This window comes from Copidosoma floridanum, unplaced genomic scaffold (assembly GCF_036245765.1).
Source record: "Copidosoma floridanum isolate Cflo_tuat_1 unplaced genomic scaffold, Cflo_Japanese_pri ptg000001l, whole genome shotgun sequence".
NCBI lineage: Eukaryota > Metazoa > Arthropoda > Insecta > Hymenoptera > Encyrtidae > Copidosoma > Copidosoma floridanum.
The window spans coordinates 14,507,183-14,570,968 of record NW_028321878.1 but is presented as its reverse complement, the minus strand read 5'-3'; the positions used below and the strand labels follow the sequence as shown (position 1 = coordinate 14,570,968).

General features: G+C 38.1%; 6 protein-coding genes across 6 annotated transcripts; 2 read left to right on the top strand and 4 right to left on the bottom strand.

Moving 5' to 3' along the window:
* Positions 1 to 849: 849 nt before the first annotated feature.
* On the bottom strand, positions 850 to 2,885 carry LOC149376052 (uncharacterized). Its single transcript, XM_089594812.1, has 2 exons — positions 2,659 to 2,885; positions 850 to 1,694 (listed from the first exon to the last, which is right to left on the bottom strand). Exons 1-2 carry the CDS (start codon positions 2,672 to 2,674, stop codon positions 1,378 to 1,380), a joined length of 333 nt encoding a protein of 110 aa, XP_089450938.1. The 5' UTR covers positions 2,675 to 2,885; the 3' UTR covers positions 850 to 1,377.
* A 1,595-nt stretch (positions 2,886 to 4,480) lies between these two features.
* Positions 4,481 to 16,297, bottom strand: LOC106640600 (Palmitoyltransferase app). The gene is made up of 9 exons (XM_089589953.1): positions 15,263 to 16,297; positions 10,527 to 10,722; positions 9,824 to 9,984; positions 9,577 to 9,735; positions 9,344 to 9,481; positions 9,107 to 9,261; positions 8,458 to 8,575; positions 8,215 to 8,327; positions 4,481 to 5,602 (listed from the first exon to the last, which is right to left on the bottom strand). Exons 2-9 carry the CDS (start codon positions 10,673 to 10,675, stop codon positions 4,481 to 4,483), a joined length of 2,115 nt encoding a protein of 704 aa, XP_089446079.1. The 5' UTR covers positions 10,676 to 10,722; positions 15,263 to 16,297.
* Positions 16,298 to 25,214: 8,917 nt separating this feature from the next.
* Positions 25,215 to 37,386, top strand: LOC106640559 (uncharacterized). The gene is made up of 6 exons (XM_014354631.2): positions 25,215 to 25,909; positions 33,972 to 34,225; positions 34,299 to 34,979; positions 35,046 to 35,153; positions 35,232 to 35,396; positions 35,716 to 37,386. Exons 1-6 carry the CDS (start codon positions 25,900 to 25,902, stop codon positions 36,103 to 36,105), a joined length of 1,608 nt encoding a protein of 535 aa, XP_014210117.1. The 5' UTR covers positions 25,215 to 25,899; the 3' UTR covers positions 36,106 to 37,386.
* On the bottom strand, positions 37,135 to 38,972 carry PCNA (Proliferating cell nuclear antigen). Its single transcript, XM_014354633.3, has 4 exons — positions 38,535 to 38,972; positions 38,275 to 38,440; positions 38,051 to 38,195; positions 37,135 to 37,900 (listed from the first exon to the last, which is right to left on the bottom strand). The coding sequence occupies exons 1-4, from the start codon at positions 38,753 to 38,755 to the stop codon at positions 37,647 to 37,649; spliced, it is 786 nt and encodes a 261-aa protein (XP_014210119.2). The 5' UTR covers positions 38,756 to 38,972; the 3' UTR covers positions 37,135 to 37,646.
* A 3,114-nt stretch (positions 38,973 to 42,086) lies between these two features.
* Pof (RNA binding domain-containing protein painting of fourth) lies at positions 42,087 to 46,018 on the bottom strand. The gene is made up of 6 exons (XM_014354690.2): positions 45,847 to 46,018; positions 44,686 to 45,306; positions 44,112 to 44,617; positions 43,671 to 44,037; positions 42,428 to 42,733; positions 42,087 to 42,346 (listed from the first exon to the last, which is right to left on the bottom strand). The coding sequence occupies exons 1-6, from the start codon at positions 45,859 to 45,861 to the stop codon at positions 42,281 to 42,283; spliced, it is 1,881 nt and encodes a 626-aa protein (XP_014210176.2). The 5' UTR covers positions 45,862 to 46,018; the 3' UTR covers positions 42,087 to 42,280.
* A 4,229-nt stretch (positions 46,019 to 50,247) lies between these two features.
* On the top strand, positions 50,248 to 54,439 carry LOC149376051 (uncharacterized). Its single transcript, XM_089589944.1, has 2 exons — positions 50,248 to 51,948; positions 54,314 to 54,439. The coding sequence occupies exons 1-2, from the start codon at positions 50,746 to 50,748 to the stop codon at positions 54,437 to 54,439; spliced, it is 1,329 nt and encodes a 442-aa protein (XP_089446070.1). The 5' UTR covers positions 50,248 to 50,745.
* The last annotated feature ends 9,347 nt before the right edge of the window (positions 54,440 to 63,786 follow it).

Below are 63,786 nucleotides of genomic sequence, written 5' to 3'. Positions count from 1 at the left end.
AATATTCATAAAACTTTTCAACAACTATTCAAAACAGACAATCACAACGGGTTTTTTTGTTTTTTTTTGTTTCAAACAAATTCTACAAAATAGAAAATATAAGGTTGCATTTAAATAAAACGAATTCAACTCATCCTACACTCTTCAATAAATGCATTTCATTCTTTAACAACCGTTCATTTTTTTTTCAACGATATTCATATAGAGGCATAAAAGTGCGTATGAACAGGTGCTTTCAATATTTTGTACAGTTTTGCGAATCGTTGATTCGATCAGCTTGCAAAATAAAGGTAAAACGTTCAAATTGGAATGACGAGGTTTAAGAAACTTCACGGATAACAGACATTATGTGTATAAACTACGTATTAAACTAGGAATGAAAAGTTTCTTTCAAAAAAGTTTGTGCCACGTGATACGGAATAGCTATAAAGAGACTCGAGCTACGGTATATTTCCACCTTTAGGTGCGCAATAAACCGAACATTACTCGTAATATTTAATACTCGATACATTGATATGCAATAAATACAGCAACGACTAAATAATACATTTACATGAGTAAAAAGACAATCGTCTCTGGGTTTGAAAAAAGACCGTAGTCTTCATTAAATTCTTTCTCAGCATTTACTCACGAGTTTGGTATTTCATGATTACTTTATGATTTTGACTATCAACACCTTCATTTAAAATTTAAAAAGATGCAATGGAATGGTAATATCAAGGCTTGAGCTTTTTCTTTTTTTTTGTCAACGATACCTAGCACCAATGAAAAACTTTAAAAATGGAAAAAATGATATACTTGCCAGAGACTTCTGGTGTGACACGTATTTAATCAAAACTACGTAAAAAAAAAAAATCTTAACAAACTTAACTTAACGTAATACACGTAAATTAGTCTAATTACACGCGGATGAATTTGTACATTGTCTAAAACAGTGCAGCTCGAACGATCAATAAAGTGCACTAGAAAAATAAATTTTTTTTTTTTTTAAATCCCTGCTTGATTGGTACAAAAGTGGAAACGCAATCGCCTTAAAGCTTCATCCTAAAATTGTTCCCCAACGAAAAACCCACTGCCGCTACTTGCTCGCGAATGACCAATCAACAGTGATGATTTTAACATGTAAACCATAGGTATACTGATATCCATATTGAATCGATTCGTCAACGACCAGTCTTTCATGCGCCGAAGTGGAAGCACCAAAATTCACAGTTCCCATCATCAGACTCGATGTATTATTGATGTAAACCTAAAAGAGACAGGTACCCCCCGGTGGTACCTTACTTTGAACCCTCCCCTGTTCGGGAAAGATGGAAGGAAGAAAAATTGCCTAGATCCGCCAGACCAACAAAACCAAGACGCGTCCCTTGGAAGTGGTCACACGACGTTGCTCGCGCCCACCGGCACCTTGATCAGGCCGGCCTGGCTGCCACAGCCGACGCTGGCCTCCTCGAGGGAGTCGAGGTCAAGGGCGGACTCGATCATGGTCGTGTCCTGGAGTAGCCTGAGCCTCGAGGCCGAGAGCGGCGTAGGAGTGAGGCAACTGCCACTACTCGTGGTTGTTGTCAGCAGAGGGCCCGCACGTGTCGGGGCCGCGGGAAGGGGCGCGATCTCGTCTATGTCGATGGGCGCGAGGCTCAGCGGCATCTCGTTCGCCACCAAGTGGCTCACGCTACTCGTTGTGCTACCGCCACCTGTGAATGATCCACACATCCTGTTTATTTATACGTCATTTGTTTGAAATAGAGAGTATATAAATATAAGTATTTGACAAAGCTATCATCGGTTAACAAGAAAAATACGCTTTTCCGTACTTTTTTCGATGATTCGTTTCGTTTTTCTTGCCAATCGATGATCTGCTGATCTTTTACCAATGATATTAATAATAAATAATCATGTATACGGTATGGTTGTACGTATATGTAAAACAAGGTGGAAAGGTTTACACAATTTTTACATGTATATCATACAATGCAGTAAACATCAAGGATACTACTTTCTGTTGAGGAATCATACGCAACGATGCAAAATAAAGATAATACATGTACATGTTGTATCAAAGTATATAAACAAATAACTTGTATTGAGTTCTACGTGTGGTGCTATCGAGTGTGTATATCCATTGCACTTGTGGGGAAATAAACCAGCCATTACCTAATAAATAAATAAATAAATGTAAAAAATTCCAATACCCAGTGTATATTAGTGGACACACGTTCCGTATAATTTAGACCATCTGTACAATAATATTGTCTTGAATGAGTGACGAGTGACGCGAGTGATGATAATAAATTACTTAATTTTTACGACCAATTTTTTCCCATTCATCATTTACGACCAAATTAGTCACGAATCCAGCCAATCATTGTGACATTTGTTTTTCTTCGTCGTCCCTGAGATGTATTCACAAATTAGTCACCGTAGACCTCGAAAAACTAAATTAAATTAGTCAATCACTGTACAGAGTGTGTAATCAAAAAACACCCAAGGTAGTAGCACACAGCGTACATTGAACCTAAGGCGTTTGTACCTATGTATACTTCCTTTGTAACAAGAACAAAACAAAAAAGTAAGAGGAAAAAAAAAAAAAAATAAATAAATAAGAACCAACAGTATGTGCGTGTGGGGATGCTGTTGCATATGATAAAATGAACTTACCGGATTGTATATGCATCGAGCCCTCGTTTATCGGACGTGTTATTACGAGCAACAGAGAAACATAATTTATTTGAGTAACGATGCATAATGTTTTTTTTAAACACTAATTAATTATTGAATTAATTGTGATTATTTTAAAAAATCTATCTACCATTACTGTTAGCTTAGAGTATAGTCAACATAATACGTTTGCATGATCGGTACATACGTGAATAAGTATTTTTTTTTTTTTTTTTTTTTTTTTCAATTAAAATTATCCACACATTGAGCTAACGATAACCCATCATCGTCATCATTATCTACCAGCGATAATATTATCAATGTCAATAATATACCTATATATTCGCATAAGATGGAGAGATACGTGCGCTACACTTCCTCTGAAAGCGCGACTATGCGATTCTATTGGGCGTACGTTGCAAGGGTCTCGCTTTCGTTTTCACCACTTACAGCCCGACTGTGTGAAAATTCTTGCACTATCCGATATTTTATTAAAACGTGGGATATCGTAGAGTAATCGGTATAATATATACACACGTGTAGTGACGTACAACACTACGCGCTATATTACGTTGAAGAAGAAAAAAAAGGTGGAAATCATACCTTTACTGCTGCAAGAGGGGGAAGGGGTACAAAAATTACGCGTAATTGCTGATGTTATTACTCTGCTTCAGGAATGCATTGCGCGTGAGTTATTATATTCATGTACGAGGGTATACGTGTATAAATGTTTTATAATATACGTGTTCAACGGGCACATGTATTTTTGTCCCCGTATAATCGTGGGTAAAAGTATTTTTTAATTGTAAAAATTTTAATGTTATTCGACTCTAGAGTTGGTTCGATATATATAGGATCCCAGCGTGCAACCTTGCCGTTTTTTTCGTGACCTTGCATTATAATATTTTATGGATGAAAAAAAAAATCTTACAATTTTATATCAAATCAGTTCTTTTTCGGAACAATAAAATTAAATAAAAATCTCGTGAGTGAAGGAACGCGATGATTATTTTAATTTCGTAAACAATAAAACAATTACACAAGCGGTGTAACTTTAGTTTCCAACGATAAACGAAATCCATTACGTTTGCGGCATCTCTTTGTTTTATCTCTGTGCAACAACATCACCGGTATTATCGTACTCTTATATCTAATCTGAAATTCACGATTACCCAAAGTTTTTATTGTTTATTACGAATAATTTGATAATCTATCACGCATGACCTTTAAATTTCCACTAGAAATGCTTTTTGTCAGGTGAGTATATACGTATCATACACGTGAAATAATTGAGATCATTACAACGCGATTCCCCCCGTTTTTCCGACAATTCCAGTTACATCATTGAGTGGTACCACGTAAACGTTCAGAGTGAGAATTTAAAAAAAGACACACGTCATAAGTGTGGACTTACTCACGCACGTGAAATTTTAATTTGAAAACAAAAAGTTTTAAAAAATCATTTAAAACGATCGCGTACACGAGGAGATGTATGTATATGGTCTTTGATAAAACTCTTGGTCAGCTCTTCTTCAAAACTTTCCTTTAATCGTTCGTTGCGAGAGATTCAAATTTAGAGGTCCGTGTAAGTGTGTAAAATTTCTTCAAAATCGCGCCAACGCAAAAATCGAGGCAAAAACCGATGACGAACGACGAAACCATTCCTTGAACTTTTTTTTGTACACGTGCAAAAGTAAGACCCCCTTGGCTCCCCCGCTCCCCTCCCCAAAAAAGTCGATTACGTTAAAACTTTGTTCAAAAATTAGATTCATAGTAACTATAGCATAGGGACCCTCGACTGAGTCGCGATTGTTGAAAAACTCTACGTGTCGTCGCTGTCGCTGAGCGAGGTGTTGATCATGAAGCCGGGGTCGAGAAAACCATCGTCGTCCTCGTCGCCATTGTTCTTGTCCCCCCTTCCCGGAGGCCCCCCAGCCCCAAGGCCCGTCTCGCAGGGACAAAACGTGCTTTGCTCCGCGTACGACGCCGCGTGCTGGGCAAAGTGCTGGTGTTCGCTGCTACTGCTGCCACTGCTGGCCGCACGGTGCAGCTGCTGGTGGTAGAGGTGGTGTTGGTGGTAGTGGTGGTGGTGGTGGTGGGGGTCGAGGGGCCCCGAGCCGAACTTGTTGACGACAAGGCCGATGGCCGCGTGGCCGAGCATCGGCAAGCCACCCGGGCTGAGTATGCGATTGGCGAAGAAGCCAGGCTTGGCCGAGTGGTGGTACTTGTAGCCCGGGTGGACCTGATGCTCGGTGGGGAAGCGAGGCTGGGGAGTGTGCTTGTAGGGGGGAGCCACGGGTACCCGCAGCGGGTCCTCCGAGTAAAATTGCGGGAACTTTTGGAGGTCGGGAGCCTCGGTGGGTTTGCCCGGGTTCTCGGAGAAGCGTTGCAGGTACTTGTGCACGTCTGCCCAGTACTTGTGCTCTTGTTGATGCTGCTCCTGATGCTGGTGCTGTTCCGTGTAGCGCTCACGGGCCGCAAGGTTGCTCTCGGAGCAGCGGTGGTAGTACTCCTCGCGGCAGCGCTGCGGATACAAGGGTAGGTTGTCCTCGCAGCGGTACGAAGGCTTGTTGCTGCCACTGTGGGCCGACGACGTCTCCGGGCGGGCTTTGACGCTGCCTCGCTCGGCGGCTCGTTGCTCCCAGGGTGAGCCGGTGCACGAGCGGGGTGCCGCGTACTTCACGTAAGGGGGGTCACCGACGAGGGGAGGGGCCGCGCTGGCGTAGTGACACGAGTACGGGGGCAAGAGCTGATCGTCGAGGTAGTGCGACTGATGAGCTGCTAGCGAGGAGGCGAGGGATGACTCACCGTTTGTGGGTTCAAAGTGCTGGGGCTGCGCCTGCTGATGCTGGTGATGCTGCGAGGGGGGCTGGCTCGGTACGAGGTTGTTGGTCGATCCGGTGAGGTCGCCACTACTGCTCATCGACACCGCCACGCCGTTCGACTGAAAGATCGATCAGTTTAATTTAATTTTTTTTTTTTTTTTTACCTTTCTTACGTATCTAGTTGAGGTAAAAGTACCATATAAGAACCGAATTTTACTACAGTTTTTTTCATAAATTTATTCCAAGTTGCCACTGGCACGAATCATAAAAACGTAAAATGGTTATTATTGGGCCAAGCACTTTTAGTGGATTTTTTATTTTTTTGTTTATTAATATACTACGACTTTAAATGCTTGGTATTAAGAAAAATTGTTATTATATTGGTAGATGTAAAATGAAATGCATAATCATTATGTTATTTAAATAGAGTTTATACGTTTCAACATTGGGGCATAAGTATTATTTGAGGTTTTGTTTCTAATTGTACGGGTATTGGAACAACGATTAAGAAAAAAAAGAATAATCTTGAATTTAATTTCTTCAATTTGATGTATAAATTTAATCTCTTTAATTTAATTTAATTACTGAGACATTAGTTGAACGTGCGTTTGTACACTGGTACTTTTACCTTACTTAGCGACCCGACACATTGATTTGCAGTGTAATCACTCTGTTGTATTTTTTTGTGTTTATGCGGGTACATTATTGTATTTGTCAATTGTAACATTTAAATGTATTGACGTGGACGCAAATAGTTTACAATTTCCGCAAAGTAGTGAATAGAATAGCTATGTCATGCATTTTACGATTGTATGTGCGATGTTTAACAATAATAATCATATAAAAACAATATGTTTACTAACGTTCTATAAATAATGATAAATAAGCAAATAATAACACTACATCAATCAAAGAAACTATCGTTCTAATGTTAACAATCACCAAAAAATAAATACAAACGTTTAATCTAGAAACGTCTATACAAGATATACTACACTTGTACTTAATGTCCTTGATGTTTGTAAATAAGCCATATATGATAAAAAAAGTTTAAGATACGCTGTAGACATTAAAACTTTACTGTGCAAGGCATAATAAATGACGATGACTGTATAATCTACCACAAAATTACACTAATTACAAACGGAAAAATAATTTTAAAAATTTACCTATACAACAATTATTGTCGTGTACTGTTCAGTGTGTCTATTGGTTGAGTTTTTATAATTTTAAAATTATGTATTTCTACATCCTTTTATACCAAAAAAAGTTGGGTTTAATAAAATAATAATATGTACAAATATAAGTGTGTTTATCAATGTATTGGGCGTACCAATAAGTTTCAGATCACTTTTCCAAAAGTTAAAAATTAATTTGTAAAAAAAGAAAAATGCATTGATTTCAAACACTTTAAATTACCTTTATCTATTTTTAAAGAAATTTCCAAGTACCATTACGAGAGAAAATTTTTTCTCATATTCAAACCTATAAAATGTATGCAACATAACCTTTTTATCATTGACAGTGTGGTTTGGTGGCATTTTATCAGCTCGTCAAGGTACACTAAATGATATTTACTAACAGATTATCAAAATAAATGAACGTTTTTTTTATCATCGCTCACAATTGTCTACAAACAAAGAGTTTTTGTTTCAAAGATTCAAAAATTTATGTCAAGAAGATAATTGTATTTTTTCAAGTCGTTTATGCTTGCTCAGGTCGAAATCACCTCCTTTGAATTTCTGTCATATCATGCAATGCTCATTTTAGACAATTTATTTTATTCCCAAAAATAGAAAAATATAAATCTTTAAGTTTTTAGTCTGCATGTTTTATTCACAGAGTTTAAAGGTTATGTTTGGGTCTCCCGTATCCTTTTCCCATTTTATCATTAAATGGTACTCTAGCCAACTATTAGTCTTAAGGCAATTTTTTTTATGTTTAAGCAACATTGTACTATACTCAGGTACCACCATTCTTTACTGCTTCAGAGAGTTAGAACGGAACAGTTAACCTCAAAACTTAATTTGAGTTAAAAATTTGTTTACCTCTATTATTTTTCTTGATGAACTAGGCAAGTGATTTTATATTATGCTACAAAAAAAAATTACTAACAAGTAAGAAAATCATTAACTGATGCTTAAAAATCAGATTAGTATTTATAAAAATTCATAAACGATTTTCAAAGTTATGATTGAAAATGCATATCTCGTAACAGCGTCCAACTTTGCAAATCAATTTATCTAAAACTATGACGCCTAGCCTCTCTAAAATTCGATTTTATAAACGTCAAAAATATTAGGGAATGGGACTTTTTAAATAAAAGTTTATGAAAAACTTAATTTCGCTTTAACCCCTTTCATAGATAATGTGATAAGCATTACACTAGCAATAAGACTATACTCCACGGTAAAGGCTGAATTGGTGACAGAAACTTGCGCCAAAAAATCTTGTAAAAGTATACTTAAAAAAATAAATGGTGAGAGCTGGAAATCGAATCTGGCTCACCAAACTGCTACTTAAGGCTACTTAAGCAATTATAAGGATTTAGCACTTCTTATGTTTCAATACTTCATAACAAGCCACCTGTACATCATATTTACGTGAATGGTAGTTTTAAATATTTGGGACTTCTATTATAGCACGGAATCAAAGTGTCCTGAAACCTATTTCGTACGCCCAATTTAAACAGAAATAAGTTAATGAAGAAAAAGAAAAAATTGACAATTACCTGTGGCTGCACAATTTTAACATTTCCGTACGACTTATTATTAGTAATCACGTTATCTTCGCTGGCTCTCTCATGTTCAGCACGATATTCGGGAGTTACGACGCCCCTTCGATCTAGAGACACAGAGGAACGTAATTATGATTAGTTAGCAAAAAAAAAAAATACAAAAAAACTGTACGTGCTGGCAGATAAATTGAGTTGTTAACTTAAGGGCATTATTAGAATTTAAAATAGTTTAGGTACCAATAAGGCTAGGAGGTGCTGGACCACAGAGAACATAGAAACAGTTTCCGCAAATGTTTCCTTGGCTGTATGGATTGAAGCTTTCTTGGCCCCTCTTACTTGTAAAAGAACCTTTTATCTGCAAGTAAAATTATTTACAAAAAATTTAAATTTATAAAGATATCAACATAAAGTAAATAAGGCGCTAAACTACACGATTTTCTCTAGTAAATAAAAAAAGAGACAAAGGGAACTTAATAGACTAAAGCCCATAATAGTTTCCTCCATTTCTCTTTTTGCTTCTATCGCACGAGGTAGGGGCTCTTGCTCACTCTATGTTTATATATGTATGACTAGCCATCTCATAATTTTAAATATTTACTTGAAAAGTAGTTATCTGTAAGATCTTAACTGTATAGGTATAAATGTCTGATTGAATAAGTTGGGGCTCAACCCACTTAAACGGTATACCAAAAAATCGAATTTTTTTCGATAGTCCTTAGTAGATAGTCGCTCGTGCGCAGTAACTGTAGCACATGCATTCGACATATCGTCTTATAAAATTTCAATCTTTCTATAGGGATGATCAAAAACGAATTTCGATTTTGCGATGTATCATTTAAGTGGGTAGAACCCCATAAATATACATATATGTATGCCTGCGGCTTACGTCTTCATTGGTGGTTTGATTACTCGTTGTGAGATACGTATGAAATCCGGCTAGACCCAATATACTCCAAACAGAAAAAAAACATACAAGGCCGACGACGACACTGCCTGGTGACGATTTCACGGCTTCCACGAAGAGCTTGTTGTCTCCCGTCACTGGAAAAATTAATTTTGATAAATCGATCAAATGTTAACTGTACGTCTCGAGAATAATAAACAGATACAATGAGACACTCACGCATAATGAGATGCGTAACCGAGCACGCAAAAATAAAAACACACAGAAATGCTAAGGACACTATAAATGCATAAAAGTATCGATAATTCCTGCGGCCCACGCAGTTTCCCACCCAGGGACAATGATGGTCGAACCTCTCTGCAAGCAAAAAATAAAGTCATATTATATTATTATCATTTTTCTGTTGGTGCTCTTCAACATTATTTTATTAACAATGTTTTGTAAATACCTACCGACGCAATTGTCACACAAACTACAGTGCGACGCTCTGGGTGGTCGAAATATTTTACAGGTGAAACAGTACTTAAGTTTGACCGGTTGTCCCCTGACGAGGACCTCTTTCGTCCTCGGTGGTGGTCTGTACGTCGGCGAGTTGCCGTTATTTGGCACTTCTATAATTTGAAGATAAAACAAAAAAATTAATGTATTCGAAGGGTCTTTTGCTGAGACTCTTTTGGCTAAGGTCAAGCGTTAACATACCTATTTGTTTTTCGATGTAAGCCGCCTCGTCGGGCGTCGCGCGCGGTATTACGCCGGGATCACTGAAGCTGGTGCGGAACAGGGCAGACATCACGAATATGAACAGCAGACCACCGACTATTGGGATCGCCGGTGTTATGTTCTCCGCTAAAAATGGGCAGCTGAAAGACAAAATTAATTATTAAGGTTGATTTTTTACCCTTTCTCATGACTTTTTTTTTTTTTTTTTTTTTTCCACTGATTCTGCGGTATGATTATGATTTCTGGCTGCCATATTCACAGTGCAAATATTTTACTTGGACGTCACGGGTCAACTCAAATGTTTAGGCAGCTTTGTGTATTAATTACCGTGCTCTACTTATACTGTGTCGTCCCTCGCGACGAGCAAACGTCAAACGAACGCACATCGGCAAACAGAGGAATATACTTATGATGCGCTCGTGAAAATTGATTAAGACATTTTGTTTTATCTTTAGTTAAATTATGATAATTGCAATGATAGTGATAGTAACAAGAATAATAATGTACTTTAGTAGAGCACCCATAATTTTATAAGAAAGGGATTAAAGAGACTCATGTAATAACTGCGATGAAAAAAAAATCGCTAATCGTAGTTTTGTTTCAATGTTATTTATTACATCGGTGGGAATAAAGAAAAAAAAAAAGAAGAAAGAAATAGTTCAAATGGTAAAGTGTTGCTCACTCGAAAGCGAAAAATAGTCCGCTTGTTCCGGCAATCAAGCAAACTGTGACACAGAACACGCCGGTTTGCGGTGCCATCATGACCCTGCCGTCACAGCAGAAGCGATTCCTTCCCGGGAACAGCTCCCACTTCCTGGTCACTCGGGGCATTTTTGGATCAGCTTTTTTTTAGTTTACTTTGGCGTCTCTCGCTTCATCTGCAATTGAAAAATTAAAACAATAATGTTTATTGCTTGGAAAAATTCGGACGCAGTTTTGCGCATTTATTTTTCCACGTTAGATTACACAATAGTATCATTTTATTACGAGTATTTGCGGAATTTTGGAAATTTTATGGATAACAGCCAGCGTTTGAAAGGAGGTTATTGAAAAATTCTGTTTACTTAAACAGCTTTGAAAAAAAAGGATACTAGTCAATTGCGGTATTACTGACAACATATTTAGATTTCAAAAGGATTAATGATACGTTTTCTAAGAAATCAGATCGTAAAGTTAATTTCTTCTATGTAATTTATTTTTTCTTGTTTCTCGCTTAAGCACGTTAAATCACTCTACAGCTGTTACGATTGTTTCTTTACTTTTAGACTAAAGACTAACTTTAAACGTTGTTCTAAATTGTTGTTTTTATTTCCGACCAGAACCCTCAATTATAACTTGAAATATTCTCGCACACTGGTAGAACAGACTTAGACGTCTATGGAACTCAATTATTCAAAATTCACATATACTCTAGTATAATTTTTCAAGGCAAACCTTTGTACCTTCATACTCTCGAGCTGGTGTCTGTTTACTAATTAATCATTGCCTCCTAATGTAGTCGTATGTCAATTAGGTCAATTCCTACGTACAAACCTTGTTAATAATTCTAATGATTAAGTACTTTGATATATTTTATATACATTAATAAGCAAATAAATAAATAAGTTCACAGACTACGTAATAAAATGTAAACTTATGTACTTGAAAAGTTGGATGACAGATAAGATGGTTCCTATGGGTATAAGCACTTGGTTTATAAATGAAATAAAAATTGAATTTAAAATATATATCTTCAAAACGTGATTCGTCATAGTTAAATGTGATTGAGAAAAAAATGGTCTCATCAAAAATTATTTATCACATTATATTATATAGTAAATTATAAGATCACTAGCATTAACCAATCACAAGCAAATAGTTACGGACATTGGGCAAAAATCAACTCCTGTACTGTTTTACTGGAAATCGTGGACGATGATAGTGGGGATGGATTTACTCAAAAAGAGTCACTAAGATTGAAAATAATCATCTGCACATTTTTCAATATCGAGTGAAATAACACGGTTTGGGTGTGATATTTTTTTAAGTACTACCTATACCTCAAGCAAACAGCAAATAAAAAAATAAAATTAAAAAATCAGCTGCTTGCACTGATAGAAAAACGGGATAAGTATGAAACAAAGGTTAAGTTGAGTATTTGATGGGATCAAAAAGGTGTAATATAATATGAGTTGCTGGACCTAAACGAAACTATCACTGCTGATCTCAATCGAGTATAAACTACCTGAGTTGAACATTGAAAATGACAAAATTATATTTCAACATGACAATGCTCGACCTCACAGAGCAAAATCGGTCAAAGAGTTAAAATTACTTGAATGGGATGTGTTACTCTAAATACTATATCCATCAGTCCTTATTATGTCGTACTATCAATTATTCTGACCGATGCTGCGTAGCCTTTTGGAGCAAAACTTCAGTGTTTATGAAGATATGGAAAAATGGCTTGATAAATGGATAGTTTCCAAAAGGGAAAAAAATTTTGTTTATGAAGGCATTGCACATAAGTGTAGATATTTACTTGTAAGATGTGAGTATATTAAATTCTATCAATATGTACTGGAAAATTATCTTTTCCCACAGATAGTTTAATAATATTTTCATAATATGCAACAATTTACTTTAGAGGAAAACCGGTTACGAGAATGTGGCGAGTACTATTTTTTATTTACGTACTAATAAGTACATAATAATATACGATTCAGAGACGCAACACGTGCGTATATTTATTCACGATGTATTACGTGTATTACAATCAACGTTATTGTAAGCCTAGAAATGAATATATATATACGTACTTCTATACACGCGCGTGTGAGAGAAGGTATAAATAAGGGAGAGAATTTCTCGAAGATAAGACACAACAGTTAAATCAGTTGCCCTTCGTATGTACAGCGATGCAAGTATGGTGAAGACTACGTACGAATACAATGATACAAAGGAGAAGAGAGAAAGACGAATTCGAGCGCCGAGCAAGTTGGTGCCGAGAGGCGCGCATCACACGCAGACAATAATAATTGGCGAAATTGAGTTGTCATGCTGCGCTCGGAGAAAAGAAACCGTAAGCTGAGACCTTTTAAGTAAGTATACGCTCGCACCGATTCTTTTTTTTTCCTTCCTCTTGTTTTATTTTTAAGGCGGTGTCCCGTTATGAAAAACTTTTCGTCGTTATCTAACGCCCGAAACTTTGTATGCAGAGTACCGTTAATTCAAATGTTGTGAATATTCTCATTCAACTTTAATGCATGTGTACAATAATATAATGAAAGCCGAATAAAAACAAAAGATAACGTGGTACGTGATGTTATATTGTTGCAAAAAAAAAGAGCTGACTCTTTCCCACCACCTGATGATCGTTATCGTGCACTACTTACGATGTCGTTTTTGTTTGCGCATACATAGGTATACCCCTAGATTGAAAAATTGCGCGTTCGATCGCTTAAACTCACAGTTCGCGAATAGCGGGTGCTTAGAGCGTGCAATAAGGCTCGTGAAATTTTATGTCGTAAGTAGATTATTATCAACGCATAGTAAGGCTGATACTGAGTCAACTTCGCAAGTATACCTTCTTTTAAGTAAAAAAACGAGAAGAGCGTTATAAAAAAAGAGCTATCGTTCCACGTCGAACCACTTATGAACGTAGCAAAACAAAAAATGAGATAAAAAAATATTACCTTGATACTTCGTATACCAGCAACAGCTTGGATATACTCAATTATGAAGATATTTAAAAATCATATATAAAACAAGTGGCTAAATTCGAGGCTAAATTCATGCAAAACACTTCGTCTTGCATGTGAGGCACGACCAAACTACGAGGTGCCACAGCAAAAAGTGTTATTTAAATAATAATAAATTTCAATTTTGATATCACATGCAACTGAGTTTTCTTAGCTAACTTTAAATTTAAACTAACAAACTTTCGTGCTCCGAAACGCTTTTTTAGCCATTTTAAAACGTTTTTCGATATTATGTGTATTATAATAACACTCCAGATGAAATTAGTCAATACAAAAAAGTATATTTTTAGAAGATCTATAATTTTCGTATGAAACAATTTGTCTAAAAATATGATGTACGAAAATTTGATGGTGTAAAACAATTTTTTGGCAATTTTTAAACGATTTTTGTCGATTCAATCGTTAAGATAGCGTTTTAGAGAAAAACTTCATGTACAAAAAAGTTTTGTTTTTATGAGCTCTACAACTTTTGTGTTCAACGCTTTGTTGCAGGATTTTAATTTATTTTTGTAACAGGCAAAAAACATTTTTTTCGTTATTTTTGCATTTATTTTGCTTTATGGAGCGTCAGAATTGCGATCTAGAATAAAGTGCATGATACAAAAAAGTTGTATTTTAACGAAATCTACAACATTGAGCGACCCGATTCTTTGAATCAAAGAAAATTTCTTTACCCTCATTCCGTTAAATATTTTCTTATGAGTAAAAAAATATAAGTTAATTGAAAATAATATTTTATTAAATTAAAATTTTCTTTTTTTAATTACGAATTTCTCATTTAGTTTTACGAAATGTTTTTTTGGATCGATTAAATTTGTTTCAATTAAAAGAAAATATTTAACGGAATAAGGGTAAAGAAATTTTCTTTGATTCAAAGAATTGGGTCGCTCAGTGAACTCTGTCCTTGATGGCGAACGGGTAAAATGCATGTGAAAAAAGTTATTGCTGAAAAACTGGATTTTTGCGTGTTAGGGCTCTGAATTAAAATTGCTTTCAAAATTTTTCCGTTCAATGAAACTTGTCCAAATGTAAACCATCAGTTTAGACATCCAACCCAAAACTACCTATTTAGATAATAATTATTTGAGTTAGTGGAAAAACTTGACAACGTACATACATATACACCATGTGACCAACTCTGATCACCCCCAAAAATAGTCTCAATCATTTAATTATTTATAAAAAAAAGGTAATAAATAAAAACTCGTAATAACAATTAATAAAATCTACATTTGAGACTATAATATTTATGAGTTATCTATTAGATACTATTGGTAAATTGTTCCAATAATTATTATCAGTTTTCTTCCTTCTGAAATCTGAATTGAAAAATTGGCTCACATAATTTAATAATGATAATTATGAAAAATTAATTATAATTCACGAAATATTTTATCAGTTACTCAAAAATTTTATACCAATAAATAGATAACATTATAATTTTTAATTAATTATAATTTTTAACAGTTACTATCGGTGTTTATTTTTGTTTTACTTTCTGAGATGTCATTCAGGACGAAAGAAAGATAAAAAAAAAATAAATCCTCAATAATGACAGTTATTAAATTTTATTTTTAGTCTCAAACTTGCACTTTATGAATCCTTATTGTCAGTTATTGTTACTCTTATCGTGAGTTAGTCACTACAATGATTTTTACTTGTGTAGATACATACATACACAAATAAAAACACGACTCCTGCAGACGTTGATGATACGCGCATTCCAGAGCCACAGACGACATGCAATGATGTTGGATGCGGATAAAAGAAAAATAATAGATAACACCATATGCACTGCACTGCGAGCAAGGTGTATCGCAAGATCCTCGTCCGTGTGTACTACGGTTAACTTAACCTCTTCAAGGGCATCTTGGCTCCTTAGCCTCACGACTCTCAACAATAACTTAGTGAACAAAATTGCCCCAAAAAAGTAATTACAAGCAATATCATTGATCAAAAGATTTTTGCGATGGTAATTGAAGAGAAGGCTGGTGTGCTATTATCGGAGTACGCTACTACTCGAAAGCCCCATCGTTGTTGTCATCGCCATCACCATTATTTATACTTTTTTTTCGTTTAAATACCACCAGCAAAAATATTTGTATTTTAAAGTGGATCAAGCGGCGACCGATGACATACACACTCCTGTCATTTGCGAAATTGCACTGAATGCACTGAACTTACATTTTCGTATTTAAAGATCACATATACAGACTACACTATTCGCCCACTCACTACAATACACTGCTCACTCTTTCCATGAGTCTACGTTATAATCGATCTCTCTTGAAGAGATATCTTCAGGCTTGCACCTGTACTTTAGCTAGGCCTATAATTATAATAATCTAATAACACTTGATGCAGGAATGCAGATGTACAGCCACATAGTTGCACTTTTGAATACTGTCGTAGTGATGTACCTACTCTATGGCGTATTGAGTGTGTAATGTATGCTCAGTGAGTGCTCACACTGCTCACTCAACAGTCTCAACACCAAAGACGTTTTATGGTATAGACTGGACCCAGCAATGTGACATGGGGACTACTAAAAAATTACACACTCAGTAAACTGAGAGAGAAACACAAATAGTGCTAAAAAAGATCTGTCTCTTTTTAATGCAACAACGTCTGTGCTGACCTGAGTCTGCTCAATCACTCATGTTTCTCTTTCTCATATATATATGCTATAACATTCATAGTATATATATAATATTCATACCAAAACCAGACACCATGCTGTACTTTCTGTCTGCTAGGGTTCATGGTCATCGTCGTCATTGTCACATAGTCATTGTATGAATTACATTATAACTCTGAGCGTCGTTTAGTATACTTATAATTTACAAATACTTGTTTTGATACCGTTTAGCGTTTAGCCTATGCTGAAGATTTTATCCAACACGAACAAGATTACGACGTGTACATCTGTTTGACACTTGCGTACCTATGCGATGATAGCTGAAAGTGTACTGACTGACTAGCGAGCAGTCGCCAAAAGTCGTGATGTATTGGAGATAGGAGTAGTCAATTTAGTTAATGGAGCGAAAATACTACATATACATATATACACATATATAAGTATCTTACACACACGCATACATGTATCTTGGCCGTCGGTCTACTAACCGTGCGCAAACAAGGTAGGTATCTTGAATTTTCTGTATACCTTTTATCACACTTTTGTCCTGTATTACCATCATTAAGTAATATAAATCTCTACTCTTAATAGCCTCTAGTATCTATAGCAAAGCTCTCTGTAGTGGCTCCAGACATCCGGGAAATTTAAAAATGTACTTCAACCCAAGCCCTTGATCACCATAACCCCACGACCCCAAAGCCTTTAACCCCATAACCTTATAATACCAGAGCCTTTAATCCTATTACCTCATAAATCTCAAATCATTAAACCCCATAACCCTATCATACCAGAGCCTTTAACCCCATTGCCACATAAATCTTGAAGAATTTAAACCCATAACCCGGTAACCATGGAGTGTTTCATTATATAACATAAGGAAAACTGACCAGGGCGTTTATAAACTGCGTGGTTACCGGGTTATGGGGTTAAAGTCTTAGATATTTCCAGGGTAATGAAGTTCAAGGCTCTGGAAGTATGGGGTTGTTGGGGTTAAAGACTCTGAGATAATAGGGTTATGGGGTTAAAGTATATTTTTCAACTTTCATAAGGGAGTGTGGCTAACGACGCCATTTTAAGGACCCCATAGGTGAGAAGTGGTGTAGAGGAAAACACAGATTCACACGCATACATGTACACATTTCTGCTCAGCTTATTATTTTCCCAGTTAGTTCCGAAAATAGTGGAGCCAGTCAGTGACTTTCAGACACTTCAGCCACACTCCCTTCACCCACTCTAGCTCAAACGTAGCTCGAAACCCTCGGTAAATTCAAAAATTCTCCTTAATTTAATGACCTTGCAGAGTCTTTAAATACATAACCCTTAATAATGTAACCACATAACCCAAAAAGTCTTGACGAATTAAGTTCTATAACCTGATAGCCATGTAGTCTTTAATCTTGTATCATATAGGGAATGCATGCATGACTACCCATTGTGGTTCATATTTCATGGTTATCAGGTTATTGGAATCTATTAAGTTATGTGGTAAAGACTCTGATTCGACAAATCGGCGAGCAAATCGGCGGGCCGACAAGAGAGACACTCTCGCTCTTGTCTGCTTTTTGTCGGGACGTGTGATCCGAGGGCTTTTTACGTTGTACGTTGCCACGGGCGTATGTGCGAGATAATACTATTGTACTGCACCAGTGTGACTGCACCGAGCGACAACAGGAGACGCAGCAACGGCTACCTGTTGACAATCCGGGCTGCTGCGATAACCTACACGCACACACTACCGAGGACTGTTGGGTCCAAGTGCCGACTCCTGCCCGTCGGATCTCCCGGTACCCGAAACTAGTGCTGCTGAAAATATCCCTGCAGTAGTGAAAACGGTAGGCCTATTTCCTTTATATCCCGTCCCTACTGCGTGAAAGCATTGTGCCGAGCAGCAACTGCCTAACCTGCACCCGCAGGGCTAAGGCTGCATGAAGTCAGGCCAGGTTGGATAGTTAGGCAGGGTAATCTTTATATAGAATTAATGTATGAAGTTCTGAGTAAATGCTAAATGCAAATAAATGCTTGAATATTGATCTCGCTCATTTGTGCATGTTTGACTGCCAGCTATCCATCCTATCCGTTTAGCTCTATAGTGAATATAATAAAGTAGAATTTTAGTTGCTGCTGAATAGAAGTCTTGCTGCTGACTGCAAGGCGAGCAAGGCGTGACACATCACAAGTTATATGTTTAAAGACTTTGGAATCACTAGATTATTGGGTTAAAGTATTAATACCAGGACAAACTCTTCTTCACACCTCCCCATTTACGTTGTAAATACGGGAGAAAAACAGTTAACTGATCAGAGAAATCAGCTGCAAAAAGAAATGGCGAGACTTAAACGTTCACCCATCTAAGTATTGATCGCTAGAAATACTGCTTAACTTTACTGATTAATGTAGCTACAACCCTACCGCTATGCCCCATAAGATGACATTTCCTACCAGCTAGTGGTTTCAGATGTGATTCTTACATTAGCACAAAATTAAAAACCTAAAGTATCAAAACTTAATAACTATAATCTCTACTCTTGAACGTTACGATAGTGTAACCCTAGAAAGTTTTATGCAATAACCCTGGAACCCCCAGATCTCTGACCTTCGTAACCCTAGAGCCTTCAACCATATAACCTGAAGAACAGCAACGAGTATGAAATTAATCATATTTATTACGTAAATTTATTTATATTTTCAAATAGTCAAATGGTGAATGACTAATGTTACAGGGTTACAAGGTTGAAAGCTTCGTAGTTACAGGGTTACGGCGTTAAAAAATCTGTGGGGATATAGAATTGTTGAATTAAAGGCTCTACAATTACAAGGCTTAGGTTATACAGGGCCATTAGGTTTTAATAGCTTAGGACTGGAATTGAGTGCTAATGTGAGAGCCATTTCCGAGACGGCCATTATAAAATTTGTAAGAAAGATACCAATTCAAAAATGCTTTAAAAAGGTATCAATTCGAAAATGCTTTAAGAAAAGTGCCAATTTTGAAAGGTATGAATAAGGTACCAATTTGGAAATATTTTAAGAAAGATCCCAATTTTGAAAAGCACAAAAAAGGTACCGATTTGGAAATGCTCTAAGAAAGGTTTCAATTTTGAAAAACACAAAACAATGTATCAATTCGAAAATGCTGTAAGAAAAGTACCAATCGGAAAAAACGCCACCAATCCTTTCGAGCATTCATCTTTGTGATTAAATAAATTTGTTAATAACAGCATGTATATTATGAATTTTTTTTCCAAATCACTCATAATATCCACGCAGTACAATATTAAGTCTTGATCCTCAACATGAGCTTCATAAAGATTGTGTGAATCAACATTCTCGCTGCAAGTTTTCCGACAATGAACGTTATGTTGCCATTATTTTATCACAAAGTTGCATAACCACATGATAGATAGCTTGCTTGCCTACAGATCTTGATGGCCGGGGATCACATCCATCTCTAGACAAAAATTTTCATTAAAAAATAAGATTTTTTCTGGAAGAGGTTTGAGCTTCAATAATCCTACCAATTTATACCCCACCGTTTCACCTACCAATTTTTAACTAACGTATGGCTAAATACGCTATATGGTGTCAAAGTAGCTGTGTCTGAGCTCCTTAGGGGGCGATAATGAATATATATAAAAAAAAAAACAAAAACAAAGATGCATGCTCAGCCGAATCGATACCTCTCTTAGATCTCGACGGATAGTACCTTCGTTAGAGCATTTCTGAATTGATACATTTCTTAGCCGTTTTCGCAAATTGGTACCTCATTCCTCCCATACAAGATGCCGTAATATTTCACGTTCACTATTTGAACACAACGCTTAACTTTTTTCACGTCTTGAATGTACATTTATCTAGATAAAAAAGTGATTTTCATCGTTCATTAATGTAGTAACATGGAATAACAGCCGTTTACAATGAATTTTGTAAAAGTCACATCTTTTTGGAGTCTAGGTTTCTTCAGAACTTATCAATAAATGCTTATTGATTGTTAGAATATCGTGTTATAGACATAGATACATTATTATTATTATTATTATTATTATTATTATTATTATTATTATTATTATCATTATTATTATTGTTATTATTATCATTAATATTATTATTATTATTATCATTATTATTATTAATAATATTATTATTATTATTATTATTATTATTATTATTATTATTATTGGTCATTGACTGAGTATGTACGTAGACTTTACAGCTTATTAATTTTTTATACTTATGTGACGATCGAGTGTATTACAAGCTGTATAATATTACTGATATACATATAATTGTGCGATCTAGTAGACTGAAATCCACCACAAATTCAATCCACTCCGTTAATGACTAAATTTGGCCCAGCCCCAATTTGACACATTTCAGATTTTTCAGCAACACAATATGGAGCAGTTTAGTTGATGCATCATAATTATTCCATCTAAATTAAATTTTGCTCATTTTTGCAAATAATAAAAGTTACGAACCTACTAAAAAAAAAGAATATGTTTTTAGTTGTCGCTGAGTTGAGACAGCACGCTCTACCGATGAGTTCAGCTAGTTATTAAGAACAAAACTTAGGAGCTCCATCCTTCTCTTTTCATTTCCTTTTTTTTTTTTACTATGCGCTCCGTGTACTCATGATTGAGGCTGCTATAAATACAATACTCAAAGAAAGAAAGTTAAACTCGCTTGGTATGGAGTAGTTGGTTGTTCATGCGTATGATTGGATATCATATTCACTCTATAAGATCAAGAAACTTAACAGCATAATTAAAGTTTGTGTAAAAAGGTCCTGTTTGATGTTTGAATGACGCATAAATAATAAAGGACTGTGGTTTTCTTCCATTCGATAGCTAAATAAAATTTTTCTATCTTCGAGCTTCGACAGCGCAAAAATCTTTGTGAGAAAGGGAGGCAATCGAATTTTTTCGTTACAAGGGGTGGTAGTCTGGCGCTTGCGTACCGTTCATCCCTCGCTCTTTTCTGAACTTTTTTTACTCACTCTTGTCTCCCACTTCGTGCGTACGTGCGAATTGGGTTTTTTTTTCATACTCCAGATACGAGTTGTAGAAAATATCTTACGCTGACCTACGGGGAGGCTAATACATCGAGATTTTCTGGCGGTATATATGGCTGTCTGTTGATCTGTGATAAAGGTTTACGAATTAAATGTTACTTCCAATCTTAAATAAGAGTCTGGACCGTAACTTTTATGAATCACGATACTTTTCAAAACTTCTTTCTTATCTTATTACATGATTGTAATAATAACTATAGTAAATCTGTTTGAGACTGATTTGAACCAAAAAACACTTCATTCTTTGGATATAAGAATTTAGAGCGCCTGGCTGATAATGCCCATACAATAAGAACAATTTAAAATATAATCCATTGATTAATCAAAGAACAACCTTTCATTTCATTCATTACAATGCATTTCTGTGAGGAAAGGTATATAAATTATAATTTTCATATCGAATTTGTTCTTGCCATTATAATTAGAAAATAAATACACTACGAAGAATCTTTTGTCCCAAAAGTGGTCCCTCCTTATGTCAAATTTTTTGTCGATTCGATAGGCAATGTTGTAAAGACCACAATAGTCCAAAGGAGTTTTAGCTCGCAGTTGGATAAGAAGCTACTCTGAGGTATGACTGCTCAAGTGGGGTGTGGGGGTAGGTTTGGCTTCTGGTCGAAACTTGAGGACAGTGACATGCAACGAGGGTAAAAAAAGAATCAGGAACTAAAAAGAGAAAACAACAGGAATCATGTAACGTACATGCGTATATGAATATGTAAGACTTTTTTAAAAGAATGCAGAAAAATGAACGAAACGTTAAACGGACGTGCGGAACGTGTAACGCTGGTTAAAATGAATCCATCACTAAAAACTCAAATGATCAGTCTGCTGAGCAGATAGCAGCCTGTAAAAGCCTTTCAAAGCGAACGAAAGCGCCTGGAAAAATTATCATGTTCATTTTTTGGGATGTGCATACTATAGCATAATATTTATCGGCTATCATAAAAAGAAAGAAAGGAATATAGCACAGCAGTGTTAGCACAGGTAAAGAGAACGGAATCGCTAAAAAATGGCCCCAAGTGAATTATAAGTGTCATTTAATAGATGAATCGTGTGAATTGCTTTTCTAATTTTTTCTCTATCCGACATATTTTTCAGATTTGGATTTATTATTACCTCCTCGTTAATCTAAAAAAAATTCTTACTGAAAAGAAATATGCCGTTTAATTAGGAATCGATTCATATTTTGAAGGATTAGACATGTCGTTTTACAAAAAAATACTCTTAAGTTGAATTTTTTCTGAAAATTGTTTGTTCTTCACCCTTGGAAATTATTGAGAAATGTGTTACTTTACTGTCGATTTGCAACAAAATCTGAGAAAATGTTAATTCTAAATGTAAAGAGGGAGAAACAGAGGCACCGAGTCCCAAGACAATAACTTAAAATAGCCTAAATGATGCCATTCCAGCAGTCCGATAACTTAAACGAACGGCATTTTTTGTAGCTGCCGGCAAGTATACCAACGATGAAAATCATCGACATCACTATCCTGATGAAAAAAAGTCAAGTGCCTATAACAATTAATGACAAACATCAACGCCCTTAAATATGATCCCTTGTACGTTTTACCATGTACTTACACACCCCAAGTTGAACTGAACACGAGCGTCCGATTAAAATCGCACTCGTACTACTGATTGACAATAAACATAATTCAACGCAAAACAGTTTAGGCCCTGCAGTTTCACAAAACGCAGCTTTTTAAATATTGTAGTCCACATCCACTCAGGGGTGCAAATGACCGTAATCTCATGCCACCATCCCTGGTTTCATCGAATAGCACCAAAGACCTCGAGAAAGAAAACTCCGCTCGGGATTTGGCTGTCGAGGACGAAACCCACCACCCCCATCCGACTCGACACAAAATAGGACCGTTTCACCGCTCTTCCTTTGCAACAGCCCGTCCTGATTTTTACATCTCGGCGTCTCCCTTCGACCCTATGCACACACAGCTTCACCGTACTCTCACATGGTTATACATGCATAGAGGCAAGTAAAACAAATGATCGGCGAATCTTACGAGGAGCCAAGGGGACGGAGAAAGAGAGCAATCGTTCACATACGCATTGTGTTCTCTCGCACGCATATACGTTCATACACGTGTATACAGAGAGACACATGAAAGAGAAGGACAAGGGTGCAGGTATACGGGATGACGGAGGGCTGTGCAAAATAAAAAAAAATAAAAATCGTCGTCGGCAGTGCGAGTATCGCGCGTGTGCGTATGTGTATACAGTCTAGAAGTAGGGAGCTCTTGGAAATCCAGTCGGCGAGCGCGCGCGATCGATGCGATAAATGGATGCGTGCGATTGGTAGCTCGGAGAAAATCGATGACGGAACAGAGAGAGAGAGAGAGGACGCGTCAAGGGGATCCCTGTATATGTGCTGCTGTGCGATGCTTGGTTTGCAAGTATACATAATATAGGTGTGTAATATATACTCAAACGAAGGGGCAAAGGAGCGAAAGGAGGGAGATCGGTTGTGATGCACGTGAGTCGATGCCGATGAGCTACGAGCCCTCGAAAAGAGCGCGCGCAATGGTCGCGCACGCGCTTTCTCGTCACACCACACACACACACCGGTTATTATACAGTTATTTGGATTTTTTTATCGAAATGGATTTAAAGGTTATTACTGAAATCATTCGAATAATTGATAATAGCATGAGATCGATTTCAGAGCAAAAACTTGAGTATAATGTACAAATCATAGAAAAAATCGTGAAATCGATCTGAGAGTAAGACTTGAGTATAATGTGAGCAAAGAAATGTTGTTGACTTTATTCATTGGAAAAAATAATTGTTGGGAAATTTTATGCGCACTTTGCAATAATGGTAATGCATCTGTTTTGACGGTTGACATAAAAAAAATGGTACGTCAAGCGCCTCGAATATTTTATACGATTTTTGATTTCAAATGATTTCTAAATCCATAAATCATACGATGAAAATAACTAAAATCGTTATAAAATCAAAATAACGTGATAAATTTCTTTTAAAGTCATCAATGAAAAATCATTGCGAAATTACCACGCATAAATGATTAAAATTCCTAAATCTCTCTACCGATTTTTTCAAAGCAATACTTTGATCACGCGATCCAAATAAGCCGTTATTATAAGGTACATACGATTTGATCATTGATTATCATTCGTTAAACGTTTCTTTGCCGATTGCGGATAAGAAAGAGAAAATATGGAAATCGGTTCAGTCCTCATTTGAAATACGAGTATCTGCATGGAATCGGTCTCACAGATAATACGTTTTACGCCACCAGCAATTGTAGGAAATCGAAAAATGTGAGGATGGAATGATGGTCTGACTCTCAGCCGACATCAGGAGAGGCCACTGTATGTGTGCGAAGTTTTCAAAGATCGAGCAAATTGTTCACAAGCACGTGGTGGACACAAGAAGAGAGCGCGCCCCTTGCGTATACATATAGGTGCCGAGCCCTCGTGCGACTGTAAGGGTGTGCGATACGTATACACGCGATCAAGTTCAGTCCAAAAGCAACGATAGGAAAAGATGAGAGAAAATCGGTATACACGCGTATATTTTACACACATATCGCGGGGATGCGGAGCAAAGACCGAAAATATCGATTTTCAGGCCCGCGAGAGTCGAGCCCTATATATATATGTGGTCGTCTGTCCTTCTCCCTATGTATACAGGTAAGCCTGTGTGCGGAATGTAAAGTTGGTGTATATATCCTAAATCCTAGGCAGAGAGAAAGAGAGGATCAGAGGAGAGGGAGAAAAATGAGCTCACGCGCGCGCGCGCAGCACGTAAAATACAAACCACTGCTGTCGGGGGCTACAAGGGGGCGAGAAGCCGCCTTTCCAAGGTATAGGTGTATATATGTATATATACGTGCATGGGTATCGCGTCCAACGATACGGTATTCACACGCAGAAGGGGCCACGACACCGAGCGACAGAGACGTCTAGGCCACATTGTACGCATAGACGCGATAACGCCAGACCATCCCCACTACCTCGTGTTATATTTTTTACCTTATTGTGTTGTTGTTTTATTTTTATCGATATTGTCATCGGTAACAACAACAATTGTGTCGTGGTCGCAACAAAACTCCTACTATAATACTGCTGTGATGGTGTAATTTCATTTACCAAAATTATACTTAACGATCTTCCGCGTATGAATACGTTTGGTTCGGTGGTACACGCTATTGTCGTTTGTTTTTTGCGCATATTTTCGCGAGTGGAGTTTCTCTACCCTCGTACACACATACTCATCTCTTGACTTCCAGACTGGCATATTTTTTTCTTTTTTCTTTTGTTCCAGTCCAAAGTGCGTGCCATAAAAGTTGGCTCATCGATCGATCGATCGATCGATCGACAAATGATCTTGCCATTGTTTGTTCGAGTATGTATGTATATATATAAAATCAGTGCAGTGCCGTTGATTCATCGATCGTGTGTTAATGTACCAGCGGTGCGTAAATGCTATTAGCGCGTACTACTCGACTGTCAGGGGAAAAATAAGAAGAGGAAGAGAGAAGGATCGCAGACAAACGTAACTTGGTGGTTTGCCGGTATACAATTAGCCTCTTGTCGTGCATCATCAGCGTTAGTTGTCGATCGTCGCAATGTCGTCAGGTAATTTTTTGTCCAATTGCCATAACCCAATATACGAGTGATCCTTATTTTCCTTCCCAGCTATACATGGCCCAGCCTCTCTTTCTATCCCTCTCTCGTTGGAATCATTGATTTTTCTCAAGTCTCGCACGACAGAGAACACGCTATTGAGGCTGTCTCCCTCTTTCTCTCGCAAGGATAGATAAATATATGTATGCATGTATATATGTGCACGTAATGATCAAACACGCGAACTTGAATTTTGACGCAGAGGTATACACGATCGGGAAGGGCTGCTTTGTTTCTCGGGTTCGCGCGTTGGTGGGTTATTGAATCGATATCGGTAAGCATCGTCGCCTACGTGTATATGTATGTAGCGTATACACGTATAATGCCATTCCTGCACCCACCCTCGTTCGCCGGATTATATATACGTGTATACATCTTACACACGCCACATGGAGAGAAGAAGAGAAACAGAGGGAGAGTACGAGGGATCCAAACGGAATCATTGATCGCCAGCGACGGCGGTGCGATGCGAAAAATATATACTATACACGACTGCAGTCTCCGGCTCTCCTTCTTTCTTGCTCCCTTGGGGTATATAATATATATACTCGTTATATGTATGTGTGCGTGTTTTCTTCGATCGGCAGTATACGGAATACCTATCTGCCCCTTTGATATACGTATATCTCGTTAGCTCCGTCCGTCCTCTCTCTCGTTCTCTCGGTGTAATATAGCAACTTGGGGCATATTATATGCGAACGAGTTTCCGCTGCAGTGTCATATACAGATTTTTTTTTTTTTTTTTCTCAAGGTCCTAACCCAGGTTGGTCGATTTGTACGATCGAGAAAAATAATTTTAGGTTACCGGTGGATTTTTTAATTAAAAAAGGTTTTTTAAGGGGATTGGTACTTGTACTTAACGGGTGAATTAGTTTCATAGTGGTTGTGTTACCTCTTTTTTTTTTTTTTTAACGCACATGTAGGGGGAAAATAAAGAGACGATTGACAAAGTTGTGCGTACTTACCATTTGTACATAGATATGCGGTTAACGCAGCTTACCACGGATAGACAAAGAACGCGTCTCGTGTGTGTTGTTCTGCTTTCAAGATTTACACACCGGAAATCTCGCTCGTATAGTCCAGGTTATAATTTGGAAGTCGTCGGAAAAAATATTTAGATTTGGTTTTTTTGCATGATATATTAAGCAAAATTATTTCCCAAAAACAAGTACATGTGTTGGCAGGTCTCAAATTTGGTCAAAAATTGTTTGAACAATTGCTGTTAAACAAATTTCGTAAATTGTTTATTTTTTCTCGAAAAAATTTTATTTAGGGTCCATGGACTATTAACAAAAAATATCTCTTGCAACTTTTCTTTAAAGTTAATACTTTCTGACATGTTAGTTGTTAAAGTTCGAAAAAATGCGAAAATGGCTCTTTTCATCCATGAAAAATAGTATGAAAAAACAACAATTTTTATGCTGCCAAAGTTCTCAAATATTCTGTACACATCCTTTAACATACTCCCAAAGCGTTTTAGGCTATTATTTTATATTGTAAAACCTTGTTTTTCAACTCTGTTTTGGGCTCTCTGAAAAGACGAAAAAGTATATAATTATATGAACGAGAGGTATATATAATATATTTTATAGGTAAACAATATATTTTTGTAGCCCATATATTTTTGAAGGTTATTGTAGTACAGTAAACTTCAAAAATGAGTTTGATGTTTAGTTACTTTTAAAACGAGTGATTTTGTATAAAACGTGAGAAGAATAAGCCTCAAGTCTGACGTACACACACACAAAAATTAACAATCTAATATGTAACTTCGAGTTAACGAAACTTAGAAACAATGAAGTTATTCTCTCTGAAATTTTAACTGGTAGTATTAACCACACTGAAGTTTAATATATTCGTGTTTTATGCAATTCTGGAAAAATTAATCGAATTCCAAGTAAAAATGCGCTTTTAACGATACTATATTATACCCATAAAAGATTTAATTTCTTGAAATCTATACTTATGAAGCTATGCCTTCTGAAATTTGGACATAAGATTTTGAGTGATAAAAATAGCGTATCATAGTTTTTTGAAGAATTTTTGTAAGAAACAAAATATCACGACAACCTCCTTTCAATTGACCATTTTCAGATAGGACTTGGGTCGTTGGGCAAAAAATTTATTTCTTTCATAAAAAATTTATTTTCACGTAACTAAAGTCTATGAACATCTTTATTCGTTGATCACGTTATTTTCTCAAAGAACGGGTTTATTTAAAAGCGGAAGATTAATTTGAGAAGTAAAAAAAAATTATTTTGTTAAAAAAGATACTCTGATTTTCCCACAAAATTTGTGGGAGATCACTGATGTTGTTTCAAGGAGGATCTAGTGCAAAAAAATCGTCTAACAAAATCGAGTATGTCGTGTAACTCGATTCGTAAATGATGATTTAAAAAAAAAGGAAACATCCGGTAATAATCCAATGAAAACAAATTATTTTTAAATAAGCGTAGAATAAATAACCGTTATCAACCATAAATGGGTACCAAAACATGATTATTTTTACTAATCAGAACTGAGCAGTGACAAAAGCTCGATTGTAATGTCAATTAATGTTAATATTATCGTAAAATAAGCCCCAAATTCATTTTAATCAAAGTTTGAAAATTGATGTACAAAGCAAGCACAAAAAAATCATACTATGTTAACCACTCATGTACAACAAAAAAATATATTTTTAATGATATTTTTTAATCAGTAAATTTCTTGAAAGTATACAAATATTTTTAAAAACGTACCTGCACCTGGTTGTAGAACTAATAATATATGTGGTTTTTTGATTCATTTCAAATCTACAAATACACAGAACGACTCACAGATCTTTTCGGATTATTTAGCAAAATAAAAACTGTATCAGGAGAAGGAGATAAAAAAAGAGCAGATAAATCGAAAAAGGGGGCAAAAAAGGTGGAAGCTCACGCGAGTACTAGGGGGGGTGGCTGTGCGGCTGCTACTGGCTGTATAGATTGATGTCCTGCGTCCCTCTCCTCCTTTCAGCCGTACACAAAGATAATCGCGACGAAATTCACGATCGATCGTTGGCTAATATAAGTACAAGAGACAAAACAACGAAATACGCATAGGCGTACTTTGTCTTTGCAAATCGAGTTTTATCCATGCAATTATTATTATATTATACATACGTACACCGATTTAACCGTACACGCAAAAATGAAGCTATAGAGGATAGATTTAGAGCGAAAAGCTGGTATAGTTCTTGCCATCGTTTAATGTTTACGCAAATATCTTGTTTTAGGTCGGGTTAAGTTTTTTTTTTTTTTTCCTGCGAAACTGCTATAACTCTGGTTTACGTATGTAAAGGGACAGGAGAATGTGTTTTTATTCGGATTTATTTGGAAGCTGGTGGATGGAAATTTGTTGTATAATTATAGAAGATTACTCTCAAAATTTTCAAAACTCCATGTTATACTTGAAGAGTCCCGAGTACTAGAAAAGCCCAAGCTATTTAATGAGATTGAATGATGAACAGATGATTGTATAATGTACTTACAAAAATCGAATGAAAACAAATATTTTTAGTTGATGCTTTCCATCAGAGATAAAAAAAATTTTGTTAATAATTTTGGCTAATTTTGTTACTTTTGATCTTCAATTAACGACTTCTTTAATAAATAAACACTGCATATCCGTGTCGATGAATGTTATCGATCAAGATGTTAATTGAAACATTATAGCGTAAACCAAATAAATGTATTCGTGAAAATATTATGATGATATCGTAAAAATTTTACAAAGTCATTAGTGAAATTTGATTTGTTAAAATTGACGGTAAGCTTGATTCACAGTTTCATCTGTGCGCTTGTTTTGAACGAGGCTTGAGATAAGCTTCTCATTTTTTGTTGTGTCTGTTGTGTTTGAAGAATCGTCTTACTTGAATTTGTTGCAATTAGCTACATGTACGTCTCATTTTTTCACGAACAAGCTAATTTTTCAGCTGAAATAGTATATTACGCACATAGGCCGAAAAAGTAAAAAAAAACCATCAAATCTTTCGTGTATTATCGTTGTGCAACCGGGAATGTGCACCTTTCACCCCACCGTCATAAAAAATAAACAAGATACATTATTTCGTACACAATTAATTCTGGTAATTTTAATGTCCATTGTTTCACATTTATTTACTTCATAAAACTTTTAATCCAAGCTAACTTAAAACCTGGGATCCACTTAATGAATTTTAGCTTAAAAATTAGATCAGTCTTTTGTTAGTTTAGTTTTTGAACTCACTAAGGTGGTCAAGAATAGTAATATTTACATTAACAATAGGTCTCTCAGCTTTTGAGATAAGTGGGCATACAGTAGGTTCACGATAAACTTAGTGTGTCAATAATTCTTTTTACTTTTTTACGAAAAACCAGCCAAGCGCAAAACACCGAATTCTACTTTGTGTAAACTCTCGAAACAAGGCCTTGTACCCTCCTCTAAGTTTATTAAAATGTTGGGGTACATGACCCATAATTTTGGGAGTACACGAAGTAAAATACTGTATTTAACGATTTAGCGGATAGTATTTGATGGCTATAGGTTCAGTTTCGTTTCTCCTTGCACGTGGTTGATTTTTTCGATTACTTGATCTTGCATCAGCTGGAACAGCAACGATGATGATTGGTTGAGTCAAAAAGTGTTTTATTGTTGGAATCGTTGGAAACTCAACAGCTTATAGATTTACCAAATAAATGATTTTGTTGCTACAGTTGATACCAAGTAGATGTTAATTGAAGCATTCGCGGGGCAGTATCATTCCGCGAGCATGGCCACTCTCGTCCGATATTTCTTGCAAGACTTTTGTTGTGCCCCACCACTTATTTCAGCAAAACCACGCCGAGCAATTAACTATCAAGGGTTAATTGATCAGTGCCTGGCCATTCACGCAACTTAATTTCCTTTCGTAGTCACGAGTCGGTATTGACTTGTGTATGATATATTATGAAAACGAAATCTGTACATTTCTCTTCTTCTCTCTCTTGCTGTGGTGTCTTAATGAGACACATTGACGCAACACGAAAACACTTTTATTTTTATCGTCACGTGCTTGCGAATTATACCTAATTTTTCGGTAAATAACGAGCTACTGATGTTATTACGGTTACGTCCTGATGCGACTGATGGTGAATTAGGTCTCCTAAACTACAATATTTCATAGATAAGATGGGATCTGCTGATCTGGCTCGTGTTCTAGAGGTGGTGCGATGTTAATAACGTATGTTTTGCTCTCCACTGGTCTGCCTTCATTAATTAATTATTGTTGAAGCATACATAATTTACGATCTCTTTTATTGGAAAAAAAGCAAGTTGACTCTGTTCATTTGGCTGTTTCGTACAGTAAATCACTTTAAACTCCCAATTAAATTCTTGTTAAATTGTACGATATTAATGATGGATAGGATGGTGTGTTCCAAGATAAATAACGCCATGGTACATCTAATTTGGTACAGCTGTTGAAAATAACATTTTAACTCAATTGCAACATTACTTGGACAAAACTAAAAAGCAGATAATACAAGTATCAACTTGAAAAACTAAGTTTATTGCTAATCACATTACTTAAAAATAGATGAAAAAGTGTAAAATATAGCCATGGATTGAAAGGCGCGTGGGATGCACGCAATCGGTATAATAACGATCAGTTTCGACAAGTGCAGTTTAGTGTATCTTTGCGAAAAACTCACACCCAAGACTTGTATACACTTTTACCAACGAAAAATCTGCGACCCCCTTGAAACGACGATAACGACTTATCGGACAACTCGACCAAAAATCAGGTACTTGTATCCCGATGTGCAAAATTGGCCATCGTTTGCCATAAACGCGGCAGCTCTCCCAATCAGTTATACAAATCGTATCCCCGTTTGCTTTTAGCTATACTCGCGTAATCATCGTACACGTATCTCATAGAGCTTGGAAGCGTATAGTGGAGAGCAGAGAATAAGATGGGGGTGTACCCCCCCAGCCCCTCTTCTTATCGTTTTATCGCCGTCGTCTCGTCGCTGCAAGGGGGACGACGACTGTGAATATCGATCAAGTGTATATGTTTTGCTGGGCTCAGCTCTCGGGGAGAAAGAAACAGAGAAAACGAAAATACGGGAATATGGATGTGTAGCCCCCCCGGGCGGGGTACCCGAGACCGAGACTCCGGTATTGCGGGATGGGGAGAGAAAAAAAAAGGGAGTAAAGAGAATTTGAAGTTCTGCCGATGGCAGCGCGCGCTCGCCCTTATTTAATCGTACGCGCTCGATATTTGTAAATTAGATTGGCACGTTGTTGCTGCGGTTCTCTCTCCCTTTTCTGCTGAAAAAAAGCACGCCGTCATCGTTGTGACCATCGGTAATTTCAGTGCTTCGACTCGCGCGAGGGATGCGACTCTGCTTTGATTAGCTCCTTCTTCGCTTTCTCAACTGGATGATTTTTTTTTTGGCTTAGTATACGATTTTATTGGCAATTCGTCGTTTTTCAGCTTTGCTTCGATTACTATATCCAGTCATCGTTAAGCTGAGTTATACTTCATCTCAAATAAAAATCAAATAAAAAATAAAAATGGGCTCCTTGAACGTTTAATGTCGCTATCGATCTTAAAGCCTATGCATCAGATGACGCAGGGGATAATTGTTGAAAAAGCCGACCACGTGCGTGGCCAATTATCAAAAGTAGTTAACCGAATCAATCAGACTTTCTTATCACTTGAAAGTGCATTATTACTCTATTGCGTATCAATAAAAAAATGGCACTATTTTTCGATTTGTGTGAAAAAGGGGCGTAAAAAAGCTACGAGGTGATGGTAACAGTACCTTGGAAACCGAGAAACAAGACGACGAGCTGCGGGGGAGCCGTTCCCCATCGCCCCCCCCCCCCAACCGCTCGTATACGTATACATGGCTGTGAGCGCAGTGTTACTTATTCCCTTCATGGGGGAACGGGCCGAAACACTGTCTGCACAACCGAGGATCGATCGCGGCTCCAACGCGCCGCGCGATCAATGCCGGGCTCTCCCCCCCCCCCTTTCGCTCCGTTGTACACCCTCCTCCACGCGAGCGTGAAAATGAATCTTTTTTTTCTTCTCTTTTCTCGGCTCAGCATCGGGAAAGTGCGGATTATTTGGCTGAGAGAGAGGGAGAGAGTGTTTGCGGGGTTCCGATGAAACATATACAAGGTCAGCGGAGATCAAAGGGTGCCGGGGGGCGCGAAGAAAAATAAAACGCGCCGGCCGGTCCCACGTTTCGACCGAATCATACTTCACATGCGCGCGGGGTCGTGCAATTTTTGGGGTGGGTGCGAAGTAAAAAAACAAAAAAAAAAAAAAATCATCCCCGCGTTCCAGACACACGGCAAACTACCAGCGTACAGTTAGTGCGTAATCGCGTTAGCCGTACACACAGTATATGGCTCCTTTTCACTCGTGTATTGTAATATAGCTGCTGGCATAGGTATTATATACATGCGGAGAATGAGAGGGCGGAAAAGGCGGTTGTTAGGGGGGGGGACTGCGCTCCCTTATCGATCAGTTCGAGATTTTCGACGGACCCTTTCGCCTCTACCCCTCGTTTTTCTCTCCTTCGTCGTTTTTTTTTTTTTTTTTTTTTTTTTTTCTCCTGTCGCCCCGAAATTGCCGCTCTTGTTGCGTTACGTGCCTACTCGGCAGCCGGCCGGCAAACTAATGCTCGAGTGGGAATTTCAATCAAAGTGCCTTTCCTCCTCCGTCACTCGCGCGATACTTGAACTACCAGCCAAATTGCAAGAACAATGCCATCAAAGACCAAATTGTACCTACTTTCGATATATCCTGGACATTAGGCGAAGTACCTTCCTGTATAATATATACAAAATATAGGATACTTGTCTTGGTTTAAAGTGCACCCAAATTCAAATAACTCTTACGTAACGAGATCCTTCAAAATTCTCCTTCGTTCTTTCATCCATTTGTGGCTCAATTGGACAATCTTTCCTTGGGTCACGTAAGCTCTACAACTTGTATGAACAATAACGCATGTTCCAGACATCACGACCGAAAAGATCAACATCCCGGCGTCCGAGAACTTTCAGCTAAAGTGGCACAGCTATGGAGCCCACCTGCACAGTTCGGTGGCGACGCTGTTGCACTCGGAGTCGTTCGCCGACGTTCTCCTGGCCACCTCGTGCGGCAGACACGTGGCCGCGCACAGGTTCGTCCTGGCCGCTTGCTCCTCGTACCTCAGCCACATCTTCCAGACCTGCCACTTTGGCGCCAACACTAACGCACCCATCATCGTCGTGAGTACATGCGTTAGAGTGCACGCACCAATTTTCAGCTGCAAAAAACATCGTATCTTCCTTTATCAATCAGGTGCTGCCCACGGAGATCGGTTACCGAACCCTCAAAATCCTAATCCAGTACATGTACAGCGGCGAGACGACGGTGACGAACGACCAGCTGGAAGGTGTCCTGAAAGCCGGTGACATCCTCCGGGTGCGCGGACTCTGGCGCTCGAGTTCCAGCGGGGCCGGCTCGAGTAACACCAGCAGCACCAGCAGCAGCAAGAAGGAGAACATCCAGTCGAACAATCAAAAGCTCGCGCGGGACAAGTCCCAACCGGGTCACAACACCGGGAGTGTCGCTGCCACCAACGGCGGTGGCCATCACATTCAGAAGATCCGACTGGTCCAGCCGGTGGTTGACAAACACCCCGAGCAGTCCAGTAACCAGACCCAGGCCAATATCCAGCAACAGAACGCCCAGTCGACGTCGAACGGCGTCGCCCAGTCGAACGTGCTCAGGATGTACGAAAAGAAGACGGCCACCACCACTGGGGAGAAGGAGAGGGCGCAGGAGACCGGCAGAGGTATCATCGTCGAGGCCACGGAGTCTGGTGGCAAGAGGCTGGTGATCGATCTGGAAGCCAATTGCGGTCAGGAGCAGTCCAAGAACAACAAGGAGAATGTCGAGAACGCCAACGGGAAGAAGCGCAAGAACACGTCGAGCAGCGACGTCGAGTCCACCAAGTCCAAGAGCGACGTCGAGGAGAACGTGAGTTTTTGTTGGGCTCTTGCGTGATGGGTGTAGTATAGGTACTTGATGACTTTTTCTTTGTAGAGTGAACTGAATCTGGAGATGCTGGTCAAGGAGGAGCCGATGGGTTGGGACGACTCGGTCGATCCGTCCGACTCGTTGGTCATAGATCACGATATCGACATCAAGCCTGTGGGTTCGCTGAAACTTACTATTCACGTTGGTTTCGTACAATTGTTTTATTAAAAAAAACGTTTGTTTCGTTGGTAGGAAATCGTGCACAGCGCTGATGAGGATGGGGACATCGAGGAAGAGGAGTACACGCCTTTGACGTGCGACATGTGCAGCCAAACGTTCAATAGACCATCCGATTGGGTTCGTCACATAGAATACACGCACGCCGACATGACGGAGAGTAGGAGAAGAAAGCGAAAGGTACGTTGTTTCCCCGATGAAAACTAGTTTTGATTAACTTTTGCGTTGTGCATGATGGTCAAACTTTTTTTTTCTACTTTATTGGGAGTCGAATATGTGTCCGATGAGCTGTTTTTGGAGCTTTTGTACATGTATAGGCGTAGTCAAGGGTTTCTTAGAGACAATCTTTGTCACTACCTGTATAACTGTGTTGCATCATATTTTACTGACTCGATACTTTTCTACAAGAATCGTACTAAATATATGGCAATCTATAAGATTGTTACATGTTACAACAAAAGAAAAAAAAAAGAATAAAGTTATTAAAACATTATTACAGGGTGACATGGACGACGAAAACAAAGATTTCCCGCCCCTGAAGTGCGATCTGTGCGGCAACACGTATCCAACGCCCCAAGAGTGGGTCCGGCACATCCAGTCGGAGCACACGGACGAACAACTGGCCCAGATAAACAACTCGGCCCCGCCGAAGCCCAAGCGCGTGCACAATTACCAAAAACTTTGCAACATTTGTCAGAAGGTGTTTCCCAGCCACGCGTCGATGATCATCCACCAGCGAACGCACACGGGCGAGCGACCCTTCACTTGTACTTACTGCAAAAAGGGCTTCAACGTCAAGAGCAACTTGCTCAGGCACTTGAGAACATTGCACGATAAATTCGTCCATCCGAGCCTCTACGGGAGCAACGGGAAGAAGAATTCCTCCTAAGAGTGAACGTAACTTTGAGCAGCTGGTGTTGTGGAAGATGAGAGCGGAGTTGTATACTTTTTTTTTCTGACAAATGCATTGTACGTGAATATGAATAAACAAAATAATTGAACGAAAAAAAAGTGGATGATGGAGAGGAAGGAGAGAGTGACTGCATGATGCATTATCAGTTGGAAGAAAAAAAAAAAAAAAATAAAGGGAACCGTCAGTGGTTTCGTGCCATATATCAAATTGAATCAAACTTTCCAAGCTTGTACCGTACGGCCAAGGTATTGATTGAATTTTTCGTTTGTTTTTGAATGATTGGGCGGATTATGGGGGTGTTTAGCTAGGGATAAAGATGGTTGCGATTTTTTTTGAGAACAATTGTCAGAGTTAATTATATGTTTGCTCATGTGAAGAGAAGGGACAATACCTGGGCTTTGAAAATCAAGGAGTCTGACAAATAATGCCAAAGTATTATGATTTTGTTGCTGTATTGAGAAGGAAAAAGAAAAGGAATAATTCTTGGATAAGCTTATTCGTAATGAAAAATTATGTTTAATGTGGAGTACGTTTAGAAGCATAATCGAGTGCGAGTGTGATAAAGGTGGCAAAATGGTCGAGTGATTTTTTCGAGTACCTAATACATAAGTCTTTGAAAATAAGTACTTGCGTGTAAAATAATTTTTAAAATTTAAAGTAAAATAAAAACGACAAGGGGAGGAAAAACTCAATTAAGGAAGAAAACAAATTTACCTACAATTTTAGCGATTACTCGAGAATCTTAAGATATGTAAGATTATAACGATATATACCTACTTCTTATGACATTCGTAGGTTATTTCATCCGTGGTCTTAGCCCACTTTAATCCGACAGTTCATAAACTAATTATGTATTTTTGTATTCAAGTAGCTTATACATCTTATGATAATAAATCCTCAAGTCTTGAGAGTTGACGTGGCGATTAAAATCTTGTTCTACATGGGACTTTGATCTTTTGACTAGGCTAGAGGAGGATAAAGTAAAACAGAGAGTATGAAACAAAATTTACCAAAAATTTTGAAAATATATATTGAGTTTTGTCTTATTCAATACAAAAAGCGATACTATCAAAATCAATAATAATGATAATAACAATTACAGTAAGACTATGTGAAGTTGGAGAGAGAAACACGGTCACAGTCAATCATACGGCGAGCGAGAATGTACATCGTTTTTTAACTCAATATATCTTAAAAAATGTCATCTTACTACAAATTTTAGTGTCAATTCTGTATTGCGTTAATACTGTGACAAGCCAAATGACTTATATGTAAAATTTCAATATATACTATCTTCAAATTACTTGTACAATGCTGAGAGTTTATTTATCGACTATAAACTTAAGATCCTATAAAAATTAAAAATATCATGTACATTCACTTATAGATACACATTCAACAAACAGGATACTTTCAACATGAGGTTGCAGAGTTTTGTTTTGCTCATCTATTTGTACAAATAAAAATGGAAAACCTGCTGGCTGATTCTTTGGACGCCGAGATGAGAGAAAGGAACTTTAATTTTCCTCTTCGTCGTCGATTTTGGGAGCAAGATAATATCTAATATGACCGATCTCGCCGATTTGGTATTCACATACGAGGGGTACGTCGCCGGACATCGAGAGCTTGACTTGTGCACAGAGGGGAGTTGCTTTGACGAAATAATTAAGGTACCTGCAGGCAAACGTGAGTTTGACCGGTTCCTGCATATCTATGATCACAGCTTCTTCTTCTTTGTCTGCTTCCGCCGTTTGGGCCAATTTAATGTTAGCTGCAAATAATACATCATAGCTCGTAGTACAATTAATACAACCATTATTACTGGTATTCATCCCAACAGCAACTTAATCATTAAAATGCTTCTTTACTGTACACAAGTGTCACATTTTACATGATAGAATGAATACTTTCGCTAACATACCATTTCCGTAATCTCCGGCCGCAGAAAACTTGATTCCTTCCTTAGAGCAAGCAATCGTGATAGCTTCGCCAAACTGACTCAGATCCTTGCATATTCTGGCAAACTCTTGGGAGGGCATTTTCACGACACAAGAGTAAATAGTTTCCTGTAACCAAACGCGTTGACATTAAGTAAAGATCACTGAGCATAAGAAGCTAGGGTATAAGTAATCAAGGAGTACTCACTGGGATGCCAAGGTGCTCTTGGTCCATGTTGATGAGCTTCATCTCGTACTCGGCCAGTTTCTCTTTGTTTGGGGACTCGAATATGAAGATTATGTTGTCGGGGTTGTCCGATGCCCTGAGGGTCACCGTGTCTTCTGAGCTGGCGCATCTGAGGATCTTCGTCATCCTGACCGACAAAGCAAGAAAAAATCCGCGCTTAGTACCGCAAAAAACGAAGACAAAGGCATATCCCGGATGTTGATAATATAACCTCAACTTACGTGCCAATGTTCATGCCCATGGAGACGTTCCTGTCGCACCTGTACTTGTCGAACCCGTCGCTCCTCAGGTTGAGCGAGACCAGGGAGACGTGAGCGTTGTCCATTGCCTGGACTTGCATTCCCGAATCCGAGCACTCGAAGGTCGCCTCGGTCAGCAGATCCTTGACGGCCTCCAGGACCTTCTTCAGGATCGCGCTCTGCGCTAGCCTTGCCTCGAACATTTTTGCTGGGTTTGGGTCGTTACTTTTGTCTTAATTTTCCGACAGCCGAGCCGACGTTTGTGTATTTTCCAGCGGGAAATCGCGTACAGTGTTTTTCAAGCGCAACAAGTTACCGGTACGACTCTCACGCGCGTGCTCGAAGAAATTCGGAGGGAGAAAAGCCCGCGCGAACGCGAAGTGATATGTTTCAGATTTACGGCCGGATGTAGATGGCTTCTGTTCTCTTTTTATTGTAAGGGTGCAGTCACATGGAGCACACGCAATCCGCAATATGGAACGGAAACTAGTTGAGTACTTGAGTTGAAGGCCATAAAGCCGCTACCACATAAGGGTGTTTTCCGCAATCGTCACCAGCAAGTAATTTAAGGTTGCGCTCTACGCTACCATGCATCAGGTCGGTAAGTCAACTATATACCTTGAATTATAACTGGCGCTCTGTTCCGTAATCTGGCCAGTTAAAATAGCAGACGACAGTCAACAGCGATGAAATCTTCACTTTTTTAGTTTTTTCTCGACTTTCACGTCGTCTGCTGTTTTAACTGCGCGCGCAGTTCAGACCATGCGGACATTGCGGACAGATTACGGAATATATTACAGCGCCAGTTTAAGGTGGCTCATCACATTTTTGAAAGTCGAGCCATTGCACCCAAATTGAAATTTATGTTAAAATATGACTTAACGGATGTACAGTTAAAATTTTAGGGCATGTTGCCGGCCAAAATCGAAAAATAATCATATTGAAAGTTTGAAATTTTAGCATTGGTCTTATGGAGCAGTCTGATTTTTTCACCGAAAGTGTTATATTTCGTAGGCTAAAAGTCGGGCCACAGTCTCCAGAAACTGAGAGCAAGTAGTTTAAATAATCCTCTTTCTAACAAAATCGCGAAAGTCCAAGATTACCGGTAAAAACAAAAAGATATAAAGTCTTGAAAGTTCTAACCGCAGGATAACCTCAATTTTGATTCTTGGCGCTAGCCCGGGAGATTCAAATGTCATATATAAGAATGTGGGCAAAAAAATTGTAAAAATGTTGTTTACATCTAAAACTGGAATGTCATGCTCGGTTTTGAACGCATATTATTGCAAAAACTTTGTGTAAAAATATTAAATAACAATAATTTAAATAAATAGGTTGAATAAAAAATAGTTTAATATAAAACTTTTATATTAATTGTTCATTTGATGACAACATAGCAGTAACGCCATAAATAATATAAATTCCAATCAAATAAAATATCCTTTACTTTTCATTACAAACAAATATTTGGCTTATTTTGTCTAATACTTTTGTGTTGGTAGTCACCCGTGGCTTTTCTCCAACATTCTCGCTTAGAAAACTCGCTTTTTTCCTCTCGTTCGCCTGATATTGTAATTAGCATTCATTTTTTACGAGCATTGATTTAATATTTACTGGTAAAAAAATACACACAAAACAAGTATAAGAAAGTTGACAGGTGCTGGAGCTGAGGCACACGCGCGAGTTCGTCTGCTTCGATAGGGACGTACGCAGCTTTTTCGATACCCTATCAATAGTAACTTTTTTCAATTACGGAATTTTTTCGCATTTTTTTGCTCATAAATCATGAATAAGACATGGCACAAACCACTAACTGTCTTTTTATTGGTTTATATTCAGTAAATTTATAATTTATAGAAAAGCCCCCCCGGTGCCCCTGCTTGATACGGCACCATCGTGATGAGCCACCTTAATTCAAGAGGTAGTTGACTTACTGACCTGAGGGTAACGTAGAGCGCAAATTTAAATTACTAGCTGGTGACGACGATTGCGGAAAACAAACCCTAAGCGGCGTTACCACCACGACCTACGTAACTTTACAGCCTCTGATTTTATCATTCTGGTAAAGAGAGCACGGTGTAAGATGTACGTAAAGTTATGTGTAGTAATTAAAGTAATTACTACTAAGTAATGCCATATGGTCGATTTCATTAAACCATATGAATATCTATATTTTTGGAGGTCGACTTTTGAGTAAAAAATAAATTGTAAACTTGCCGCAACCAGCACAAACTACGTCAACTTTTTATTATCTATCTGTAGAATTAGTTGCGGCTGGTTTATAATTATCAAAATGATTTTGCTGTAAATAGCAATAGTTATTTGGATCAGCGCCATCTAGCGGTCTTTAAATTTTGGCCAAAAGTGGCTCCTAAAATTCTCAATCAGAGCATTCAGGATTAGAGCCATTTAGTCAATTATAAACCAGCCGCAACTTATGATGAAGCTATAGAATGAAAAAATAACAATACATGTGTTTTAGGCGGCAAGTTAACAATCTATCTTATGCTTGAAAATTCATCTTCAAAAGTACAAACACATAGGAGGTCAATTTTTCGGTAAAATTTGTATTGTTAACTTGCCGCCTAAAACACATGTATTGTTATTTTTTCATTCTATAGCTTCATCATAAGTTGCGGCTGGTTTATAATTGACTAAATGGCTCTAATCCTGAATGCTCTGATTGAGAATTTTAGGAGCCACTTTTGGCCAAAATTTAAAGACCGCTAGATGGCGCTGATCCAAATAACTATTGCTATTTACAGCAAAATCATTTTGATAATTATAAACCAGCCGCAACTAATTTTACAGATAGATAATAAAAAGTTGACGTAGTTTGTGCTGGTTGCGGCAAGTTTACAATTTATTTTTTACTCAAAAGTCGACCTCCAAAAATATAGATATTCATATGGTTTAATGAAATCGACCATATGGCATTACTTAGTAGTAATTACTTTAATTACTACACATAACTTTACGTACATCTTACACCGTGCTCTCTTTACCAGAATGATAAAATCAGAGGCTGTAAAGTTACGTAGGTCGGTGGTGGTAACGCCGCTTCAGCGTCAGTACGACAAATTAACAGTCATAGGTAAATTCTCACGATTGGAGAATGTCTAATGCAGAAAAGTAATTTGCGAGTTTTTGTTCAGTAGAGTCATAGTTCTCCGTATTTTTGACTATTACTTATGTGGTTTGCTAGATTAAAGTATATTCTTTCTTTACGAATGCGATGTAAGTTCTATTCAACTATACAATAACACAAAAAGTATCTATGAAAAACCCAAAACCCTTACAACCTATGAAAATTGAGATTTAGCAGTTGTCAAGTTTTTCGTTCAAGGATTCAATGAGAGGAATGGATTCAAGATAGCTAAAAATACTTATGTTGTGAGTGAGATAGACAAAATAAAAAAATATAATTTTTATCAATATTTGAGAGGTGTGTATATGGTACCTTACATAGAACAAGTTGATTTTTTCAATAAGAATATAAGGTACTTTGTTAAAAAAAAAAAAAAAAAAAGACATTGACACAATGTGACACAAATTTATATCCTAACACGTAATGTCGCAATATTTATATAATACAATTACATTACAAATATGTACAAATTATACTAAAAACAGGGCAAGTTTTTTGTTTTGTTTTCCTTACAACAAGAAAATCATATGGCATCCAACTTGATGACGAGTAAATCAAATAGGTCTTTGAATTTAGTTTTTCAGAAGTCATGCACGCCAATATCACTTGCAGTGTTCACTAAATCTTTGAAAATTGTGTCAAGATTCTGTAAGAGAAATAAAGTGATGGTTAAATTCAACTTTAATGCTTGAACCACTAGTTTAGTAAACTTTTTCTTTAAACTTACGTCTGATGGAACATCGTCATCAGATGTTTTACCAGGACTGTCGCTTGTCAGCTCTTTATATGTACTAACATTATCTTCAGTGCTATCGTCATCAAAATTACCATAATCCATATCTGGGTACAATTCACCTTCATCGTCTTCATCGTCGTCGTCGTCATCATCATCTTCTTCCTCCTCTACCGATATTTCGTTCAACTCTTCGTAATCAACTGGCTCTTTTTTAATCTCCGTTATAAAATCAGCATTGTTTTGGGTACTATCTGTTGGTTCTAACAACGTGTCGTCTAGTGCAGTTTCTCGGGAAGACTAGAAAATCGATTAGCAAGTTAATTTGTGCAAAAAAGCAAATTTTTGTACTTAAGGAACGACTATTCAGTATACTTTTCCTACCTTCGGTGCGCCCTTGGTAGGAAAAATAGGGTTCACACCTGGTGCGCATCCAACCAGGGCAAGCACAAGGAATCCCTTGGGACCTGCCAAGCAGGATTATTACTTGTCCTGCTTGCTTGGTGCTTGCCCTGGCGACATGCGCCATCAGGTACGAAAACTACTATTTTACTAGGGCAAAAAGTAATCTCTAAAGAACGTCTTGAATTAGAAGTTTTACAGTTTCAATCATAGTAAATTTTTTCTTTTTGATGAAACTTCCTGGGTTTAAAACCATTCAATTATGGATATTCATTCATTTATGGTATGAAAACGAAGCTATACCAACTCAAGAAAAAATAGAGCAACTTTTTGAGTTACCCACGTGATGTGGCGTTCCGTATTGTACTTAAACATGTTATCATGTATCTACAGCACTACAACTTTATAAAACGCCTCACATTCAAATAGATATTTTCTTGTAGCGTATAAATTGTAAATGGGAAGTATAAATGTATTAAAATGGAAAGAAAGTAAAAAATATGAGTCTTAAGAAGCAATAACTGTTAACAAAAGTGTACGAGATAGAGCTAGTTCAGTTGACTGTTGAAAAAATAAGAAGCTTATTTAGCCGTTGTGCAAAAAGGAGCTGTCTGGTAAAGTATTCTTTTTTTACTTTTTATACTTTGTAGCATGGTTGCTATATTGTTCTAGTTTTGTTGGATAAAAGTTTAAAGACAACCATTTATTGAAACTTTATCTTGCCTTAAGTACAAAGGTAAGTTCTGCATATGATTGTCTAATACAAACTGCTGATTAACAAGTACTTCAACTAGCTCTATCTTGCCTGCAACTGTCAATATATATAAAATATTACCACTGAGTGACTGATTTGTAGATTTTCTGCAGGTATGTTGGTATTTTTGATAGACGTCGACTCAACATCGCCAGTTAAATCGACATCAATACCGCTTTTCATACTTGGATTTGCAGATGTGATATGCTTATTTTGTTTTGTATCAATTGGTTGCTTCTCACTAACTTTAGTACTAATACTATCACTAGCCGTGGATTTTTCAGCCTCGTTTTTAATCTTTGGATTTGTTTTTGGTTCACCAGGACAGTTGTTACCTCTCTGCCGCCTGAACCTCACAATAATACTTCTACCTTCCCACATTAAACTATGGGCTGCTTTGTAAGCTGTTATCGATTCGTCTACAGAATTGTATCTTATGAAAGCATATCTGAAATCAAAATAAAATTAACGTGATGGGAGTCATTAATTTTTTTTTAATTTTGAAGAATTAATAATAACTACCGTGTGTTTCGCATTTTTTGCGCATATCCTACGTCAACTCTAACTGCAGAGGGAAATTTACTTTTGACTTCGTTAACATTCACCGATTCTGGTAAGTTTCCTATATAAAGTGTATAAGGATCGATTTCTTGTGGAACAGGATTATCTTCATCCCTGAGAGATTTTCTTTCTACTTTTAAATATCCACAACCAAAATAGATTTTTTCCAACTCCTTGATAGCTTCATCAATATCTGTACCTTCTGACATCTGTACAAAGCAATACCTAGCCCCACTTGGACTTTGAAAATGTATGTTTTGAATTGACGAATGAAAATTTCTGACTATTTCTTTGTTCAGTTCAGGATCTGGAAATTTGATTATCAAGCTCTGAGCTCGCACAGATCTGTTGTGCTCGTTCTCGGTCTTCAAAGCTTTTTCTGCATCTTCTTGATTCCAGGCGCGAGTCGGATAGCTCACCGACATTGGCTTTCTCTGCTTATTCTTCTTATGCCCTCCTGTATCATCCTAGAAGTACGAGGACCGTTGATAATATTTCACAAGTGAAAATAGAATTTAATAATGCCCAGACAAACCCTTTTATTCTGATCCCCACAGTTCTCCTGTTTCGTGACACCAATGGACTGATTTATTGGCAGCTGCATGTGACTCAACACAGTTTCCTTGCTTTTCTGCCAGTCCAGACCAAGAGCTTGACTGGTCATCGCAGCAGTAGCTCCGTAGTAAGAAGCTTGATCGTACTGTCCCTGAATGTGGTCGTACCTCTGCAACCTCCTGTTATTGCGATAGTACTTGCCCCTCTGCTGGTGCTGGTACACATTGTTCCGGTTGTGGTTGTACCTCTCCCTTTTAACGTAACTGTTCCTGGCCGGCACCTCCTTTTGAAACGCGGTCAGATCTCTGTGAGTGTGCTGTGTCAGTTGTTGAGCGGTCTGAGGAGTTATCCATTGCCAGGCAGTTGCGTGCGGCCAGGTATGAATCTGTGGGACTTGAGCAAACATCGCCGGAGGTGGCGGCACCGAGGCTTGCGGTGGTGGCATGGGTGGTAGGGGTGGCTGTCCCGGTAAGGGCTGGTTGAGGCTCGTCGGGGTTGCGCTCGCGTAGTTGAGGTAAGACGAGGCGTCATACCCATAGCTGACAGCCTCTTGTTTCACGTAAGAATGCGACTGAGAGTGTGCCTCGACGTTGCCGTCACCCTGTAAAACACACGTGCCGTGTAAATGTCAATAAATGTCAACAAAACACTGGACACCAGACAGATTTACACTTGTATTTTTTGTTAATCATAAAATAAAAAATTGGATCGTGTTTGGTGAAGTTGCATGATTGTGGGCAACGGACTTACACTTATATTTCACTTTGCGCTCCAAATCTACTGAATAGAAATACTCGAGTAAACAAAAACAATAACAGCAGGTGTTTAGTGTTTATGCTAGAACAAATAAACGCGTGTGTAGAGTGTAGAGATTATTGTTGTTGTGTATACACGTGAGTCACAGAGAGAGAGAGAAAGAAAAGAGGAGACTGTACGATTCTTAAATTCTTAACCTAAATTCGCAGTGTGTGTTTATGTTGGAGCAACTTGGAAATTTTTTTTTGACAAGTCGTGTGCAGCAACGGAGAGAAAATGAAGCGATTTGGCGGGCTAATTGTGAAGTGAGTTTGATCGAAGCCGGTAATAGAAATTTTTAATCGGCACGCAGAGAGCCGCTCGAGAAAAATAATGAAGTACTTACCGGACGATTCATCATTAATTAATGTGTATCCGTGCAACTTCGCTAGACTTTTCAGGCTTCGCTTCGTGTGCCCTTCGTCCCGTGAGACTAACATCACTCGAGGCAGCGATCACATGGAGAACGCAATGCTCGATCTCTCTCACTCTCGAACGATTTCGTATATCGCGCGGTTCGTGCTGCAAATGTGACCGCCCCCTTACACATACCCCTGTGATGGGGTGCAGTTGTTCAGGGGTGCAAATAGAGCTGCGAAGTTGTACGCAATGGAAGTAGCCAATCGCGGACTTGCTTCCTTTGCTCTGATTGGCTGTTTCTAGTACGCACAGCCGTCGTAGCTCTACGTGAAGTTTCATTGCTCCATAGGTGTGCAGTATATGAAACCATCAACCATACGACTACTTGTGGGAAACATCTGCGCATTCGTTACCCTATAACAGGCGTTTTCATTTAATTTTCCCCGCACAAGTACTTATCAGTAAAATCACTTTGTTTTGAGGTTTAGTTTTTAAAACTTGATGATTCACTTTATTTTACGAGCAACAACTGCAAGTCAATCCAACAGGCCTTTCTTGTACATCTCTGCTCCTGTTAACTTTTGATGCGATGTATGTGTACATATTTCAATCAAAAATTATATTTAATTCATCCACTAAATTGTTTATAAAAAACAAGTAACAAATCGAAACTAACAATAATTAATAACAAAGTCCAGATTTAAGATAATATTTATCTTTTTACTGGTAATAACAAGTAATTTTTTTTTTTTTAACTCTTTTTGAAAGTTGAAACGAAAAATGTGGCCTTATTCTGTCATTGATGGTAGTTGTTTTCATCGCACTCCTGGGCTATTTTGCGGCCTAAGGATCTCACAAAGCAGGCCCGAGAACCGTGATGTAGCCCCGGATGTGTGCCGAACACTGTTTTTCCTACCGAGGGCACCCCGTGGCACTTTAAAAACACCCGTGGTAGGAAAATAACGGTAAATCATTTTTATGAAAAATTAACAATCATTTCAAATAATTAATTATGTTTTTTAACATTCAACAACAGTTTTTTTTTTCCTTACTTTTCAAGATGTCATCTCTGATGGGGGGAAAAGGAAACAAATAAACAAACTAGTAACAACTTGGTGGGTTAGAAGAAAAAGTAGCAACTTCAAAATTTTATTTGAAAACCAGTCACCTCCAATTTTCTTTGAAAAATCAGATACGTTAAATTTTCCAGCCTTTTCGCGTAAAGGGAAAATTTTGTTTACGAGGTGTCTACGATATCAACTAAAGCCCGACGTGTCTGTTTCTTGAATTAAAATACGAAGTGTCTCGTTTTTAAACCGAAGCCTGACGTGTTTATTTTTTTAATAAAAATTCAACGTGTCTAGTTTTTGGAGCGAAATTTGACGTGTCTGGTTGTTGGTGCAGGATAATTTGAGCTGACTGATTTTCGAACAAAATTTTGAGGTGGCTACTTTTTCCTCTAACCCACCAAACTATAGAAATAACACCTATGAAATTATATTTTCAGTCTCAGATCTGGATATTATTTCTTATTATCAGTTTTACGATCATTTTCGCTTGGGATGGATTTAGAAAGTTGCTGTTTGTTATGATATTATATTATTTACAAATAAGCACACTGATAGCTGTTGCTAGCCACGTTGAAAAACACCAATAGAAAACAATAAAAATATTCCAGTGTTTATTGTACTTAAAAAATAGTGTTCAAAAAAACTTTTTATTTTTTTCAAAAGACCGTAAACGTATTTGAATCCTTTTTCATACGATGAAGCCTTAAAAAAATGTAAGAAACTAGAAAAAAAGGTTGTGTTTGAAAAATATAAACCGTGCACTCGATTTTATACTACATTTGCAATAATTCGCGATGTTAGTTTATGAAATGAAAATTTCACATGATACCCAATTCTTTTATTGATTCATAAACTAAGGTTGCAAAGGTATTCTGTTCAAGATAATTGACGCTGGGTGTACGTTTAAACTATTTATTAGACTTACCTAATTACCTTGAAATTTACAAATTGGTATACCTTTAAAGGTTTTTCAGCTCAAAAAAGGTGCTCAGTGCTTTTTCCCATAGAAAATGTTGAACATTTTAAATTTGAACTGAAAAATTGGAAGCATTTTCATTTGTCTCAATTTGTATTTATGAAAATTCTTAAGGATATAGTTGTACGAGCTAATTGCAAACCCCATAAAAATTTCCTTGAAAAAAAATCAAGTCAGGTATGTTTGCAAAGTTGCGAAATCCAAATCTAGAAAAAATCAAGTTATTTCGCCTTGCATACTTTTTGTATGACACTTGTTATATGTACAGTATTATACTGTCTTTTGTGCAAGCTCCTATTGCTAAGTTTCCCTCAAGTGACTTAATGTTTTTTTTTTGTTTTTTTTTGTTTTTTTTTTGGAAAAATTAATTGTATAACCCTGAAAGCTTGCAAATGATCTGAAGGGAGTTGGTGTTACTTTGAAATTGATGGATTGGCAAATGACCTCTCGAAGGCCTTTTTCTTTCCAGGTGCCATTTTTCCGTTTAATTGTATCAACTGTAGAGTTTGACGCAAATCGCAGTATAGTGAGGACATGCATGCTGCGAGAGATGAGACGAAAAGATTTTGAGTGAAAGTGTTGTGGGTGCACAAGGGGCAATGTTAAGGGCAGAGCAAAAAAGAACAATGACAGAACTGAGGAGAGATGAATATAATAATGTCATGTATGGGCTACAGGAATGATTTATTACGAGACCAAGAGAAATGGAAGTAAATGGAGGTTTATAATAATATACGACATGAAGGGAACACGAAGGGATGGTTAAAAAAAACTAAAATAATAATATTTAAATTGTACAGTAAAACGGAATCTACTAATTCATATTGATGGGAATGCAAGAGTTCGATCAGAGGTAGGTTTAGGCTATAGCTTGAAGAGGCAACTTTTTGGGAGAGGGGGGACGGTAAAATTTGAGAAAACTGTAAATTCTGTTGTAAATAAAAAAAATTTGAAACAAAGTCGGCTGCATGTTTACGCTCTGTACAAAGACACTACTATCTAATTTTCTAAAACAGCATGGCAAACTCGCGGTAAACGCGACATTTCAAATGGGTACCTATAGTAAACAGCGATCTCAAAAGTTGTCATCTTGCAGATTTTCTGCACTGTAGTATATTTTAACAGCAGCATATTTCAAATTCAAAACAGTAAAAAATTATTTGGGCCCATCAATTAATCAAGAGCTATTGAATTCAGTTGCAGCACTACACATGCATGAAAAATGGCACTTCAAAAAACTTAATTTTTGATGATTTAATGAATCAATCGTCAAACGTTTCCACTTCGGGGACGTCTTTCGTGACATTTGGACGTTTACTTGGCTCTTGGCAGGAAAAATAGCTTCGCTCCGTATAATTGCTTCTTTGATGAAAAAAAAAAACTGATATTTGTTGTTACGCATTATCCTACCCTTGTATTATTGTATGTATTGTATTGATGTAACCATGCCCTCTTTCTAAAGTTTTTCTGTTTGGTACCATCAAAGGTTTGACCTGAATCGAGGAATTACGAAAAAAGCGACAAAACGATGCTTCACTTATCGTAAAGTTGAAACAACCGATGCATTTTACGGTTCATCGGGGCAAAGACACAACGGAACGAAAGATAAAAATCGCACCTCGCTTCGATAGACGTGACATCAACCCTGACTTTTTGTCAACGCGCGTATATCACGCAAATACAGTAATATCTTGCCACGACCACCATACGATTTAGGATTCAGATTCAAGCTCCCCTTGCACGATTGCAATCGCACTGCATCCTTATAATCACAAGAGAGTTCGGCTACCTTTCTTCCTTTTTATCTCTCGGTGTAGGTATATATATACTATAGAGCGAGGCAACGGTGGACACACGGGATGTAAGCATATTATATATACATATACAGTGTACAGTATCAAGCAATCACACACGTACACCCGAAGAAACGAGGAAGAAGAGGAGTTATTATGTGTATAGAGAGGATAGAAGGGAGAGATAGAGAGAGAGAGAAAGAGGACAAAAGAAAGAGAAGGAGCGCAGCATCTTCTTTTTCATCCGGAGGCGGAATAAGTTGGCATACGCATGCGCCCGTACTTGCCGGCTCCCGCATCTCCCCGGCAGCTCAACCATCCGCACAGATAGTCCGAGAGAGTAGCGTGCACACACGCACAAACACACGGCCGCTCGTAAGCACACATGGTTTGTCTGGCTCTCGCGATCCAAGACGCGATCGGCACCGGCTGGGCTCAGTCGTCCGCGACACCTTCGCCGCGCGCGATACTCCGTGCATACCGATCGCCAGCTCCATTCTCTTCGACCCGAGCAACAAAACTCCCCCTTATAAACCCATCAATTTTTTTTTTTTTTTTTTTTTTGTTAATCACGTCTTTTTCTTATTTCTCCCCTTATCACTCTCCATTTTTACCAACAAAAGTCCCGGACTTTTTCCTGGTGCCGCGCGCCGATTTTCGCTCATCATTCCGTCCATCAGTGATTTTTGGTGCCGTCGACAGTGATTTGTCAAACAAGTGATTATACGTATAAAAGACCCCTGCCTCCGCTGATCGGTATACTCTTTTTCCCGTCACCGACAAACACTATTACATACGGATAAGAGCCAAAGCCGTGCGATCCCCCCGAAAAAGCCATGCGGCAGAACCGATCTCTCCATCCCAACCGGGTGTAAAAGAAGGAGGGGGGAAAAAAAAAATCAGTTGCACCGAGTCAGCAACAATGTAAGCTCGAGCTCACGAGGATCGGCGACAGGTAAAAAAGCGACGAAAGCAAAAAAGGGGAAGAGAAAGAGGAAAAAAATCGGATGTCTCCGCGGGCCAAGCAGCGCTGACGCGCCGCGAGGATGTTCTCTCCCGGGTGGAGGCTGTTCCTCCTCCTGGTGTTGTTGTTGGTGGTGGTGGGCGAGGCGCGCCGCCACGAGGAGCCAAGGCACCACCGGCACCGCCATCGCCACGAGCCCTCGGCGGAGTCGCGCTGGCACCGCTTGACGGCCCTCAGAAAGCGAGTCGAGCCCGAACCGCAGCCCCGGTCCCACGACGAGGACGACGACAGTGACTTTGATAGCTACGAGTACGAGGAGTACACCGACGAGGAGGAGGACAGGGGACGCCTGGGCAGACGGGCCGCACAGCGGTGGGGCAGGTACGAGCCGTCGAGGCACCGCTCGAGGTACCGCGTAGGGCAGTACAGCCGCGCGGGCTACCGATACCGTGGCGTCCCACGACACAGGCCACGGGTACAGGGCCACCCCGGGTGGTACTGGCCCAGCCAGCGCAGGTACAACAGCCAGAACCTCGTCGGTGGCGACGACGATGCTAGCGGTAGCGACGAGGACAGCTACCATCGGTACACCGGCAGACCGGCGCGCAAGAGACCGGCGGCTCACCCGGTAAACCGAAGACCGAATCGGCGCTACACGCCGGAAAGTGACGAGGAGGAGGAGGAGGAGGATGATGATGATTACACCTACGAGGAAGAGGACGAAGATACCATGGAGGAGGAGGAGGAGGGCGATCGATCGAGGAGGCGGCTGAAGGGGCCGTCAAAGTGGGCCAGCAGCAAACTCGACGAGTGGACGAGGCTCACCAGGGTGGTGCCGGACCAGCTGAACGAGTCGCGCTCCTCGTACCACGGCCCCTCGGCCAAGAAGGGCAAGGACGGGTTTCCAGAGGAGGAGGAGTACGATGACGAGGAGGAGGTGTGGAGGGACGTGGACGGGGAGGACGAGGGGGACAACTCGCTCAAGACCTTCGACGACATAATCCGCAGACTGACGGGGGAGCGCGAGCCGACGACGACGAGCGCGACGGTGGCCAGGCGTGGGTATCGCTCGAGCCCGGAGTCGGAGAGCTACCCGAAGCGCGACTTGTACGGGAACCTGAAGCTCTTCAAGACCAATGGCTCGCGGGTCGTCGGGGCTGTTAGGAACGAGGAAGTGGGGAGCCTCGGTGGTGGCTCGAAGAGGAAAAAGAGCCTCGGGCTCGAGGATCGGGGGGATCCGGCCAAGCGGGGAGGAGCCGAGGAGGCGCAGCTCGACATCGAATCGGTGAGTCCTGCTTTAGATCGATTATTCGTGCTTTATTGGATGTTATCCGTACAGCTATACGTAGTTTTGTTACGCGCTTCGCATCGTGCGGTTTTACGCGTCAGTAGTTACGGGTGGTTATTGGGTATTCGAGTACGTGCCAGAGGGGGGTTTTTTGAGGGGGGAAAAAAAAAGGCCGTGCACAGCGGTACTTGTGTTATTTTTAGCTATTCCCGCGAAGTGGCTTCGCGGTGAGATATCGGAGAGACGTATCGCAGGGAGGAGAGAGATCGAGGCTTGCTCTTGGAGTGTGCGAATTATGGATTTTGGCAGCAATTTAGGGAAGGGTTTTGTTTTCTCGTCAAGCGACTCTTTCGCTTTTGGGATTTTTACTCTGTCAATAAAATTGACGTGGCATCGATGCTTGAAGAGAAAAATTTTGGTTTTATCAAAGAGTCGATTATTTATTCCTCTATTGATAATACTTAACATCAGGTAGATGGTCAAAGAATGTTGGACGCATTTTTTCAACTTACAATTGGATGTGAATGACATCATAATTTACAAGTGTTGGCAACACATGTCTCAATGATACATATGTCGTCGGGGATCCCATTAGAATTTTATATAATTTTTTCATTGACGATCCCCATTGATACCAATTATAGTATACTATGGGTGTATCATTGTTTGTCACTATCTTAGTCTTATCTGTACTTTTAAAGATCCTCAGAAGATAAAAATATTTATTTATGTTTAGTTGAAGCGTGAAATAGATATACCAGTGTACTATAATGGCTTTTATTGACTATATTCGTGAACCACAGTTGTCATTTCGCTTTTTTTAAACTATATTTTTGTTGATATTTAAATACCTTTTATGTAACGATCATATAGACCCTTAGTGGAACGCTTTACACCTAAATGCAAAAAAATGGTCGGTAATTTTCTCAGTCCAGAATAGACTGCACGCTTGAGTATTTTACAACTAAATTATTGAGACATATAAATGTTATTACCCTTTAGGTTTAAAAACATGGTAAGCACCTCGAGTGTTTATTACATTGGGATTTTATACCTTAATCATGTGCTACGTTTGAAAAACTGAACAATTGAGGCATTTTATCTTGAAACTCATGATGGTACACTTTATACTTTTCAAATACTTTTTTCTTTGTCTGTCTGTAGAGCAGTCATGCCTTCAAAATTGTATGATTTGAAAATTCCATCAATCACTAGTGTCATCCGCCCTTACGACGTCCAACTGTGCACTTTTACTCAACATTTTCGTAATTTAACTTACTTTTTCAAACTTCTGAAATTGGCTTTTCTTTGAAAGTTGAAACAGCCAGCTCGATTCGAGTGCGATAATAAATCAGTTGCACTCGAACCACTGACCTCTCAGCCCGGAGCTAAGGGGAAACGTTATTCTGATTTATGTACGAGAGGAAAGATCCAAGTGCTCGCGAAAACCATATTTAAAAGTACGGAAATGAAAAAAAAAAAAAAAATCTCGGATCGAAAAAGGACGATGACTAAGAATATTTTTGCTTCACTTGCATTTTTCCTTCCCATACACCTCTCATTCCAACACAATATTGTATATGTTTGCAATCCAATGCAGGCGATGATTACGCCTCTCTGGCGGTGTAGTGGGAACAGAGAGAGAGAGAGAACAGAAAGATTTACAAGGAATAACTGAATCGGCTTTAAAAACTCAGGCCCATATTTGTGTGCCGCGTGAGCGCACTTTTGCAAATGGATCAGAATCGTCATCCGGAGTAAGAGTCGAGAAATGTGACTACTCGCCATCTCTGGGGAAATTCATCCTTAAAGTGCAGGAACAGCACTTTTTCCCGTCCCATTACCCATAAGAGAGTCTTTCAAACATTCTTTTCTTGATTCTGTCTCAGTGCTCCTGTGCTCAATTGAGGGGTTGGATATGTCCCCAGGAATAAAGAGTTGCCGTTTGTAAAAACAAGAATTTTCCATTTCACATCTGTTTAGTTAACATATGTAATTTTTCCGCGCGTGTGGCTTGAAAATTTGCCGATAAAAAGCTCTCGCCCTCCACGGGAGAGAAAAGTAAATGGCCAAGCGTTGCCTGGAGCATCTAGTTTGTGTCCATCCCACGGGTCAAAAGGGCTTGTTTACCACCAACAAATCGCAGGGTCCCTCGTTCATTTTGCCAAAGGGAAGGAAAACGGAGATCGATTAACCGAAATGACAATGACGAGGATACGAGTGAAGAGTGAAGGGCTACACTGGAGAGGGACAACGATTTTCTATTGTATACAGCATCTCAAACACACACCGAAGGGAACAGGAGGTTTTTGGCGCTCACCTGCACAACCCGATATATTATAATACTCATGGGGCGGAATAGAGGATAGCGCTGTTCTTCGAAAACTTGCAGATGCCGCAGGCCATAATCACACCAACATCTCTGATCGGTACGGCCGTTTGTGCACAACTGCACTCGCGCGGAAAACCTATCGATCGGCGATCGTAAAGTCCGATAATCGTCTTGATTTTCCGTCCAGTTTTTGTTGACGCTCACGCCAGTTATTTACGTTCCTTCGCTTTCGTGGACTTTAATTACAATTTTTGCCTTTATCTCAACATCATGCAAAATAACTAATGCAACCTCAAACAGTTGTTCCATCTTTTTTGCTCTTGCAGCCGTCACATTGCGTTGTCTTGAACAAAATGTATTTTAACTTTTGTATTCATCAAAAGCTGTGTAAAAAAAAACCAAAAAACTGCTTTTTAACATTTAATTCGGTAGTACTTCCAGAAACTCAACAAAACACGTGTCAATTGTTTTTATTTTCTGATGAACAGTTACTCCGTCGTAACCCATACGTGTGTTATATCGAATCAATTTTAAGGTCACATTCAAAAGTACAATGTCACGACGATACACGTGTGTCGTGGTCGATGAAACACAGAGAATCTTATGAAGAGAAGGACAAAAAGAACTTGGTTTATCAATTGATGGTTTCACAAAAATGTCACTGCTCGGTATTGGTCATTCGTGCCGCCGGTTACACTTCAGGATAAAACAAAAAAAAAAAAAAAGAAAAAAAAAAGAAAAAGAGAGAGGTAGGTGCACACCACCTTTTCCGCCGCACCGGACTACCGGTCTGTCATTTCGCCGTCCCTTCGTGTGTATACATATACTTGTAAGCGCGCGTCTTTACATTTTGCCGAGAGGAGGCTCATTCAGAAGCAAAAGGTCTGAGTGTAATTGAGCATGACTTATACGCTGAAACCAGCTATAGTCAGCGAGGAAAGATCGAAAGAGGCGAACGAGATGGGAGATTCCCCCCCTCTCTCTCTCTCCTTCTTCGTTGCAAGGGCTTGTGTACCCGACGTTTATGCGCACTTGGACTTTATGTACTGGTGTAGGTGTACCTACTGCCAGATGCATATATGGACCTTTGGCTTTGTTTCACTTTTTTTTTTTTTTTTATGTCAAAAAAAACGCGACGAATCTTGATTTTTTTTTATTTCTTACATCGTGTGTCGCGACTATCATGAGATTTATGGGTATGGTGGCCAAGCCTCGCGTCGAGCATCTTTTTTTTTTCGTCGAATCGATGCTTCGTCGTGTATTTTCTTTCCTTTATCATTCAACATCGGGCTGAATTTTCATTATTGAAAAAAATACGGATCTTTCAATCACGTCTCTATACATACCTTGTAAAACCGTCAAAGTAACTCTTAGTATTACACTTGCCTTGTATCCAAATTTCAACTCTAAATATTGTATAGAACGCGAGTTATTGAGTTTCGAAAAAATGACTCAAAATGGCAGTTTTCCCGATTTACAAAGAAATGGCAGAACCAATTTGAACCCAACGCGGCTCATTTTCTTTGTCTTAAAATTGCACATCCTTTTTATCAAACACTTTTTTATGTACGAATCTTTGATTTTCTTCTAGACGCAAAAAACATGTTTTGGCCATTTTTACCATTTTTGGGGGCTCTTGCCGACATTTCCACTTCTTAAATTATGTGTCAATTATTTACAATCCATTGTAACTATTACACTATTTTTTTCAAGCTAGTCAGAATTTTCTGGGCCGAATAACAATTGCGTTTATGAAAGTTGACACTGTAAACGTAACGCATGAGAATCTTGTGAATGTTTCATGTCTTTATAATCTACTATTAAGATAAAAAAATCACATCTTTCGAGTCATCTTGGTGAGTAACATAAAAAAACAGGAATGTACAAAATTGTTTAACAATCCAAGAAATATTGAATAAAGCGTGCGTTTATGAGTTCTGCAATAGTCTCGAAATGGTAAAAGATTGCAAATCAATTTTCATCCAAGCCCACTGGCTTTTCGATGGAATCAAAGTCCCAGAGATTTAAAGGAGCAATAAGTAGGTACCTACACGGTTTAAATTTTTGAAAAAATGCCATATTTTGTTTCCTAAAAATTCAGGAACTCACAAAAATGTTACAGATATCTTTGGTGCTTGCAACGAACTAAAGAATCTCAAAACTCTTAAGAGACAAGAAAAAAATATTCTCGCTTTTGTTGCAAAAAAAAAACCTCCCTGTACCAGTTACAGTTGACAACAAATTATTCTTTCTTCTCTCGCGCAACAAGTAAAAGCTCGCGAATGAACAAAACAAACGTGCACCCACGGTTCCGGCCCACTTGGAGCAAAACCCGATCCCCAAAGACAACGGTTTCGCGAACCGGAAAAACCACGAAAACGTTACTGTTTATCATTACGCAAGAGCTCCGTCAGGGGCAGTAGCCTCTCGTCCCTCCTCCTCGCAACGCGCCATACATCGCTGCACGCGAGCTTTCAGGAAGCTTCGGGCAGCACAACCACCCGATTGTGCGCACTACCAACAAGCTCCTTATTTTACTTATCGCCCCCACCCCCGCTCTCTTGAGATACGTCCGCGAGGAGGGAGCTTACGCTCATACATATATACATATATTTACGAGCGTGCAATCTCTCGTGTATACTTTTGGGCAATAAACGGCCTGTTCTCGCGTGTGTATATAATGTATATCGCGGGGCTCGCTTGTTACACGCGCCGATTCTGTGCAAGTTATTGTACACTTACTTCTCGCTTCCTTCACTTCGAGCTTTTCTCCGGCAAGTGAGACGATAAAAATGCTGATAGGCGCCTCGAATCGACGTATAAATAACGCGCCTCCCGTCTATCTGCGTCCCTATATATAATATACGCGTGTATTTAGACTGCGCGCCATTTGGGCTTTCGGACGGGCGTATCGAGTTTCTCGTGTCTCTCTTTAATTGCCATCCGCGTTTCAATGTTTCGCTGTTGGCGCTTGCGGGGCGCGCGACAATACGCACCGCTGTGCTCGTTGAGTTATTACGCTGTTGCATCGGTTGTACTTTGCTTGGTTACAAGTCGAATTTGCTTCTTTTACCTCGATGTGCAAAAACAGAATTGGCGCTTGTTTCGGGAATCATCGCGTTACAAGATGACTTTAGTGACTCTATACACATACGTTCTGCATTCTATTTTGGAACGGTACATTGTACATTTGGATCTGAATCGAATGTTGTGTCATTCGATTGTACATTTCATCGAATTTTTCAATTAAAAACTACGCGTGAGTTTAACTCTCGAGTTTAATGATATATACTACCACTTTTTTTTTCTTTTTCTTTACTGAGCTAGTCGTCCATGAAAACTGTTTTATTAGATAGTCCGAGATACCGATCACTTTTGCCGATTATTTCCTTTCCGAACGATATTCCAAATTTACGCTATTAAGGTGAAGGAAAGTACTATACCTTAATTATTTATTGTCTTAAAGATATCGTCTCAATTTAAAATTTAAAAAATATACACTATTGAAAATTTGAAAAACAATATACAAGGGCAGAGAAGAAATCAGTACTTCACATAAGGTGATTTGACTTTTGATTCGCTGTACACAGTTTTAGTGGGTACATGAAATTTTAAGTGTATTAGTTAAGAAACATTCATTCGTTCAAACTGGTACAGTTTTCAAGAAGAAATAAATGTTTTTTCCAAGTCTGCACTACCACATATATAAGGCTATGACATTGTACTTGGAAACCACCGATAAAGGATACATGGCATTGCGATTTTATCAAAATTTAGGCTAAGGGTACATATTAAGTGTTGCATGAATATTCAGACTTGAGAAAGATTTTCTTAAACCAAAAGTGTTATGTTTACTGGAAATTAATTACATACTTACAATGTCGCGAGACGACGTCTCAGCAATTTTTAAATATCTACCAACGTAATACGTCAAATTTGTACCAAGTATGTGATTTTACTGTTGACTAAACGTATAATACGTATAGAAAATTTTACATCGTAAACGTCACCACAGTAAAAACACGAAAACAGTTTCATTTACTGACAAGGTTACGGCTTTGGACTGTTGGTGTTGATGCGGCATTACGTTAACAGATTACCCAATGAAAAGAAAAAAATAAAAACAAAAGAATACATTGTGCCTGACAATTTAATCGAGTAGGTATTTTACTGTAAGAAAAACGACTACATCAAGCAAAAGAAAACGTGGCTTGTTATCGCGATGGTAGAAATGAAATTTCGATAGTTTAAGCAGATCATTGTCAAGATTAATTAGTGTAATAAGTGCCTTAAAAGCATAAGTAATAATTGTCTCGAACATCATGTTTGTTGTCTCCCAAACCAACGGTTAAATGGAATCGGACAAATATTAGATCTAAGGCTTTTTTACTTTCTCCTGTATTGTGTATAAGGGATTTTTGTGTCAAATTTAACCAGAAATATACTTCACTGACAATCACAAAGAAGAAGAAAAAAAAGTTGGTTTTGGTCAAGAAGTATTTTAAATTTTATGACAGCATTTTTTAGGAAGTCACAAAAAAGCCAAAGTATCGTTTCAATAAGTCTGTAATGTTTAAGGCAGATCATGTAGAATACTAAATCGTACAACAATTAGAAAATTTATTGTTACATTTATAAGTAACAGTCTTATGAAACTAATCTGGTTGTACCTCTATTTTCAGTAAAAAAATGGATTTCGGAAATCAAATTAAATTCCTTTTTTTTCTTCGTTACTATTTATATTTACTGAATAAATTTACATAACATTTTCCTTTCTCACAAGTAAAAATGTTTGTAGAAGTGAAAATAAGATTACACTTTTCAGCACAAAAATTAAGATGGAACTTTTTGAACGTTGAACTCGCGATGGTATTTTTTTCAAATTTAAAAATCAAGAGAGTATCTTCACAAAACTAAAAAACAAAACGTATTGCCTGGTCTCGTTTTAAATGTCAGGGTGAGAGACCAATGCGCAACCCACTTACACGCACTCACACAGACCAGAAATTAAAAAAAAAAAAAAAAAAAAAAAAAATGGGTGTCGAAAAAAAAAGAGGAGACAACGATCGGAGGTGTGATAAATCGAGATCTCATTCTCTTATCGCGCAACAATGTGCCAAAGCTTACATTACAGCGCTCCGTGGAACAGAAGTCACAACTTATATGAATTCCTTACACTGTAGCAAACGCCGTCTGAGATTGTCTGCCGAGTATGATACAAGTTGTGTACACTATATACACATGCACACACGCCCTCACGTTACTTTTCATACAAAGTTGTACGGTCATATACTCACAGTGGTACCGATGCACATACTGTGTAAGGTATACAAGTACATGCATTTTACCTTGGGTATCGCACGGCTCATTGCCCTCCTCCTTCCGACTCTGCTTCTTCTCCTTTATCTTCCTCATTTTACCTTTTTTACTCACTCCCTCTCTTCCGTTGCTGCACTTGCACGCATCTGCTTTCTTTTCGTCCGGATGCGTCAATATTTGCACACGTCGCACGTTTAAGGATCTTCCCTGGGTGGATGTATGCGCGCTTTACGTACTAGCGAAAAATTTCTTTGTCACATTTTGTGCAATAGTGCGCGGATGTGTGCTCTGATTTACATGCACTTTTCCAAGCTTTATTGTCACTTTTCTGGCCGTAAAATTTGAGGGCACACGCAGAAAAATGAAATACGCACACCTTGAAAAGCCACTGCTTTACTGTACATAAAAGGCGGGGTCCAACAAAATAGAAGATTTATTTTTTACCTGAGTTTGAAAGAGTAAATTAAATTTTAACAGTTATTTTTTCAAGATCAAAGTTTCAACATACTGGTGTTTTTACTTGAAATAATAATCATGCGTTTTTAATTGACGGATAAACAATACACCAATGTTCAAATAAATTTGGCTTTTGAAAAAAAAAAAAAAAAAAAAAAAAAAAATGAAACATAAAGAAGCCAGCAAACGAATTTGTTCTTCATTACCAGACATCACTATGGAACACATTGAATTCGAGTATTAACGTCCTCTGTGATCGTAATTGAAAGAGAATGTGAAATCAGGCGAGCAGTGAGGGGACGAAAATTAAAAGAATAATTCGATGGAATTACTTTTTTATGGTTTTACTTTGATCGACGTCTCGCTGGCTTGTTGCGACAGCCTCATTATAGGCCAGATACAATGAAAGCTACATAAATTATTTTATTTCGTTTTGACTGGAAAAAAATTTCATCATGAGAATCAGTGTTCTCGCTGTCAGTGATTGCCGATGGCTGCCGAGGACAACACGTGGAGATGATACGTACGTGCGAAACAGTTATTAGGTGCTGAAACGAGAAATTTTTTTAACAGTGGTAAACATGATTATTTAAGAGTATAGATATCCCACTTTTTTACTCATTCCTTTGCTCATTGGATATTCATGTGTCATCTCAGAGAAAAGACCACTTTGATACTTAGTCCCTCTGCCGATGATTTCGACATTATCCCAATCAAACGATATTAAATTTTATGGTCAACAACAGCAGAATCCAATTCAAACTTTCTTTGACTCTATTTTACATAGCTTTCTTCGTTTGACTTGTTTATGAGGTGTAAAAAGGTCTCTTATATTTAAATCAATGCAAACATAAGTTTGGTCCCACTTATCTGTCTTGCCTATTCCTAAACGAACGATTTAATTTAATATAGTATAAAATTGTAAGAAAAGTAGAAATACTTTCAAGTTTTGATATGAACGAAAATTTTTTAATGGTATATTGTGCTGTGAACCCATTTTGCATGCTGCAATGGTTACCATGCGTAGTAAATGAATGATTATTATTTAGTTTTACAAATTTTTATTTTCGTAGTCAAATTTTCAATGCATTTATTTATAAAACGTAAATCGGTACGTATGTTTTTCTTCGTTTATCTTCTTGTTGTTTTTACTTTGTACCTAAGATTTATTTTGGAGTGTATATATTTAAATATAATAAGTGTTGAGTATAATGTTCAACCTGATAATGCTGGCACACCAAGCGAGCGAAACTTGAAATAAAATCAAGCTAAAAATAAAATTAGACAGAAATCATTCAACCAAGGTAATCTTTTGAACTTCATCCGAGGCTGGTCACTCGATTTTACATTCTCTCTTAATTATCTAATATAATTTCTCAGTATTTTTTAGTTGTAATGTTTCGTTTTCAAAGTATCTCCTTACAGTTTATACACATAATAATAAGTAATAAAAATTGTATAAAACATGATTTCACATCAGATATTTTTAACAAAAACAATTTTTGTAAACAATTAGACTATGTACTTGTTATAAAACAATTGAAGTGTGTATCATCGTTAAGTTTTTTTGTTTAAATTTATTAATTTTTAAAAGATGTGGGTTACGAGGATGATAATAAAAAATTAATAATGATAAATTAATATACATCACAATTTTTATTTTTTTCATAATTTAAACACAAAAGAGTCTCAAGCAAAGCTAAGACCTTTGGTAAAGCTATTTTATTGCCTGATGTAATAAAATTTACAATAAATATTACTTGTTTATTACCAAAATAAAAAATCTGTTGAGGTCAAGAAAACGAATCGATGAAAAAAACCATATCTTGTCTTTTAGACTATTTCCACAAACTAAATACACAATTCTAAAATCAGTCGCTTCTCGATCAAGTTAATCAAAAAACGTAACGCAATCGTTCATTGCAAAACAACATTTATTTATTGATTTTTTAAAGAATTATCAAAAAAAAGTTCTACTTCATATTTTGCAGTGCGAATCCAACTTAAATGTCATGTATTCATGAAGAAAATGATACTAGGATTGAGGTAGTTCTTTATTTAATAGCTCATAAAATTAACGAGTTTCTTAGTTAAAAGTATCTACGCCTGAGTACAGAAAACAAGATAGTAACGCAGGGTGTAATAATTTTTACGAAAAAAAAAACTGGAAAATTCTTAAAGTTTGAAAGATTTTTCAGAGCAATATTTACTTAATTTATGGGTGCTGGTAATTTTTTCACACTTGAGACTACAAAAGCGTCACGACAGAGTAATAATAACAACGAAATTCTGGAACAAAAGCGCGATGAGCAGCAAAATGACGGTGATGAGATGTTTTCTTGAATGAAACGTTGTAAGATAAACCGTGTCTCTGAACACATACCTCTTGCGCAACGTGTTATACTTACGCCTTTTGATAATGTACTTATGTGCACATTAAAATGTCGACTATGATATAATTCTTATTTTTTTTCTTTGAAATTTGACCCTGTTTTTCTGTATACACCAAAGGATTTAAAAAAAAAAAAAATATTTTCAAGGAAAAAATATGTTTTTTTACACATTGGATACACAAGTTTCTCATTTTTCAAAATCGATTGAATAATGAACATAACTTTAATAGCGTACACTCGGAGTGCTTTAAATAACATTATCAGTATTATCACGCAGATAGATATCTTTAAAGCCTTGATCTACAAATACGAATTGAACTTTGCAAATAAATCATCTCGTCTAGTATTTCCCTGACCTTTCATCTTTCGAGTTCGTAAGGCATTTTTTTTACTTTTCCGATTTTATGTGTAGTCGCCTTCGTTATTATCAATCTCTTTGTTACTTATTATATATTTACAGTTTACGAATACAAAAGGGTATAAAAGAGGTACAAGAAATTGTTTAAAGCGATTAAAAGTTTTACATGATGGATGATAAGCAAACCTCTGAATGTATATTTATATATATCTCTCTCTCTCTCTACGACATTCATACTTCTCGAAAAGTTGCAAATGAATCAGATGTATTATTTTTGGTGGGCAGCTATTGATGCATTTATAGTATTAATAATTTACTCACTTAAACAAGCATAAAATACAGTATCGAAATTGAAAACCTCAAGCTTGTCTCTCTTCATATGGAGGATGAGCGTAAACCAAAGTTCGCAAAGACAGAGGCAGACACAGTATGTATATAAATACACACGTATACCTACGCAATGGTAATTGCGCAATCGTGTGCGGTGGAGGCATGTTCAGTCTCTCGCGAGTCGGTACAGTATATTCCGTATGGCCAGGGGCGAAGACGCTCGCGCGCACGAGATAGTGTATGCTTTTCCTCCTTTTGCGCTGCGTATATAGGGTCAGTTCCAGTGTGTCTGGCTCGCGGCCGTCCTCTTCCTCTTATCCACCGTATACGTGACTCGCTTTTTTTTTTTTTTTTTTTTTTTTTTTTTTTTTTTTCTCGTCATCAGGGCCTGTGTGTAATTACATGCAAACGAGGAAGGATACTTTCGCTCCGGGGATTCTACTGGGCTTACAGATGCGCCGCCCTTGTGAGCGATTCCACAAAAATGTCTGTAGATAAGGGGTTTTATTGTAAGTGTGGCATCGGGACAACGATTTTTGTCCACTAGCCATTGGAAATGTTAGTAACTAAACAGGACGTAATTAAAATTGCTTATAAAAAATCCATAGATAATGTTTTTTCTTCTACAAGTTGTCCGGCTTATTGTA

What these genes read in the sequence shown, in the direction of transcription:
- Pof (XM_014354690.2), bottom strand. An exon ending in GTGGGGATCAGAATAAAAGG is followed by an intron (nt 44,618 to 44,685) that starts GTTTGTCTGGGC and finishes TCGTACTTCTAG; the next exon opens with GATGATACAGGAGGGCATAA. An exon ending in TACAAATCAGTCACTCAGTG is followed by an intron (nt 42,734 to 43,670) that starts GTAATATTTTAT and finishes TCGATTTTCTAG; the next exon opens with TCTTCCCGAGAAACTGCACT.
- LOC149376051 (XM_089589944.1), top strand. Translation starts at nt 50,746, where the DNA reads ATGTTCTCTCCCGGGTGGAGGCTGTTCCTCCTCCTGGTGTTGTTGTTG. An exon ending in CGCAGCTCGACATCGAATCG is followed by an intron (nt 51,949 to 54,313) that starts GTGAGTCCTGCT and finishes GGGGCGGAATAG; the next exon opens with AGGATAGCGCTGTTCTTCGA.
- LOC106640600 (XM_089589953.1), bottom strand. Translation starts at nt 10,675, where the DNA reads ATGCCCCGAGTGACCAGGAAGTGGGAGCTGTTCCCGGGAAGGAATCGC. An exon ending in TTACATCGAAAAACAAATAG is followed by an intron (nt 9,736 to 9,823) that starts GTATGTTAACGC and finishes TTCAAATTATAG; the next exon opens with AAGTGCCAAATAACGGCAAC. An exon ending in AGCACCTCCTAGCCTTATTG is followed by an intron (nt 8,328 to 8,457) that starts GTACCTAAACTA and finishes CTGTGTCTCTAG; the next exon opens with ATCGAAGGGGCGTCGTAACT.
- LOC106640559 (XM_014354631.2), top strand. An exon ending in ACGATATCGACATCAAGCCT is followed by an intron (nt 35,154 to 35,231) that starts GTGGGTTCGCTG and finishes TTTCGTTGGTAG; the next exon opens with GAAATCGTGCACAGCGCTGA. An exon ending in GTAGGAGAAGAAAGCGAAAG is followed by an intron (nt 35,397 to 35,715) that starts GTACGTTGTTTC and finishes ACATTATTACAG; the next exon opens with GGTGACATGGACGACGAAAA.
- PCNA (XM_014354633.3), bottom strand. Translation starts at nt 38,755, where the DNA reads ATGTTCGAGGCAAGGCTAGCGCAGAGCGCGATCCTGAAGAAGGTCCTG. An exon ending in ATGGGCATGAACATTGGCAC is followed by an intron (nt 38,441 to 38,534) that starts GTAAGTTGAGGT and finishes TTTGTCGGTCAG; the next exon opens with GATGACGAAGATCCTCAGAT. An exon ending in GGCCGGAGATTACGGAAATG is followed by an intron (nt 37,901 to 38,050) that starts GTATGTTAGCGA and finishes TATTATTTGCAG; the next exon opens with CTAACATTAAATTGGCCCAA.